At 44.5% G+C, this 72089-nt stretch overlaps 1 protein-coding gene and 1 long non-coding RNA gene across 2 annotated transcripts; one reads left to right on the top strand and one right to left on the bottom strand.

Moving 5' to 3' along the window:
• Positions 1-11938: 11938 nt before the first annotated feature.
• On the bottom strand, positions 11939-45534 carry LOC310780270 (uncharacterized protein; the record flags this gene model as incomplete). Its single annotated transcript, XM_083640831.1, has 13 exons — positions 11939-12055; positions 12469-13393; positions 21592-21717; positions 23452-23787; positions 28805-29050; positions 32388-32773; positions 34842-35075; positions 35914-36085; positions 36508-36687; positions 38203-38485; positions 39220-39571; positions 42351-42472; positions 45228-45534. 13 exons carry the CDS (start codon positions 45532-45534, stop codon positions 11939-11941), a joined length of 3786 nt encoding a protein of 1261 aa, XP_083496957.1.
• Positions 45535-59611: 14077 nt separating this feature from the next.
• On the top strand, positions 59612-67291 carry LOC310780159. The gene is made up of 3 exons (XR_014552908.1): positions 59612-59864; positions 63685-63813; positions 67137-67291. It is a non-coding gene; the product is annotated as an uncharacterized lncRNA (long non-coding RNA).
• Positions 67292-72089: the final 4798 nt, after the last annotated feature.

The raw sequence follows: 72089 nt of genomic DNA on the forward strand, positions 1-72089 counted from the left end.
ACAATAATAATATTTCCATTTTAAGATTACAATGAATGCACTGATATCAGGTTTCTAGTCATTTATCTTTTGGGTGCACTGGTCCGTTTTAAGACCTAAGTGTGTGTTTTTTTCTCTCCAAGGTTTTAGGTTATATTTATTTTCACCATATGATATCAAACATAAAGTAGACAATAAGGAGAGCCAATATTTACAGTGCACAGCCACAAATACACACTATACAATAAATGTGTTTTAAATTGTAATCCTGCTAAGTAATCCCAATTTTTACATTTATGTAATGTTGATTACATATTTATTTCCTGTAACTGTAAGGGATTACAGCAGGGGTGGCCAAACTACGGCCCGCGGGCCAACTGCGGCCCGCTGCCCGTTTTTAAGTGGCCCGCCATGAATTTAGAAAAAAAAAAAAAATGTAAAAAAAAAAGAAAAATGCTAAAAACGTTTTTCCGTTTTTCTGTTTCAAAGTTTAAAACGGAAAACGAAAACGAAAACGGGGGAAAAAACGGAAAAACAAAAACATTAAGAAAAATAAACTGAAAAACAAAAACAAAAAAACGGATTCCCCCCATTTCGTTTTTTCAATTTAAAACCATTGAAAATGGGTTATACTTGGGCACCCTGACATGGTCTATTTATAAAAAATAAAAATAAAATACTGAATTAATGTTTAATACTAATGTTATGTTAAATTATCACAATTACAGCGATGCGAGTGGATGCCCCCCTGGTGGCCTGGATTGTGGACTACCTGTCTGGCAGACCACAGTATGTGCGCCTGCAGAACTGTGTGTCAGACAGAGTGGTCAGCAATACGGGAGCACCACAGGGGACGGTCTTCTCTCCCTTCTTCTTCACCATCTACACCACGGACTTCACCTACCAGACAGAGTCTTGCCACCTTCAGAAGTTCTCTGATGACTCTGCGATAGTGGGATGTATCAAAGATGGCGACGATGATGAGTATCGGGATGTGGTGGCCAACTTTGTCACATGGTGTGAGCTGAACCACCTGCAGCTCAACGTGTCAAAGACAAAGGAGCTGGTGGTGGACCTGAGGAGGGTCAAGGCTCCGGTGACCCTGTCTCAATCCACGGGGTCAGTGTTGACATAGTGGAGGATTACAAGTACCTTGGAGTGTACATTGACAATAAACTAGACTGGCCTAAGAACTCTGATGCACTCTACAAGAAGGGGCAAAGCCGTCTCTACTTTCTGAGACGGCTGAGGTCCTTCAACGTCTGCCGGACCATGCTGAGGATGTTCTATGAGTCGTAGTGGCTAGTGCCTTCCTGTATGCTATTGTGTGCTGGGGCAGCAGGCTGAAGGCAGCGGATGTCAACAGACTCAACAAACTGATCCGTAAGGCCAGGGACATTGTGGGGCTGGATCTGGGATCTCTGACTGCGGTGTCAGAGAAGAGAACGTTGTCCAGTACGTTCAGTGAGAGACTGATTCCACCTAGATGCAATACGGAGAGGCACAGGAAATCATTCCTGCCTGTGGCCATTGGTCTATTTAATGCCTCTCTTAAAAGAGCACCTCGGAGACGCTCAGTCTCCCTGAGACTGAGCCAGCCGATAGGTTAACTGTGCCTGGCTGAGCCACGTGTAACGTATAGGGCAAGCCGACATGTGCAATATGTGCAATATGTCACGTGCAATAATGATAATTGACACGGAATGTATACTTACTCTAATGTATACTTACTCTACGTATTTTGTATTTTGCTACTTAGACATTCTACTTATTTTTTGCTTCTATCGCATTTACTAGTTATTCTATGCTATGTTGTGTTTTTCTGCTTATTTGCTTAATATTGCATTTACTACGGTTTATTTTATGCTATGTTGTGTTTTTCTGCTTATTTGCTTAATATTGCATTTACTACGGTTTATTTTATGCTATGTGTGTTCTGTGAGCGAGCTACTGTAACTTGTCCCAATTTCCCCCCGGGGATCATTAAAGTCTTTCTGATTCTGATTCTGATCTCTGTCTTAACCTGTTGGCACAGGAAAAGAAAATTTGATAACATACAGAAATACCCATTGTAATAGGTGAGCGCATCAATAAACTATGTGTCATATATTTATTTAGGTAGAAATTCAATTTTTGATGGCACAAGGGTTTTCTGGACCAATTTTTTTGCCGCGAAAACTGCCACGCTTAATATTGTTTGGCCCGCGACTCCTTATATTTTTCTGTAGGCTATGCGGCCCACAACCAAAAAAGTTTGGCCACCCCTGGATTACAGTTACCTTTTTTTGTATCCTGATTACAGTAACCGGATTGCAGGTAATCAGTTACAAGCCTGGAAACGGCACATGGATATTGAGTATTGGCATAGGCAGGCCCTGGCAGGGTCAGGCCCAGGGACTGACGAAGGCAATTTCTTCTTTAATCTTTCCCACATTAGCTATTTGTGAGCGGGCGCGACATGCCGTTGCCATCCTGGGAATAAAATATCACCATCCTGGGGGGAAAATGTGTATCCGCGTAAGTCTGCATGCTGGTATGTGGCACGCACATCACTGGCGGGTATGAACTAATTTGATCCTATGTTACTGCAGATAACTTAAAGCCCCATTCAGCAACTTTTCCAAGTTTTGCTATTGGAGAAACTGCGCCCTCTGGGTGCAATAGTATCGATATCGCAGTTCAAAGTCAACAAAACACAGCGCCAGAAAGCTCTATGTACATGTTGTGACATTGGGTACTCACCACGTGATACATATTATCTCCCAAGAAGCACTTTGTGAATGTAAAATCTCATGTTTGCTGTATTATCGCCCTCCACTGTGTATTTTGCGGATAGAGCGCTGTGGGAATCACCGGCGAAACATTTTAATATCAGCGTTCCGCAGCCTCTACCCCGAAGCCGACCCATCTCCAACATGTCAAAGCAGGCGACGCCTGATTCATAGTCATCGCGCGCCTTCAGTCCCCCTTTTGCCATGGTACGTTATGTTAAGCTCAAACCTCAGACCAGACCCTCGGCCCCTCAGTTCCTCATTTCACCCCATCATCACATGACCACCTGGTTCATCCAACACTTCAAGCTGACTCTCCAGAAATATAACCTCCCGGCGGGGAGAACTATTCCAGTCACTCCTTCAGGATCGGCGCGGCCACATCAGCCACAGTGCAAGAGGTCCTCCGCCTCCCTTCAACAAATGGCCACTGGTCTTCGTCCGGAGCAGGCCGCCATATCATCGGCCCAAGATCCCTCCTTCCTTAATTGGTAAGCATGGAAATCTGCGCAGCATAGCAATGTCATCACATTTCGTTGGTGGTGGTTCTCCCCTGAAAGTATAGCGCCAGCAGTAAGTCGCTCCCCGGTTCGAACACAGAGTTAAGTTTGGTTCGAATTCAGTGCAGGTGCTAAGTCACTGAATCAGCGGCAGCATTAAGTCGCTGTCCGGTTTGTAAATTGGGTCTAGGTTGTGGTGATTCTAAATTTATAGCGCCAACGCAGGCGGTTGGCTGAGGCCAAGCCTGGTGAATTTGTAACCCAGTGCAAGCAGTAAGCCACTGAAATAAGTTCTTCCTTTTGGGGGATTCTCTATCCTAGTCTGCGCCAATGCCCTCCTCTCTCACAACAAGAGTATCATGGAGTCATACACCAAACTTAGTTGCCATGCCATTTGCTGAATAAAGCTTGCTTGTTAAATCTTACCCACTGGTCTCTCATGATTGAAGTGGGGTCTCCGACCGAGGTTCAAGCATGAAGACCCAGTTATGTCACCCTACCTTATATCAACCCTATGCGTCCTCACCCCCCTTCCTCCATATTCTCAATATCCAATCAGCCCATGACATCTGTCAAATATGACGTCTGTTCATCCCCGTCTGCTGAGCCAATCACCGGAGAGGACGGGCGTAGTATAGCCGAGGTTACTACGTCACCATCCTCTTCCGGGGAGACCCCCCTGTGACAAAAAGTGATTTGCGTTTTGAATTGGATTACCAGGGGGAACGAGGGTCTGGCAAGACGGGAGTCTGTGTGTAGCCCGGGGAGGGGCGTAGAAGTGTGCGGTGCGCAGGTTCGGTTAGTGCGCCGGGTCCTGGAGGGGGATCTCCCCCGGAGGTGGTCTCCCCGGAGAAGGTGGGAACTGGGCCGGGTAGGCAGGCTGGGTGGTGGGGGGTGGGTCGGTGCGCTGGGTGTCTGGGGCTGGTCATGGGGCTCACAGGGTGGGCAGAGGCAGCGCTGTGCACGGTCCTGCGGAGCGAAATCAGTTTCTTGCAGCAAATCACTTTTTGGCACAACACCGGCGAAGTTCTAATATATCATCATGTCATGCTGTCTTTGGGTCATTTATAAAGGATTTCTTCTTTTTTTGGTAGGCTACCGCTATTTTACATTGAACGGCGAGTGACACTAGCATACAGGAGTCCGTTGTATTTACCCACAATGCCTTGTGTTGCTCACCCAGATGTGACGTAGTTGCCCCAGCTCTATTAAATGGTTCCCTTCCCAGGTTTATCTTTGCCAAAATCTTTTATTTTATTTTCAGCCTTCTTTAAATAATTGGACTGCATCATTTTGTTTTATATCCGGAATTACAAGAACCACAGGATTTCTGAAATCCGCGTAAAAGCCCAAGGACGGCTATAGGACAAATCAGTGTGACGTCACTGCCACCCAAAAATGCATAACTCCGCAGCAGTTAAATACAGGGTTCATACAGACATTACAAAACGAAATTCAAGGACTTTCAAGCACTTTTTCAAGCACAATTTCTTTTCATTTTCAAGGACTTCACGCAAATCAAATAATTGATTTTCAAATATAAATTTTGCACAAAAGGGGCATCAAATTTACATGATATTACATTTTGTCTTTTAACAAGTTAATTCTACTATCAATCTCGTGAATGGGACGGGAAAATATTTATCTAAAGATTGCTTTGACTTTGAACAGATGCTCATACCTCAGTAAGCGCCTTTTGTCTTTTTAATACCAACTTTGGTCAAAATATAAGACGTGACGTCACTGACAGACAGCGTTATGTGGTTCGTGTGAAATTCAAGGACTTTTAAGCACCTTGTTTAAAAAAGGGGCTATTTTCAAGGTATTCCAGGACTTTAATTTTTTTTCTCAAAATCCAAGCACAAGCACCTTGGCAGAACCCTGTAAATAGTATTGTGCCAAACAAACAAAATCTCAAAAAGTATACATCAGATCGCTGACATTTTGACATTCTGACAGAGCAGAATTAGCTCAAGAGTTTGATGTATAGTATATTTAGTTGACCATCTGGTGATTTGGTGCAGTCAAAACAACCTGGTGTTAAATGCTCAAAAAACAATGGAGATGATTGTGGATTACAGGAGGAACAAAGCCCCACCTTCCCCCTGGGTGACTCCCCAGTCAACACTGTGGAGTCCTTCCACTTCCTGGGGACGATCATCAGTCACGACCTAAAATGGGAGCTGAACATCAGAGCTCTCACCAAGAAGGCACAGCAGAGGATGTACTTTGTGCGGCAGCTGAAGAAATTCAAAGTGCCAAAGGCCACGATGGTGCACTTCTACACCTCCATCGTTGAGTCCATCCTCACCTCCTCCATCACCGTCTGGTATGCTGCTGCCACTCAAAAAGTCATCAACAGACTTCAGCGCATCATCTGCTGCGCTGAGAAGATAATCGGATGCAACCTGCCATCCCTCCAGGACCTGCATGCAGCCAGGACACTGAAGCGGTCTCGCAAGATCATGGCCGACCCCTCCCACCCGGGCCACAAACTCTTTAAGACACTCCCCCACGGCAAGAGACTGAGGTCTACCAAGACCAGAACCACCCGCCACAAGACCAGCTTCTTCCCAACCACCATCAGCCTCACCAACAAGGCCCGGAAACCCGTTCCACCAAAGACCTCACCAACAACCCCCCCCCCCCCCCCGCAAACGCACTACCTCCTCCTGAACTTAGCTGAACCCCCCCCCCCCACCCATAAAACTGTAACTCATATCTAATTTAATGCCTGTTTAACTGGGACTGTAAATTCCCTGCACACGTAATGCCTATTTAAATTAGCCTGTAAATTTCATGTACATTCAATGAAAACTCTTATTTAACTCCGACTGTAAATTCATGTAAATCCACTGCCTATTTAACGCCTATTTAACTCAGTCTGTAAATCTCATGTAAATTCAACGTAAATTCATATTTATTATCCACAGAAAACTTCACCACTCATGTACATATTGTATATATTTACTCGATTTGATTGCACTTGCAACTTTGATTGATTGATTTTTATTTAGTACAAGAATATTAGATAAAGTATGTAACAAAAAGTAGTACAAGGATAAAAACACAGACAGTTGTTCAACTGATTTCCACTGTGGTCTGAACTTTGTGATTGTCTTTAGTTATCTTCCTACTTCTTATCTCTGTATATTGATGTGACCGCTACGCTGCATACAGACACTAAGACAAATTCCTCGTATGTAACTTGCATACTGTGGCAATAAAAGTGATTCTGATTCTGATATGCATGTCGTGTTAAAGTTGTGTGAACTGTCTCAGTTTTTAAATTGTAAACACGGTCAGCCGGCTACTGTCAGACGCTCAAACTCAGGCTCCATAGGGTTCCATTGCCGTTGCCACCCAGTGACGCGGTTTGTTTACCAAAATGCTGCTCGGCTGATCTCTACTGTGCTACTCTATACTGGGCTGCCAATGCTCTGATGGTCTGCAACAGGGGACTCCGGCTAGGTTGGCCTCTGGGGCCCCCTTGTGGCAAAATATGAAGGCTAATTTCATTGCCAAAATTTTTGTTCTTGTTCCCAGAATTCCATGACGGTCTGTATTGTAGGTAGGTAGTGATAACAGAGGAAAAAATATGATCAAAACAGTCATTGTACCAGGATGGGAATTTCATCATGTCCAGGAAGTCACTTATCACGTTTCAATATTGTGTCAATTACAGTATGTATATATTATAGAACAAAATCTTGCACAATCCAGTGACGGAGACATAAAAAACAACCCCAACAAAAAACAAACATCACTAAACGTACATGTCGGCCACCAAGATAAAAATTAAAGATAAAATACCAAATTTACAAGATAGATACATTTCAAACCCACTACAGATATAAAAACGAAAGAAAAGGAAGAAAGCTGCTACTCTGGAATAGCAGTAAACTCCAGCCTCTTAGCATGTGCAAAAAAGGGCACCCAAGTTTTATTGAATTTGGCATGTACGATGATTGTACATCCTCTAGCTATTAAAAGTTTATTATTAAGTCAAACATATTTTCTTCTTGTTCCTTCAGATTGGATGTTTGAGCTTCACTGTGCAGAATGTCTGTGCACTGTGTGCAGTTTGACACTAGAAGGCTGTTTTCACAATCATGTGCTTTCTCTGTGCTCACTGAAAAGGCCATTTTCAACAAGCATGATTTGTGACATCGTCCAATTCCTGTCCAGTATTATTCAGCAGTTAAAAATACATTTTTAATGAGGCAGGAGGGGAAGTCATTTTCAAGATTTTAACAAGATAATTTAACCTTTTTGTGGGAAAAACCATCAGACACAAATTATTATTCAAAGTAGAGTATTTTATGAAGATCTTAAAACGTGACTTTAGGGGGTCCCTTAACTTCTTGTAAATTAAATAATGTTAAGGTTTAACACTTCATCAGTTTTCTGGGGACCCCGGACCCCACATTGAGAACTACTGGTCTGGGCTCCATGTTGAAACTGTCTGCAGCCTGTTGACATCACCCAGCTGCTAACAAAAAAACACAAAACAACCAAATGCAAAGCTCGTTTTCTGACAATCTTTATTCAAATTCTTTTACATAGGAGGATTTCCTTGTTCGCACGCACGCATGCATGCACACACACACACACACACACACACACAGAATTTGGATGAATCTATATTTGCATCCAACTCTTAACATTTGTTTTCACCAGCTGGAAGGAGCAAGTGGGCGGGGTTTTATCACGTTAACGTCCACAGTGGCATTTTATCATTTCCTTAAATTACAGCACTTAAAGTACTAGCTGAGGTGAGCACAAATCCACTGACATTTTTCAAATCGGTCAAAGTGTGTTTTTCTAAAATCAAATGAAACCAAGTCAAAAACATTTTTTTGTGTTTTTTAAAAGAAAGTCAACTTTGTCTACCAATTAAGCCAGTGGTTCTCAAACTTTTTTGGCTTCAGTAGCCAACCCCTTTCCCTGATTTCTGAATCCAAGTACCGCCTTTACCCGACTGCAAGAGAAAACTATACAATGCAATGAATGAATGATAACCCGCCTTTTTAAGAATACATTACAAAATAAGAAATGGAATGAAAGAGTTGCAATTAGTGCCTCCTGTTTTAACATTTAATTTATTTTTACATGTTCTCACATTTTCCCATTTCTCTCAAGTACCTCCTGTAGTACCTCAATGTACCAACAAAAAAAACAAGCGCGTTCTTTGGCAAGACGACAGCACGTGTGTTGAGCTCAAGTCAATGCATTGCCACAAGGTTGTCAATTAAACTGCCTAATTAGTTTTGTATAGTAACGCCTATCTTTCTCCACACTTAATGTTGGCGCTGTGCCAGCACTGGAGAGTGACTTCTGTAATTTAACCCGGTTACATGATGGCTCGTTAACTGCACTTTTATTTTCTTTCCCTGTGACCATGTGACCATGCGATACAAACATGTACACGACGCATGTATCCACCCAGCCCATTTTCCTACACATACAATGTTGGGGGTAACTCATTACAAAAGTAATATATTACATGTAATGTATTACTTTTAGCAGTAACTCAGTAATATAACTTACAATGGGATTTCAGTAATATTATACCAGTTACTTTGTGAAGTAACACAAGTTACAGATTGAGTTAAAAAAAATTCATCAAAGCACATATTTAAATAAAGATATAATTTCCTAATCAAATTGTGTGTTTTTATGCAAATAATCACTATACATGAGAATAACAAAGGAAAAAGATAACATTTAGAATTTTGGACAGTTTACACTGACTTCAGACAGTATAAATTATTTTTCGGGATGGTTCTGGGGTGGCGATGTCATTCTGCTACTGCAGTTATTTTGGAGAAAGTAATGCAAAAGTAGTGTAATAAGTAACGAGTTACTCTACACAGACAGTAATATTGTAAACTAACTTATTACTTTCAAATGAAAGTAACTAGTAATATGTAGTATATTACATTTTGTAAGTAACTTGCCCAATACTGCACATAACAATGGCTCGAAACAGATCACAAACAGGAAGCCAGGTAGTTACATTTCCAAATGTTTGTAGTTAAGGCCTACTTAATGCTGCGCTGTGCAGTCAGAATGTGTGTGGCTGGATGGTAGGATAAAGCAGCTGGAGATTAGAGAAGTTCTTTCTATTCTAAGAATTCTAAGCAAGAAAATTGAGATTCTCGTTTTATCCAGAATCGTGCAGTCCTGATTGGTTAAACGGGTTAAAAGAACACACCAACATTTTGGGAGATTGGTCTATTTGCCATATTCCTGATAGATGATAGCTACAGGCTACAGTCTGCACCGGCTAGTCTCACGTGATAGGCTACAGGCTACAGTCTGCACCAGCTAGTCTCACGTGATAGGCTACAGTCTGCACCGGCTAGTCTCACGTGATTGGCTACAGTCTGCACCAGCTAGTCTCACGTGATAGGCTACAGTCTGCACCAGCTAGTCTCACGTGATAGGCTACAGTCTGCACCGGCTAGTCTCACGTGATTGGCTACAGTCTGCACCAGCTAGTCTCATGTGGTCAGACCCCGTCTTATGTCAGCACGCTTCCAACGGCGGAGGGTCTGAATCACAAGTCAGCATTTCCAGGTTTTGCCAGGAGAAATCCTGCGGCGAAATCTGATTGGCTGGGCTGTTACGGAAGTCCGGCTCTCTCTGCGTGCATTGGTCAAAACGTACCGGCCCACGAGTTGCGTCATGCCGTCCGTGGTTGGTCAATTCATATGTCTGTCACATTATTTTGTTTTGGTCTTAGTTAGGGGCGGTCCTTAACCACTTTTCAAGAGGTGTGCACCAGATTTCTGCTGGCTACTGCAAGACTATCCACCGGTCACCATCGTGCAGCACCTGGCTACAGTACAGATTTCAGCTAGATCCACTAGAGCTTTATTTATTTTAACGGGCGGCTGTGGCTCAGGAGGTAGAGCGCGTCGTCCACGAACCAGAAGGTTGGTGGTTCGATCCCCGGCTCCTCCATTCCACATGCCGAAGTGTCCTTGGGCAAGATACTGAACCCCAAATTGCTCCCGATGGCTGTGGCAGATGGTCACCTTTGGTGTGTGAATGGGTGAATGTAGGCACATTGTAAAGCGCTATATAAATGCAGTCCATTTACCATATTTATTTATTTGACAGACAACAGTTTTCACATATACACATGACATTAACCCTGAGGAGTAGGCTTGGGCCAATTTTTGGAAATACATGTAAAATGACTATAGCAGGCTCAGTTTTAAAGACAGGGTGAAGTTTCTGGTCTCATATGAAACTAGAAGACCTAAGCCTTAGGCCACATCAGCATTATGGTTGCCCTCAAAGGGCCGGTTGTAAATCTAACACAATATAAATGTATCTGGCCTATGTTTTATCATTTTTCATAATTGCCTCTGATTTGATTATTATTGTTTTTTTGTAATAACTTAATACTTAATAACTAGCTCTGAAAGCAGAATTATAGGGAAAATAATGACAGACACCCAGTAGCCTATAACCATTATTCAATTTAACAATAGCAATATAGCTATAGGAAGGTAGTCAAAGGGTCCTCTTTTTCACAGCCTAATGTTGCCAGGTGTGTGTGTGTGTCTGTTTTGAACCAGTAGCCTTATGTTATTTAGCCTGGCTAAATCAGCCTATTTAGTTTTTTTGGGGGAAATTGTTGGTATCGGCATTGGCAAGATGACAAATAGGTGAATCTCCCGTTATCTTGGTACGTTCCTTTAAACATCACCACCCAGCTAGTACAAGGAGATTAAAACCAATGCTAAGATCTATCTGCAAATACTATGTCTCTCTCTCTCTCTCTCTGACACACACAGCGCATGCACGGCCTGTACAGTATATGACCTAAAGATGGCCACAGTAGTGACATTGGTAGAAAGGGGCTAAATTATAAAACACACCATTTTCATGATAAAGTAAAAAAATTATAAAACAATATTAATAAAAGCAGCAACATTCAATGTTACCTTTCCTTGTATTTTTCCCATTTAGAAAAGCAAAATCCAGTGTGTGTGTGTGTGTACACGCACTCAAGTCAAGCTATAGAGTGCGTGTCCCGGCCGGCTGAGTGTTTGTCAATGGGTGTTTGATGAATGTGTTTCATCGGGAGAGTGAGAGTTCCATTGATGGTCAGTGGGCGGGGGGGAGGACACCATGTGATTGTCGGGGCAAAAGCCGGAGTCTCTCTGAGAGGATATTGAACGGGAGTCAATGGTGATATGGGAGTCGCATTGAGAGTCAATGGGGAGACTAGACTTTGGATGGGCGTCAATGGGAAACTGAGGCTTAGAACAGGAGTCAGTGGTGTGCTGACGGCTTGAGTGGGAGTCAGTGGCTGGTCTGGACTCTGTGTGCGTTGTTTGGAAGGCAACGCTGCGATCAATGGGAGAGGGAGATAAGGTTGTGCTGTTACAGTGTGTGTCAATGGAGGACGAGTGGAAGTCAATAGGTGGCGGGGGACTGTGAGCTATTAGTCTCTCCGGAGCTGCGCTGGATGAATGGCAGGGGTCAATAGGAAATTTGTGACTTTTAGGATGCGAGTCGATGGGTGATCGCCTGCCGCCGCCGGGAGCTGCTTTCCCCACTGAACTAACTGTAGAGGACACGGGCCTTTCTGACTGTCGCTCTATGTTGGCAACTTCACTGGAAGAGCGGGAGTGAACGGGTGAGGAAGGGCGAGGAGGTGAAAACCGCTTACAGTCGACGCCTGAGAAAATACGGCCGATGCCGGGGGGACGCGGGTCGATACGAGCCGGCCGAGTCGCCTTCCTCCCCAATCTGGAGGTAGACTCGCCGTGAGCTGGCCGCTCCCTAGATCGACGCAAATCAACGGAAGATACGGAATTCATAGGACACAACTCGATAAGCGATGCTGTAGGACTGGAAGCAGGCGTTTCCTTAGCGCCAACGGTAGGTGGCACAACGCTGCCGGAATGAGACTCTGTAGCGGGGAAAGACACAAAGTCGAGGTACTCTAAACCATCGGCACCACTCAATGTATTTTTACACCCTGAAGCAGAAGAATGGGAGTCAATAGATGCTTTTTGTTCGGTGGAATGGAAGCCAGCGGTTGACCCTCTGTCTTTAGACCCAGCTCGGTCAATGGGTGCTAAACGGTCGGGGGAATGTAAGTTGGCGTTCGCTAGCGCGCCGCTAGTCGAGTCTCTTGACACTGCGGCGTTAGCAGAACGTCTCTTCAGCGTAATTACAGGAAGTACGCCGACCGAAGCAGCGTGGTCAGCGGCAATGTCCCAATGAGGCGACTGGCCATCGACGTGAGACAGACTCCGGGTGTCTTCGCGTTTTAGCGGGGGCAGGGTGTTTCTGTCGGCTAAGCCAACGTTTTTCAGTGGCGGGGGGACGTCGCTCGTCTCCTCGCGGGCTCGCCACGCCTTCAGCCGCCACAGAGGAGGCGGCGCGGGGAGGGAGGGAGGACAGGTCGGCATCCCGGTATCTCCATTTCCATCTTTTTCGTCTCTTTTCTCCTCGGCTAACCAGACCTCGGACGGACCTTGAAAATGCTTTATCCTCCTGGCGCAAAACTTCGAGGAAACTTCACATTTAGGCTTGCCGATGCCTTCCAGATCATTAAGGATGGTTGCTAGGAGATGGGTGTCGGAGTTTGCGACCCGCGATTCTTTCTCCCCGACGTCTATGTCTAGTAAAATGTTGCGACGTTCCCTCCCCGTGAGTCCGGTATCCCTCTCTCTCATTGGCTGTGAGCGGCGGTCTGCAATGCCCGCTTCTGTGCAAGTTATGAGATCTGCAGAACTTGTAACAAGCGGTTTGAGCGGTCTGCGTTTATTGTTAACAGGCGATGCTTTGTTGAAGTCAATCGCTCCGCTGTTACCATCTTCTTCATCGCCATCACGTCCGGGTGGGCGACCACCATTTTCGCCCTTTTCCACATCATTATCTTCGCTGCTGTCCTCAATATCGACGAGCTCCACACCCTTAGATTGGCCATCCAGCTCGGTCTCCAACCTATCGGATCCTCGCTCCAGGATGTCGACCGGAAGCTCGCCGATGTCCCCGCCAACGCTGCCTGGCGGGAGCGGGGGGAGGTCAGAGAAGTCAATGGGCCGCGACGGGCTGTTGTTGTCGTCGTCATGGCTACTGTCACTGTCGATGGTGATGACCACCGGGGGGCTGAGAGACAGTGAGAGGGGGAGAGAGACAGACAGAGACTGTGATTAAAACAGTGAATTATTTTCATTGTCGATTAATCTGTCAATTATTTTCTTGATTAATCGATTAGTTGTTTGATCTATAAAATGTCAGAAAATGGTGAAAAAGGTTGATCAGTGTTTCCCAAAGCCCAAGATCACGTCCTCAAATGTCTTGTTTTGTCCACAAACCAAATATATTCAGTTTACTGTCATAGAGTAAAGAAACCAGAACCTATTCACATTTAAGGCAAGACATGGCAGGTGAATAGGGAATACAATAAAAAAAAAAAATCACCATCAAACTTTATTAAGCCAATTATTGTTTGTATTTCAAGTTTTCAGAAAAAATAAATAAATATGCAAATGAGGCATTACCTACCTAACTATGCTATAATTTGTGTACAATTCCAGGACATAAATCTGAATATTGGATGAAGCCAGGTTCAAAATTATTTTCTTTTTCGTGTGACATAATTAGAGCCAAATGTTTTTACAGACAGAATTTTGGAGATCTCTTTGTATCACTCCATAGATCAGAAAATACTAACAACAGTTCTAAAAAATATATTTTCACCAGGTTTTTAGGAATAAAAACTTCTATAAATTAGGGATGGGCATTTTAAGCAATTTAAATAGTCGAGTACTCTCCTTCTATTATGAACGAGTGCTCGAGTACTCGCGCGGGGGGGGGGGGGCGGGCTGTGTGATTACTATGGTAATTAAATAAGAACGCAGAGTGAGCAGGGGTAATCTGCTCTGTATGGGGCTGTTCACACATAACGTTTGCATTTTTGCATGGAAAAAGCGCTACCTGGAGCATTTTTTGTCAGGAGAGGGACTGACTGTGATATTAGGTGACGCTAAGCTAACATCTAAAGCCTACCTTTAGACAGTATCTCCGATGGTTGGATTAGCGCTTTGGAGCAGACAAGTTGTGAAACAAGCGAAGGCGTTTGATTTCCAATACATGTCCATTGTTGCTGAATAGTGATCACCATGAAGCGATTGTCTCCCAAAAAGTGATTCTTTCTCCACATTTCTTGTGACTAACGTTATGGGAAACGACAGTGTAGTCAGTAAACTAGTGCAACGTTTTGAATGAGTTTTATCGGGCGTGCGCTATGAAGAAGCGTGCTTCTCATTCGGGAGAATAACTCCAGGCACCATTTTCGGGAAGAGCTGGAAAACTACCGGTTAAAACTTTCAAAATAATGTTACTTAAACAAAAGTAAATAGCTTATTGATGCACGTTGGAGGAGAAAATGTATTTCAATGAAGGAAGCAGCATCCTTGTATCAAAATACTTGTTGTGATGTTAAATGGCATGAAACTGTGGCTGTAACGCATTACTCAAAATAAATAAGGTTACAATAAGCGTTTTATTTTTAAAGCAACAAAGCGGATGACGTACTTGTACATTCTGGCTGACTTGACGCCCAGCCGTGCAGTTGCTGCTGGTTGCTGCCAGATCCACATGACGATGCGTGTGTAGATCTTAGACCATTTTTAACGGCGTGGGGAGTGGGGCGAGTACCCGAACAGCAGAAACGTTACTCGAATGAGTTATGAACGAGTGCTCGAGTACCCGAGTACTCGCGCCCATCCCTACTATAAATGAGGCTATGAATGATATATGAACAACCCCCTGTGTAAAAAAACAACAACCTTCAGAATATAGTTAGGAATAAAACTGGAAAGTTTGGTGTATGTCAGTGCTACTGAAGTAGAGATTTCTAGCTCAGAGTATCAGAAAGAAAACAGCCTTTTAACCCTTTTCAACTCCCATGCCCCACCTGGTATTTGATCATTTTGATTTATTTTCTTAAAACAATACTCAAACCAATTAATCGATTATCAAAATAGTTGGTGATTAATTTAATAATAAATTAATTAATTAAATTGATAAATTAATAATTTAATGACAACTAATCGATTGATCGCTCTACATTAGTTTACAATATTAATAGAGAATGAAGAGACAGGTACTATATCAGCATCGTCCAGTGAAAAACTTACAGGAACTAAGAAAAGCAGCCTTCAGAATCAGAATTATTTTATTTGCCAAGGTATGTTTTCACATACTAGGAATTTGTCTTGGTGTGGTTGGTTCTCATGTAACATCGATAAGAACAATATACAAGACATAAACAAATAAAATATAAAGGGTCTAAAGCAGTGATCCTCACTATTTTTTTGGTGAGAGGCAGCAGGACAAAGTCAAGAGGAGAGCCACTTTTACCGCAAATCACCTGAATTCTGTGTTTTACTGTTTGCACTATTTTTAATAATCAGCGAGTGTCTAATAATGTGATGAATGAATCAACAAATAATAACATATAACAGTATATTTATAATAGTGCAACACAACATCGCACTTTTTTTTAAATCAAATGCTTCAATACAGTCAGAAAAAAATACATCAAAAACAATACAGCCACAAAGTCCTGAATAAATTCTTCAGGACTTGAATCTGTTGATGAGGTCGTGTAGCCTCAGCTATTGTTATGGAATTTATTGAGTTGGCTCCTATCTGAAGGCTCTGAGTACAGAGAAGTGAACGCTTTTATTTTGAAGGGTAGGAAAGGAAAATGGTACGTGTGAAGTGACGGCTGTTTGACGCTGGTCGGCGGGAGGGGTTGCACTGTGTGAAGCGCTCAGACCTCTGGATTAGAAAAGTAAGTAGAGAAAACAGCCATCAGCCATACCATTTTATACCAATGTAATGCCAAATGCCTTGTGATTCAACGGTCAGAAAGTCGCCAGATCACTTTTTAGAAATAGAGACGCTAGGGCAAGATGATGCAATATTCCATGTTGAATGAAGTGTGCTGCGAGCCGCCAATCAAAGCTTAATTAGCCGTATGTGGCTCCCGAGCCGCACAATGAGTAAGGGGGGTCTAAAGACATTATAAAATATTATAAAGGGATTCAGATTTTAACATATATTATATATATATATATATTAAAGGTCCCAATCCGTGCAAAAGCTGTTTTTACTTGTAAATGCATATATACTGCTGTCATCCCTCCCTGTAATGAGTGGTCACAAGCTCAGAACTGCCACAGTTGGATTTGTCCCTATCCAGCTTCCCCCTGCAGTCTCCTTCAAGCCACGCCCCCTAATGCTCTGTTCCCCAGACGGGGTATTGGGACGTCACAATGGTCCTCAAGCATACTGCGCGCGTCTCTCTCACACAAGCTACCTGCACCATTTTGTCTATAGCCACAAAATTAACACTTCTAGCTGGAGCGACGCCAACTGTACGTGATCCAGCAACTGCGGAGGTGCATTCGGTAAGTCTAGGCATTTTGAGATGTCCTCTTTAGCGTAGCAACCATTAACTCATTGAGTGCCAGCCACTTTTGGAGAACGGACGCTCCCAGTGCCAGAGTTTCAGAGCGTTTTCAGTGATTTCTCGAGGCCCACAGAATATTGTGTGATATTACTATGTAAACACCGAACACGCACAAAGAACGATGAGACTCTATTGTATCAGCAGCAAAAAAAAGTTTATTGATATCATTATCCGTTCTTTAGTTATCAGCCGGAGAAGATAGGTCAAAAACAGCAAAAACAGGCGTTTCCATCTAGAAGCTGAGTTATTGAGCCTTTTGTGAAATTAAGCATTTCAAGCAAATCACTGACTCTGAAGCTAATATTTTCTGACCTGAAACATCTGAACAGTAATTTCCTTCAATATAACAGCACCCCCACCCCCCTCTACTGCAAACTCCTCCTCCGTGGGTGTGTCTCTGGTGGCTTTGCTCGCTCTGCTGCGTGTGTCAGGCGAGTCTCTGCTGCCTGGATGGCGGCCGCTCGTCGGGGGAGTCTGGATCGGGCTCGCTCATTTCTGGGGTTTCGGTTGTGAGCTGGGATGAAGCTGCGTCCGATTCTGGGCTTTCTGGGCTTTCTGCTGCGCGTTTCAAAGTGTGCTGCACCCAGAGTCTATTTTCGGAGCCCCCCACCGTTGTGCGCCGGCTCCAAGCGCGACTATTTTTACTCAACTTTCTCTAATCTGGAGAGCACTGTCGCCACCTAATGGGTCTGTAAAATAGGTTATACACCTTCAATAGCTACAATATTTGTACAGGAGATGCAGGAGGCTTTGATCCACGTCCCAGCGTCAAAAAACGCATTTGACGTCATTGGCACTCTACGTCACTATTTACTTTGACGTCGATCGACGTCATTGGCACTCAATGAGTTAAGTTAGCGATAGCTCGTTGCTAACGTTAGTTGTGGACACAACCTAGCGTGCTGGTCCACAGACGCTAATCTGATTGGCCTGGGGCGGGCTCTCCCTCAGCGGCCAATGGGAACTGTTAGTTCTGAATATATTATAGAAACAGACCATTCTTGGGACGCAACGAGATGAGGAAGGGACAACTCCGTCACAACAAACGGGGTTGCTATATTTTCGACAAATTAATCCAGAATCATGTTTTATGGACCAGAGACACACGTTTTTAAGAGGTTACAGCTGCACGAATTGGAACCTTTAAGAGATATAAACTGTATTAACAGAGTATAAACAGACTTGTAAAAAATATTGCGTGAGTGGAAACATACCAAACTTATAAAATATTATAAAAGGATACAGATATAGATAGTATAACAGATATAAACAGTTTTAACAGAGTATAAACAGACTTGCCAGCTAGGTGAGGTAGCTTAAGTTTGTTGTTTACAGATGATGTACAGGGTCAGGGTGCATCACAGGTAGCAAAAGTAAGTGAGCTTGTGTTGACATGGTTTGCAGATAAGTGACAGTCAGAGTTTTCAGCTTTACCATGGGGTTTTTTTGGGTTCGTCCAGCGGGATTTGAAAGGGTTTCAGACAGTGGTACGCAACCTTGCCCTACTCAGGAGCCACATTGAATGAAAATAAAAAATATTTGAAAGAGCCACAATCCAAAAAAGTTCCTTTCCTCCCTTTATTTATTTTAGATTTTTATTTATTTATTTTAAGTAGCACTGAAAAGAGCCACAACTATCCATAAAGGAGCCGCATGTTACGCTACAGCGCACATGGGCAAAATACGGCCCACGGGCCGTGTGGCCCGTGATGGAATTTGCTTTTTTTTTTACAGTGCACCTAAACACAAAATTACTGTTTTACAGTCATTTCTTGCGGCCCAAGTGCAATCAAATCGAGTAAATATATACAATATGTTCATGAGTGGTGAAGTGTTCTGTGGATAATAAATATGAATTTAGGTTGAATGTACATGAAATGTATAGGCTAAGTTAAATAGGCATTAAATGTGCAGGGAATTTACATTAATTTACCGTCCCAGTTAAACAGGCATCAAATTAGATATGAGTTACAGTTTTATGGGGTGGGGGTGTTCGGTTGAGTTTAGGAGGAGTGTCGATGTGCTTTTCCATTAAGAGGAAAGCCAACGAAAATTATGGAGTAAAGATCAATGAGATAGAGATAAATCAAGTAGACAAGTTTAAATTTTTAGGTGTTATTTTAGATTCTCAACTTAAGTTTGGTAGGCATGTGAAGAAGCTGTGCAAAACTGTCAAAACCAATTTAAATTGCTTTCGCCTGATTAGACATTATATACCCCTTAAGGCAGCACAACAGTACATGCATGCCATGATATTTTCCCATTTATCATATTGCATAACCGTTTGGGGTCAGGCTAACCAAACAACACTGGCACCCATTAGGTCATTATATAAACAGGCACTGAAAGTAATGGACCAGAAACCTGTTCGATGGCACCATTGCCAAATTATCAATAAATATAATTTACTAAGTTTTGACAGTTTTGTCGGCTTCTCATTTTTAAAACTTATTTTTAAATGTGTGAACAGCCTTGCTCCAGAGATACTTTGCCAGTTAATAAACAAACAAGACGGTGGTATTAGAACTAGGGGTGCAGCAAGCGGGAACTGTAGAACAGCGAAACGCAGAACAACATTCGGACAGTCATCCTTCTCGGTAATAGGTACCAAATTATGGAACACATTACCACCTGAAATAAAAACATTGACAGAACTCACCGTATTTAACACACAAGCAAAACAATGGCTGAAACTGAAACAAGCCTGTGAACATTGACTTTTAGTATTGTACTATTTTAGTTTTCTGTCCTTATTTGTTTTGTGTTTTTGCTTTTTGTTTTTGTCTTTATTTTGTTCTGTTTTATATGGTTTGTTTTTAACATTTTGGTACTGTTTTAATTTTTCTCTTGAACTTTTGTTTTAATAGTAAAGGCCTAACCAGGGACAGGGGTTGCAAATTAGCCTTGGCTAGAAACCTGTATGCATGACATCTCTTTTGTATGAAATAATGTTCTATGCATTTGTCCCTGCTCAATAAACGAAAAAAAAAAAGAAAGAAAAAAAAAAAAAAGTAGTGAGTTTGTGTGTGTGTGTGTGGGGGGGGGGGTTGTTGGTGAGGTCTTTGGTGGAAGGGGTTTCCGGGCCTTGTTGGTGAGGCTGATGGCGGTTGGGAAGAAAGCTGGTCTTGTGGCGGGTGGTTCTGGTCTTGGCAGACCTCAGTCTCTTGCCGTGGGGGAGTGTCTTAAAGAGTTTGTGGCCAGGGTGGGAGGGGTCGGCCATGATCTTGTGAGACCACTTCAGTGTCCTGGCTGCATGCAGGTCCTGGAGGGATGGCAGGTTGCATCCGATTATCTTCTCAGCGCAGCAGATATGCGCTGAAGCCTGCTAATGTCTTTGAGAGTGGCGGCAGCATACCAGACGGTGATGGAGGAGGTGAGGATGGACTCAGCGATGGAGGTGTAGAAGTGCACCATCGTGGCCTTTGGCACTTTGAATTTCTTCAGCTGCCGCACAAAGTACATCCTCTGCTGTGCCTTCTTGGTGAGAGCTCTGATGTCCAGCTCCCATTTTAGGTTGTGACTGATGATCGTCCCCAGGAAGCGGAAGGACTCCACAGTGTTGACTGGGGAGTCACCCAGGGTGATGGGGGAAGGTGGGGCTTTGTTCCTCCTGTAATCCACAATCATCTCCATTGTTTTTTGAGCATTTAACACCAGGTTGTTTTGACTGCACCAAGTCACCAGATGGTCAACTTCCTGTCTGTATTCCGACTCATCTCCGTCTGTGATGAGCCCTATGAGAGTGGTATCCTCTGCGAACTTCAGAAGCTTGACGGACTGGTGACTGGAGGTGCAGCTGTTGGTGTACAGACCGAAGAAGTAGAGAGAGAGGACACCGCCCTGGTGCTGATGGACCGAAAGTCAGTGATGTGCTTACCCAGCCTCACGTGCTGCTTCCTGTCAGTCAGGAAGTCTGTGGTTCATCTGCAGATGGGGTCGGGCACGCCCAGCTGGGAGAGTTTCTCCTGTAGCAGGGCTGGCAGGATCGTGTCAAACGCCGAGCTGAAATCTACGAACAGGATCCTGGCATAGGTTCCTGCATTGTCCAGGTGTGTGAGGATGTGGTGGAGGGCCATGTTTATTGCATCGTCTACAGACCTGTTGGCTCTGTAGGCAAACTGTAGGGGGTCCAGGAGTAGGGGTGTCAAAAATAATCGATTATAAGATGCATCGCGATGCAGACGTGCACGATTCTGCATCGATGTAAAAAAAAAAAGTAATAATCGAATAAAATGTAATGGAAGTACATGCAGTTGTTTATTTGGATCATAATACAATGCAAATCCAAATGCACTTTTATTTTAAAAGTAGCCACAGTGAGAAAAAAGAAAATGAGAAAAAATAAATCATGTATTGGGAAAAAAAGTGATGCATCGATTTAAGATGCATCGAGATGCATCGATAATCGTAATCGAATCGAATCGTGAGGCCAGTGAAGATTCACAGCCCTATCCAGGAGTGGGTCTGTGATGGATTTGAGGTAGGACAGGACAAGGCGCTCAAAGGACTTCATGACCACAGAGGTCAGAGGTCAGGGCGATGGGTCTGTAGTCTTTAAGTGCCGAGGGCCTTGCCTTTTTTGGGAGGGGGATTATGGTTGATGTTTTGAAGCATGCTGGTCCGTGGCAGGTCCAACTTAAGGCACAACTTATTAGTCAAAGTAGAGTATTTTATATACACCTTAAAACATGACTTGAGGGGGTCTTTAACAAGTTTGCTATTAATTCTTGAGGAACTGTGATTGATTTAAAGTTTTGTGTTTGGCTTAATCAGAGCCGTGTATGTCAGAAGGTAGCAACAAACTTAATATAAAGGGAGGTACCTGCAGTGCTGTGTGCGGTGGCGTTTCCTGTGGCCTGTATGAGTGTGCGGCTGGGCCATGGAGGTGACGGTGCCTTCATAGATGATCTCAACGCTGGGGCTCCGGCCCTCTCTACTCCGCCCCCTGCTGGAGGAGAGAGACACAGACTGCGCTCACTCTGGGCGTTTTCACACTTTCAATTGCTTTCGTTCCGTGCCCGAGAAGGATTGCCACCCCGCCTCCCGGACCCTCAAGTCAAGTCAAGTCAAATTTATTTATATAGCCCTAATTCACAAGCATGTCTCAGAGGGCTTCACAGAAAGTATGTCTAGCTAATTCTAGCTGACACAACAGTAACAGGTCAGGTGTCACATTAGCAAAGCAATGTTATTCCTTGGGCACGCTTACGTATCTACACACTCCCAATACAATAGGTGGCGGGATTCACCTAGTTGGCTTGTGATCTGCCAATAAACAAATCGAAAATTCTACCCCCCCCCCACCCCCCCCTTATTTTTTGTTCTTGCTCAAACCAAATGTTTTATGGTCACTCACGATTCAGTAGGGCAGTGGCTCCCAACCCTTTTTGTGTTATGTACCCCTTGATCTGTTTTGCCATGCCAATAGTACCCCCTCACTCATGCCCCTTCACGATTATCTCCTAAATGTGTTGTATTTAAACTCAACTCATATTCAACTTTTAGGAGGCCTCTCTAACACATCTGATTATTAAATGAAAATACAATTCTCAGAGTTTTCAATTGAAAAAGTTATTATTTTTTACCAAGATGGGCCTATGAAATTACTTTGAATATTGTTTTTTTTATCATTTTGTAAATAAATTGTAATCCCCAATCCGTGCGCGGGTCACAGCCTACATTTTACTACAACTAGCGGACCCGTAGGGATCCCCATGTGAGTTAGGCCCCCCTGGTCTGGAACATGACATCATCACTGATGACATCATCACTGAACTTAGCCTCAGCCAGGAAGAATGACATCACACCATTAGGTAATCAGGGCAATCACCTAATTAAAAAATCCGGCTCCGTCAGGTCACCTGCATGGGTGCTCTTTACAACCCCTGAAAGCTTCAGCCCGATCGCAGGTAAAACGGCATAGCCGCGGTCGGACAAAATTCTGCTCACACGCACACAGACACTTATAATAAGAAGAAGATAATTAGACCAAGGTCAGTGTTATCAAAGCTTATATACCGTAATCTGATGTCCCCTATACTTAGGTTTATGTCATTTCTTTGATATTTCTGTAAACCAGATCACTTATTAAAACAGCGTCATGAACAACGTTACTTGGCAGAACGGTGAAAAACATTTGCTTGTCACAAAATAACACTCGTTTGACGACTTGTTTGAGGGAATGTAATTATGTTATCGATCACATTCGCTAACCTGTTGCTCTTTGAACAAGTCGGGATGTTTATCGCGTTTGGACAAGTTGGACGTGTCGGCTCCGTTCCCCTATGCACTTTTAAACATCGTTTACAGATGGACTATGTTGCGTCCGTGCGTGGGCTTCCCCTGTCAGCCCATGTGTGGTCAGAGCAGCCATGTTTGTTGTACTGAAGCTACAGCACTGAATGAGTGAGAGAGAGGAGGAGGAGGAGGGGGGGGGGGGGGGGGGGGGATGCCCATGGCTGGGAGTCCGAGCACTCGGCGCTGCCAGCTGCACACACACCCTCACAGACACACTAACTACCCCGCTGTCACATACACGTAACGTTACATTATTTATTTTAAAAGCACACAAATTATTTTATCAATCAATTTTATCAGCGTAAATGAACGCCATGAAAATATTTACTAAACAAATTCCCATGACATTTCCAGCTGTTAGTGTAAGAACAGGCAAGTCTCTCACCTCTCCCCTCTGCTCCGCGCTCTCTCCTTCCTCCCTCCGTCTCTCCTCCTCCTCTTCCTCTCCCTGCTCTTATCTCCGTGGCGACGAGCGGCGGGCTGCCAGGTGGGGTCCTGCTCATCATCAAGGTGACGGCTCTTGTACTTCCTCTTGCCGCCGGGCTTGTCGCCGTGGTGAGCGTTGCCGTGGTGATCGTTGACACAGGCGACGGGCGGGGGCCGGGGGGAGGAGCCGCTGCAGGTGGAGGAGGAGGGGGACGGGGAACAGCGGAGGGCGGAGGTGGAGGAGGAGAGGGAGCGGCAGTACTCCCACAGAGAGTCGGCCGGGCTGGGGGGCGACCTGGAGTAACGGAATACATGTATTTAAAATACAGTATTTAAAGGTATACTATGGATATTTTCCCTGTACAGTATTTATAAAAAAAACAATACACATACACATTTTGACCAATGGATTTCCATGACTTTTAACCAAATTTCCATGACCAAACATTTTGTAAAGTCTCGGTGTATACATGAAAAAGTCGGTGAGTAAAAACATTCTATGTAATGGAACTACTAACAGATGATAATAATTGAAAAACTGTGAAAAAATAATGGTCGGCACACCAAAAAGAGCTCCCGTTAGGTTTCTTTATTTATAAATATGCACACAGCGTGACGTTTCTGGCCACACTGGCCCTTCCTCAAGACGCTTTCAATAATTGAAAAACTAACACGGTCAGTTAGTACTAAAACATGTTTAATACTACCCCCAACACTGACGACAACACAGATCTTGAGTAGGGCTGGCCGGTATGGACCAAAAATCATATCTCAGTATGTTTAGGCTGAATGGCGAAACATAATATATCTCAGTATTTTCTACAAAGTGGGCTAAATGTTCAGTTGTAAATTGGGCTGGGCGATATGGACTCTTACAAAATATATTTACACATGAGATTTTTAATAAATAACCATCACTAATGTGAATATGATGAATAATGTTAAGTGGGTAAAGGCAAATAATAGAACAGCTACAACAGTCTGAGAAGCTCAGAAAATGACATCACTTTACTGTAATGCAGCACAAGCAGGAAAAGACGACACTATCATGTTTTAGCTGAACTACACTGTTCCTTTCAGGATTGGTTTGAAGGTCCTTTTAATGAGACTACAAAGCACTTAATGGCACCTTCATACATTTCAGGTTCTATTTCATCTCTCATTCGGTCACTGTTAGGGAATGGAATTTATCCACTCCTCATCCGCAATATAATTATAACAGCTTATATAAACCAAATGAATGAAACCAAGAGTCAGAAAGATGTCTTATGAAAGTATATTTAAAAGCATACATTCTCTGGCAATATGTATTGTCAGAGGGCTGAATCTCAATGTACACATTCTGATACGCTATACAGAGTCAAATATTCAGCAAATGACTCACAGTTTAACATATGCTTTATACTGTAAGGAGGAAAAGAGGGGGGAGAGGAATGGGATGATCTCTTGGAAATGTGTGTGTGTCTCAGTCTGACTGAGAGTTATCAGTTGTTATTGGAACACGACGCACTGTCCAAGGTTTCAGCAAAAGGAGAGAAGTCCTCAATGCCACGGGTGAATCTATATGTGTCAGATGTCATGTCATGTTAACTTATTGTAGCATAATTATGTGCATGCAAATATAGGTTATTGATTAGGAAATGCCAATGGAACTTATATTTTTCTCCAACAGTCACCCTCCGCGTGACCGACTTATGGAAGCTCCAATTGCACCACGTCTGCCAACCGGCAGACCAATCACCTTACCGGTGATACGGGACGGGACGGCCCTCTATATACGGCCGTGAAAGTCGCCCGGAACGTCATTCCAGCTCTCTTCCCCGTGAAGACCACTGCTCCTATACCAGCCGTATCCTTATCAGAGTTTCACTCAACTGTCCACAGACGAGCCATCTCGGTAGTCGAAGGACGTGTTATTCTGTTGGAATAAGCTGCCGTATATTGCACTGTCAATCTACGTCCGGGTGAGTCTTTGCCGACAAGCCCGTTCATCTCTGTGTCTTAGCTTGACCATCGAAAAGTTAAAGCAGACTTTTACAAACAGTTTAACGAGTCAGTTAGACAGTATTAGCGGCAGCGTGCTGTACTACGGTCTCGGTCTATAACGTTAGTCGGCTGTCATTAGCTCACGCGTGCCAGTTCGTCCAAGCGTTGTTTCCTAAACTTTCTTAGCCGCTGCTAACAGGGTGAAATTAATTTAGCTTGCCTGCTAGCCGGTGTATCCACTGTGCCTCACCAGTCAGGGGACCCGTCTATATTAGCGTGACTTGCTGCCTCAGACGTGTCAAGACTCAAGAGCTAACTGCTGCTGTGGGCGGAGCTACATAAAAAGGTGACCATGTCAACCAGCTCGCTCCCCGAGGCCTCGGGCAGCGGAGCCAAGAAACAGCGTACGGAGGTGGGCATAGACCCGTTCCTGCCCTACCGTGTGTGGCAACACGCTGGGCAAGAGGGATACACATCCCGTTTGGGCATTAAGCATGCACAGGAGTCTGTCATGGACCCCAGTAGCTGCAGTGACTGCATTACCATGGCCCCCAGAAACTTGCAGCGGCGTCTAAAGATAGCAGCGGCCTCACAACCCGCTCCGCGTCTTTCTGACTCTGCAGTGCAGCAGATTGGGGAGGGGACCGTAAAGCCTCTAGATTAGGAGATGGAGACATCTCAGTGTGACTACCTCCTCGAGTCCGAAGGCGAACAGGAGGAGGAAGAGGGGCTCATTGATCAGCTCAGCAATGAGTCTGCCGATGATAGCTTCCCCCCCTTGGTGCATCTGACCCGCTCTCACGGCCGGGCAGTGCAACTAGCGGGGACATTCAGCAGGCTGCCTCTCTGCACGATGTTGACATACGGCACAGTCGCTCTGTCTCTGGGCTTCAGCCCGCCCGGTCCTCTTGCTGTCATGGCAGAGGCGTGGCGCGCATGCGCGGTTCATCCCTGGGTTCTGACCACTGTCACAAAGGGTTACAGGCTCCAGTTTGCGATGAAACCGCCCTCCTTCAATGGAGTGCAAACCTCGGAGGTGACAGGGGAGGCGGCCCAGGCTCTAGAGGACGAAATCTCGTCTCTCCTAGACAAGGGCGCAGTGCGAATTGTACCGGGGGGGAGAGAAATACAGGGTTTTACTCCCGTTATTTTCTCATCCCAAAGAAAGGAGGCTCGCTACGTCCTATCCTGGATTTGCGTATCCTCAACTCACACCTCTGAAAGTACAAGTTCAGGATGCTCACGCACAACGTACTGTTCCGCTCGATTCAACGGGGCGACTGGTTCACGTCAGTCGATTTGCAGGACGCTTATTTCCACATAAGCATCTGCCCGGGTCACAGGAAATTTCTGAGGTTCGCCTTCAGAGGCATAGCCTACGAATTTCAGACTCTACCGTTTGGGCTATCACTAGCTCCCAGAGTGTTCAGAAAATGTGTGGAGGCAGCCTTGAACCCGATGCGAGCCAAGGGCATCAGGGTGCTGGCCTATCTAGACGATTTCCTGCTATGTGCACCGAGCAACGAGGAATCGGAGAGAGACACTCAGACACTTATGAACGGGCTAAACATCTTGGGGTTCAGTGTCAATCAGGCAAAGAGCATGTTGTCTCCCACTCAAAATATTGTGTATTTAGGACTTGAGCTAAACACGGTTTTGTTTCGAGCTTTCCTGTCACGTTACGAGTGGAAACTTTTCGCCAGCACCTGGCTCTGTTTCACCGGAGGAGCCCGGTTTCGTTACGGGTCTGCCTCCGCATGACGGGGCTCATGGCATCGGCCATTTCAGTAGTGCCTCAGGGTTTACTGAAAATGAGAGCTCTCCAGAGGTGGGTGTCCTCACTACGCCTAGACGTGCGTCGTCACCTGAGGAGAGTAGTGGAGGTTTCCCCGGAGTGCCTCACGGCCCTTCGTCCGTGGCAGGACCCGGAGGTGTTTACCACCGGTGTCCCCATGGGGACGATTGTGTTGAGAAAGACTGTGACGACAGACGCCTCCCTCACGGGTTGGGGGGGGGGGGGGCGGTGTTCGAGGACAGGGTCGTCAATGGGACATGGTCCCCCGAACTCCGTCTGGCTCACATCAATTTCTTGGAACTGTCAGCGGTTTTCCTGTCCCTGAAACGGTTCCTCCCCTTCTTGGGGAAGTGTCATGTGTTAGTCAGGTCAGACAACACGACAACGGTGGCATACATAAACAGGCAAGGGGGCACTCGCTCCCTGAAGTTGCACACGCTGGCCCAGAGCCTGATCATGTGGAGCAGCGAGCACCTGTTATCACTGCGAGCGATTCACCTCCCGGGTGTCCAGAACAGCGGGGCGGATCTGCTCTCCAGGGGAAATCTCCTCTATGGAGAGTGGAGACTCTGCCACCAGGTGTGGGAGAGATTCGGTCAAGCATCCGTAGATCTCTTCGCATCGCCAGAAAACGCACAATGTCCGTTGTTCTGTGTGACTGATGTGCATGACTGACTGGCATTTATTATGGAGCCGACTTTCTGCTTCACTGTGGATTTATTTACCGTAGTTTGACTGTCAAAATCCCTTGACCTGGTTTTTTGTTGAAACGTCCACACTTAGTCTGTTTCTTTGCTGTGGTAAGGAGGAACGCTAGCGTCAGAGGATGTCAGTAAACTCACTGAATTGTGCTGCTTGCAACAGGGGCTGTGCTCTCGTGCTTTTCCCCTTCACATGGGGAGCGCAGCATTGTACAGCACAGATTGCATTTAGCATGTCTGGTCTGTCTTTCGCGAGCCATATTTGGTACTTCTCTTTGAAATGCCACATATTGTTGAAGCTGCACTTCCCTGGCATGTGTGCTAAGTACTAACGTTAGCTCAGATGCAGCCAGCAGGCAGATGTAGGCTAGTGGGCATGCCTGTACTAACGTTAGCTCAGCTGCAGCCAGCAGGCAGATGTAGGCTAGTGGGCATGCCTGTACTAACGTTAGCTCAGCTGCAGCCAGCAGGCAGATGTAGGCTAGTGGGCATGCCTGTACTAACGTTAGCTCAGCTGCAGCCAGCAGGCAGATGTAGGCTAGTGGGCATGCCTGTAAATGGACTGAGCCAAACTCCCTGAATTCACTTCTCACACACACAACAGAAACACAGCGACGGTTAACGTTACACGTGCCAATTTATGCAATACTATTTTTATGCTCTGATTGCAATTTTCCATCACTTTTCCAGGGTCTGGAAATTGTACTTTGAATTTACATGACTTTTGCAGGTTTTTCATGACCGTACGAACCCTGTTTAAAACAAGTATCTTACATTACATGACATTACATTAGATTACATTACATTACACTAACCCTCCCAACACTGACCTGGGGTGGAGCATTGTGGAGCGTAGCGGCGAGGGCGAGCGGTTAGGGCTGTACAGATTGACCTCCCTCCAGGCCCTGGGTCCGCCCCTCTCTTCTGTGCTCCGCCTCTCCCTCTCCCTCTCCCTCGCTGCCTCGACGCAGCTGGAGGATTCTGGGTAGACAGCAGCAGAGGCGTGCATCCTGTGACCATCTCTCTCTCTCGCCTTCCGCCTGTCTCTCGCCCGTCGCCCCTTCTTCTCTCTAGGGCTGCACGATATGATGGAAGGGGGCAGATGTTACCATCGCAATATTATGATTCACGATTAGTGTGAATGATCATTTCTGCATCACAACTTTCATTTTCACTGAAGAAAAAATTACAATCATGATGATAATAATAATAATAACTTTAATTTATATAGCGCCTTTCATAGGTCGCTTTACAGGAGAGGGGGCGGGGGACCAAGGGAGACAGATTAATGGAGAGAGGGGCAAAACAAACAAAATAAAGGGGGGGTGGCTAACTAACTAAGCTAAAACTAACTAATGGGGAAAGGCCATGGTAAAGAGGTGGGTCTTGAGGGATGTTTTGAAAGTGTCCAGGGTCGGGGTGTTACAGATTTCAGGAGGGAGAGAGTTCCAGAGGGTGGGGGCTGCCACACTGAAGGCTCTGTCCCAGAACGTTTTTAATCTGGTACGGAGGATGGACAGCAGACCCATGTCTGAGGAGCGCAGCCTGGTAAAAACCCTCCTGATAACGTCATATCACATTCTGTTTGGCTCTACGTATCAGTGTGGACTCCAAGCCATCTGCAGTGATTTCAGTGGGCGGGAGTACCTGCCTTGACGGACAACTCTTCAGCCAATCAGCGTCAGATCCAGTCAAAACCAAAGCCACTCGGAAGAACAGGGAAAAGTTATTTTCCGCCGAGAAACCTGGCCGGTGCATACTCCTGTTCATGTTTAATCAAGTCTTTCTTCTACAATAAATGCACTCACGGCTGTTTACGAACGCTGCCCATTGCTTTGGGAGCTGCCATTACCGTTTTGACTTGATCATTTCTGGAAATGGCTGCAGAGGCCAGACAGAAGCAAACCGAAAGTGAGTTCATGTTATCAGGATGGTTTACGTACGAGGCTACAGGATTTGTAGGCCAGGGCCCAGTTGCACAAAGCACCTTAGGTTAAGATTTCCCTTAGAGTCAGAGGTCCATAAAATAGAGTCGGCTGCACAAAACACCCTTGAATCTTGTGCTTACGGTTTCCTTAAAATGTTTAACCTTATGGAGGGTGTCTTGTGTAGAGCCAGCATGACTGTACAAAACATTCTATATCATTTTTAGGTTTGTAAAGTGCTTTTAAGCTTCTCATTGTGTGCTTCAAGTAAAGAAAAAACAACTGTGAACAAAACATTCACTTCAAACATCAGAAAATGCTTCAAATACTATTTTATTTTGAAAGTTATAACAGGAAGTGGTGGTGTTTATCTTTGCTATCGTTACTGCAGAGTCCACTGTATAAGGGCAGACAGCTGCGTGTGTGGAAGAGAGGGTGAGAGTGTGTGTGACGTCACCCTATTAACATTATATATTGAATTTCAGCCCAAATTGCCCAAGTCATGATGTTTATTCTGCCAGGGTACAGAAGGGAGTATAGGCGGCCATCTTGCCTGCAGAGTTTTCAAACCAAGCAGCATGCCGTTCTGCCAGAAATCTGGGGGGTTTAGTCCTGCTTTAACTTTAACTTATTGTTTCTACTGTAGCTCTCATACTGTCTGCTTTCACTTGACTTCTTTCAACTTGATCATGCACTGTATCATGTATTATTGTACTGTTTTATGATGTTTTCTTTAACTGTAAAGTGTTTCGGGACCATGTCTCATGGTGATTTTACACTATAAATAAACTGAATTGAATTGAATTGAATTGAATGCCTTTTCTTTAACTTGATGAATGGATGCTGATATGAAAGCCCTGTGGTATGGCTTATTTTTACCCTAGTATAGTACATAAAACTGACAAAGTGGCGTCTGTCTGCGATTTTGGTCACGTTTTCGGTCCCCATTGTAAGATTTGTGATGATTTTGGTCAGTAATGATGTCACTGATGATGTCACATTGCCTATGACATCATCAGTGATGTCACTCGAGCTCTCGTTGATGTTATCAGTGATGGTCACTCGAGCAATTGTGATGTCACTGACGATGTCACAATGTCTATGAGATGCGAAGTTGAGCAATTGTGCGCTGAGTGATGTCACTCGAGCACTCCATGATGTGATCAGTGATGGTCACTCGAGCGATTGTGATGTCATCAGTGAGCGATATGTCATCAGTGATGTGAAGTTGAGCAGTCGCGAGATTTCTAGTCTCACAAACCCACACACCCACACACTTCTCTCCCACTGCAATGCTACTACTGCTCTGCTCCCACTGATGCCCTTCTATTCAGTTTGACATTGAAACCTGTCACGTCCAGCAGAAAGGTGACAAACACGCCTTCACACTCAACGGGAGAGAAGTGGGCCAAACAAAAAGGGGTACGGTGGAGCCCAACTGACTGATAATGAGGTGGTGCTGACAAGGAGAGAGAGAGAGACTTCAAATGACATTGAGCTCCCATGTAAAAATAAACAGCTGGGCCACTCTCAGTAGCGCCCCCCCCCCCCCCCATTTCCTCATTTAACGTGCTTGTCCCTCATCTAGCAAAGCCTTCTGCAGGCTCACCGGAATGAGTTTTGAAATGGAGGGACAATAAAATGTTCCCCCACCGACATGATTGCAAGTTCTTGGTAAACGACACGATAAACTTTTTGGACGAGTTACGTTCGAGTACGCACAGTCTCGCTGTCGCCGCTCATCGGCGGCAAGGCTCCAAGTCGTGGCTGCGCAAAACCATGCCGGGCGCTTAAGAAAGCTAACCCTCCCCACCCCACCGAGTGGATTTTCTTTGATTTCTCTGGCTGGGAACTTCCGATTTAAAACATTTCAACGGATTCCAACTCCATAGGTGCGTTACATTTAATAGATCTTCATATTCACACCGGCAAAGCCATCCTTTAACTGCTGAGATATGGATGAGAGGAGATATATGTGGCCTATAAAGGTTTGAGTCCAACTATTATAAAGGTATGGACATTTTTCCAATCATGTGTATGTAATCATGTTTGTTATATACGGTAGTCATGATGTCGGGGGATTTAAAATAGAAAAATTGATTTATTCTATTATGCAAACCCAATGAGTCCTCTGTAAGTTTTCAGCTCTTTTTGTAACTGCTGCGCCTATTGCTTAATGCACTTTTTATGCTCTTTCTTAAAGTTTTGTTGTGATGCTTTTAAATGTCCATTTTATTCTCTTCTTTTATTCTTTTATTTTCTTGTGTCAACCATTGTATGTGAAGCACCTTGAATTGCCTCTGTGTATGAAATGTGCTATACAAATAAACTTGACTTGACTTGACTAAAAGCGTTTGCCAAAATACGTAATCTAATGTAAATGAAAGTAACCAAATCACACAAAATACCTGCAAAACTCATTTTCAACCTTCTCTGGCTCATTAACCAACAATGCGCAGCAGCGACATGTGAAGGGTTCCGGCCCTACCTCTCTCCTGGCGAGTTCCGGCCGGATCCGCTCCCACTCGAGCCCCCGGACTGGGAGCGCGAGAGTGCACAAGATGGCGAGTGTGCACGAGCCAGCGCGAACGTGCACGAGATGGTGAGGGGGCGCACTCGAGGCGGTGAGTGTGCACGTTGTGGGCTCTCGCTCTCCGCAGGTCTGTCGGCCGGCCCCTCCTCTCTGTCCCCGGCCAACACGGGAGCAGGGATTGTGGGTAGGGAGGGAGGGGCAGGGGGAGCCACAGAAGGGAGAGGTTCCTCCTCTTTTTTCTGCTCCTCCTCCTGCTCATCAGAGTCGGAGGACAGCTGCACCAGCTCGGGAGTCCGCTCCGCCATCGGCTTCACGTAGCCCACGATCAGACACTCCTCCACCTAGGGGTGAGAATCACAAGTTTCATCAATAATACAGCCACAATTTTATTTCGCAGCACGTGAAAAACAATCTCTTTTTCTTAATAAAAATACTTGTTGTTCACTATAAAGTGCCACATTTCTCATATTTAAAGGAGAATTCAGTTGTTGTTTTTCAACTTGGACCCTATTTTCATATATATATTTTTGGGAGATTATGGACGATTCATTTGAATTCAATTGACGCCCGTATGGAATAACATCATATATGGATTACTAGCAGCAGCAGCGGACACGACGAGAGCTGCTATCTATGTGACGGACTGCAAACAGAGCAGGCTGTCAGCACCACGGAGGTACGTTACATCACTCCAATTCTCATTCTCTATGATATAATAACCATAAGTAGAATATGTAAATTTCCTAAATGTCCTCGCCATGCACCGCCTGCATTGCAAGGTCCCTGTCGATGCAGCTAGGGGGACTAAGTAGTTATGGGCGGTCCTATGTGAGTAGAAGCGGGAGGAGCCAAGGAATCCAGGGACGGAAGAATTTTGATTGTAGACGCTACACTTTAAAAGGTATGGACCAAAACGTGAAGGGGGCTGTTATAGCGCCACCATCCGGTCAATAGGAGTATTTCTTTTTTAGATCAGAGCAATGAGTAAACATGGGGCGAGCCAAGGAAACCTGTGAAAAAATAATTTTGAATGTAGAAGGGTTCTAAAGTTATGGACCAAAACGTAAAGATGGCTGTTATAGCGCCACCGCCAGGTCAATCGGTGTACTTTTTTAGACCAGAGTAGAAGACTACTCTATGAACATATAGACCCAATTTGGGAACAGTCGCTTGTCAGCTTGTGAGCTACAGGTACTTGATGTTGCTACAGCGCCCCCTATAGGCGAAATGACCCAATCTTTTTCCTATCAGTTCAGAGTACATCCCTCCACACCTGCAGCAAGTTTGGTTAGCATCAGGTGTTGTGTTCCGGAGTTGTGGCGATTTTTGTGAAATAGGGCCCACCCACAGAAATTTGGAAGTCGATTATATCGCAACGGTGCGTTTTTTCCCAAAAAAAACGCGAAATCAGTGTTGAGAAGGACAGTCCACACATGATGTCTGCTTTGGTTTGGTGAAGATTGGACAACATTTCAAGGAGGAATCGCAAAAAAACTGTTTTGGACAAAATTCAAAATAATGGAAAATCTAGTCAGACGGAAATGGGCGTGGCCTATATGAGTAAGTGCAGAACGACCCATGGAATCCAGGGAAAAAATAAGTTTGAATGTGGACGCTACAGTTCAAAAGTTATGGACCAAAATGTAAAGAGGGCTGTTATAGCACCACCATCAGGTCAATTGGTGTAACTTTTACTTGGATAGTAAAAGGCCCCTCTGGGAACCTCCCTACAAGGTTTGGTCGCTCTATGGTCTATATGGTTTCTGAGATACAGCTAATTTAATGCAAGCTTTTGCCAGATTTATCGAAACCCAATGCAAGTCAACGGGGGGGAAAATGGCGCTTAATCGCGAATAACTCTTAGCAAAGTCATAGCATACCTGTCATCAATGATGACTACATAGACAATGATCATGTCTATGTAGTGTGAAAAACGTGGGAGTTATTACGTGCCGAATCTTTGGCAGATCGAAAAATAGGAGTTTAAAGATTGTGCCTTGCTTTCAGCAAGCACAATAATGAGCCGCTGTGTCGGAAAATAATCTATTTACTATTTATTTGTCATAAATACAAGCATTTCACATGCCCCGTTTTCAGGTCGCAGTTCAAAACTGATTATCGTTTCTGCTGATGCTAACCAAACCGAAGTTGTCAGGGTCACAGGGTGACTTCAAAATCATATTTAAAGCTGGAAATAAGGCCTGGGGGTAAAAAACCGAAATTCTCCTTTAAAGAATCAAATTGTATATCTGCTTTATTTTATGCATTCAAACGGCCTGACACATACTTCCTGGAACTATCATTGGAACTAGCTAGAATGGAGCTCATAGCTACATGAGTCACGTGACGATCAAGCACTTTGGACTTCCGTTGGCGTGACTCTCTTCGATGGCTCTGGTCACACCCTACCTCCTCTACCTCCTCCTCGTCCTGGCCCCGCCCCTCCCGGTCTCCCGACTCCTCATTGGCTGCCTCCTCCTGCATGGGGGGGCTGATTGACAGCGGGGTGGACCAATCATTGTCAGGCTGGGCGGCGGTGGAGTAGGACGGGCCGGGCATCTCATCGTCCCACACTGCCAGGCTGAGGGAGCCCACCGTCTGCATGTCGTCATCCTGAGCTGCGGCCCCTCTCCCCGGCCCATCCTAGGGGTGTAAGAAAACATCAATACACAATACAATTGTAGGCCAACAACAACTTAGCATGACTCTGTGAGTCTTGTGTAATCAGGAAGGGGAGGGCAATCCTTAGTGACACATCACACCCTCTCAGCACTGAATATAAACTGTTGCCATCAGGACGGAGGTACAGGGTACCGCCTTTGCGGACCTCCCGTGCCCAGAGATCTTTCATACCATCCAGTATTGGCCTGCCTAATAACACACAACTCTGAACACATGACTAGTGCTCTTGTAATTTATTTATTTACCTTTTTTCCACTGGGGTGGGGTTGGTGCGAAGCACTTTGCAATCATATCCGTTGTAATTGTTTGATGTATTGTCGTCACATTGTGCTGTACTGTACTGTATTGTATCTTGTCTTGTGCTGTGTTTTGTCTGACTGCTACAGATGCAGGACAACTTTCCGAAAGGACAAATAAATACTACTACTACTACACTGCTACTACTACTACTACTACTATACACAGAGTATGACAATATGTTTTGTGATACTGTATCAATTCTCAAAAACACAGATTTTTAATTAATAGTTTTTTATTTTATTTAACCTTTAAGCTCTCATTTGCAAGATCGCCCTGTTACCACTGTAGACATTTACATGCAAAGATTTGTGGCAGAGGTTAGGTTTTGTGTGTTGTGTTTATGTTTAAACCTCCAACCGCTAGATAGCAGTGTTGTATCTTCCGCCATTTGAGTCTTCCACTCCAACGGAACACATTTTTATACGCAATATATTGAATTGTAACCCCAGTATCGTGATAGGTACCATTTGGGCAGATTCTTGCCAATACACGGCCCTACCTCCTCCTCCGAGATGGCGATGACAGAGTCGTTGTCGGTGGAGCTGTTGGCAGCGTGCGGCGGCGCGGTGGCGTTAGCATCCAGCGGCTCGTACAGCGCCTGCTGGTCGTAGCGTTCCAGGCTGAGTGGCGAGCGCGCAAAGCTCGCCAGCTCATGCAGGAAGTGCTCCGTCCTGCCCACAGAGATGAACATTTCATATCATGATTATTGTGACCAAAATGATCACGCTTATCAGTATTATCACGGTATTGCTAAGATGTGCTGAAAATGTTCCGAAAGTACTGATACACTCACTGAAATCATTTAAAAAAATTTCATATTGAAAACTCCGACACAAAAATGTACTGATAAACTCACTGAATTCATTACACCAAGGCTGTGTGCCTGTGTCTGGGAGACTGTTACTAACTTTGGTTGATGATGGACGGTATTTCATCATCATCATTATTATCATTTCCTTTATTTACCGTGTTTTTCAAAGCGCTGTAATCATGGTAACACGGTTTTAATGATAATTAACATTTTAAACGATATACTAACCATCAGGAATTTGATCACTGTATCATTTTAAACCGGTAATTGTTTCATCCCTACCTGGCCAATAGGAAGGGGCGCAGCTCCTCCTGCACAGTGGGCAGGTCCTCCAGGCCGTGGCGGGCGAGGCTGGCTGTAATGATGCACAGCACGAGGTCCACCAGGGAGCCGTGAGCGCCGTACAGCACCGTCAGCTCCCGACGCACCCACGAACGCAGCCTGCTCAGCTGCTCTGGGTCCCTACGGTTAAGCATGGGACCATATGAACATTTCATGCCACCATTATCCTGGGATACATTTAGATTAGTGTGTGTGTGTGTGTGTGTGTGTGGGCGGGGGGGGGGGGGTCCGGTTTCCCACACCTTCTTCAACATCAAATTCAAGGACTTTCAAAGAGAGAGGCTTGAGTGAACACTTCTCAACTGTGCCGTTAGTTCCAATTGCAAATGACAGAAAACCACCGACTGCAACGTTTGTTAGAAAATATTTTGTTTTTACTTGTCGAGAGCTGGAGCCGGAGCAAAATCTAACGTAGGTGGCCCCATCGTAATTCTTTATGCAGGAAAACCCCAAAATTCAAGCACTTTCAATGACCCATATCTATTTTCAAAAACGTTTAATTTTCAAATTCACAAACTTTGAAGAATTTCAAGGACCCGTGGGAACCCTGGGGGTAGGGTTGCCAACTGTCCCTTAAAATACAGAATCGACCCGTAATTTGAAACAAAAAGATGTGTTCCATATTGAACTGATACAGGAAGCTCTTTTTCTTGTATACGAGAAACACTGCAGTGCAAAGAGTCAAGGGCTATTTGTATGAGCGAGTAAACTCTGCAGCGGAGTCTCCACTCAGTCCGCTGCCTCTCTCCCCCCTCAGCCTTTACGGTGTCATGTTACAGCAGCCTGAGCAATAGGCAGCGCAGGACACAGTCTCAAAAGTCTCACACTCTCAAAGTTCCTCGTTCACCAGCCGTCACAAAAGCAGCCATTTGTTTTGCACATTGTCAATATTTATTTATTTAGACGTGATAATAAAGAGAGTCTGGTTTAGGTACCTTGAAAAGTGCTTGAATTTTACTCTTAAAAAGCTGACAAACCCTGCTACAGCACCTCTGTATTTTTATGTTATGTCTCGAGATAAAAGTCGGGTGTAAGACCTGTTATACAGTAACCAGAGCTCCTCAGTCTACACACTTTTCAACGATTAATTCTTCTTTTGTTCAGAAGTCTAAAATGTTTTTTCTGTCATAATACCGGGTCTGTTCTATTCAAAATAAAAATGGCTGTTTACACTGTTGAAAGAAAATTCTTGAATGAGTACATGCCAATGTGAAGATGAATTATATCAAAATGTCATTTGCACTACTCTTTGTTTTTCTTAAAATAAATCTGAAAATAATATATGTTGAACTTTATCCATGGCGCAAAAACGCAAAAAAGGATCAAAATCTGGTTTGTGTTTGCTTGTGTTAAGAATACATGGGTAAATGGTTGAAGCTGAAGCCATTGCAGTTATGTGATTGTTAATATTTAAGTCCACTACTGAGCAGGTGTAATACCCATTCTATATGTTATAGGTCCACATAGCAGGATACCCCCCCCGGAACGTAAGTCCAGAGGTAAGAAGACCAGAAGTTGGCAACCCTACCTGGGGGGTGCATTTAGGTCATTGCCAACAAGGGGAATGCATTTTAGTCATTTTGCTAACAATAACCCACAAGATAATATCTTATAGCCCACCCATCCCTACAGTACCTGCGGAAGCTCTCTGCGGTGACGTCTCGGTGTGGTCCCTGGTTAGCGTCGTTAGCAACCCCAGTGACCCGGACCCCACTGCGGTAGAGTGCGCGGCGGAAGGCCAGCGTCTGTCTCTCCCTCCTCAGGACCACGTCTCCGCCCGCACGCTGCAGCCGACGCCGCTCCGCCAGACGTATCATCAATCGCCGTGTCGACCGCTCGTTAGGACCGACAGGTGCAACGGCCCCGCCAAGGCCCGTCAGCCCTTCAAATATCACCCCCGGGTCCACCGACTCAACACCTACAGACAGATAGACAAACAGATAGATATAGATAAGGCAGACAGACAGATGAGATAGATAGATAGACAGACAGACAGACAGACAGACAGACAGACAGACAGACAGACAGACAGACAGACAGACACAGATAGATTTGACAAAAATTAAAGACATACATGATTGGCTGATTATAATAAATGGTTGAGGATTAAAATAGACAAGAAAGCCCGGGGGCTTAATCGATTATGGTCCTCTTTCACGGAACAAAATGCCAGATTGAATATGAAAGTGTCGAGCAAGAACGACACATTTTGAAAGAAAAAACAACCAGTGAAACAAAATGATAAAACAAATATAACAGGCAGTAAATTGTGCATTATTTAACAGCTAATGCCATTTAATTTAAAACACCTCTCAACCAGAGTTAGCTTAAGGGAGATAGTTCCAATGAATTGACGCTATTTTTAGACTTATTTTTACAACGTTTCGATCCGAGGTGGATCTTCGTCTCGTCAATGTTTTTAAAGTGTTTTTGCATTTCTTGTCAGGTGACAAGTCTATATAAATGAAGGAATGAAAGAACAGTACAGAACAGTAAAAAAAATGTTGAATACCTATACCTCAGTACAATTCAATTTTAACCATGTACTGCATCTAGCCCAGCTCCCACACATTTGTGTATAGTTATTTACCAAAATATTATTTTTCCCACAACATGTTTTAATTCTAATAGGAATAAAATGTGCTTTAATACCAAAGGGTGCCACCGGGTGCTCGGGTTCCTGGTCCTCCTCGGCGGGGCTGACGGGGGAGAAGCCAGGGGGTGGCTGAGGAAGGTAGAGCCTATGCCCTGCCCCTCTGCCCCGCCTCCTCCTCTCTGGCCCCGCCCCTCTCCTCCTCATGCGCCTCCATCGCCTCAGGAGCTCGCTCACACGCATGGTCGCTGTCACCGTTGGCAGGAAGTTGGCAGGCATGTTGGCGGCCATGTTGGCAGGCGCCGGCCGCAGCGTGTACTCCTTGAAGTCGTCCTCGGCGCGCACCGAGTGCAGGATGGAGGTAAAGGGCTGCTTGCAGAGCGGACACTCCGCCTTGCTGCGTGACCACTCCTGGAGGCAGTGATAAAACAAAGTCACGCTCACTTGCGGGTTTAGGCATAAGAACCATGGGATTTTATCCGCCATTTTATTTTCCATAAACATTCCGTAAAACAATTATAAAAAATAGTTTTACTTGGTCAAACAAAGTGATTCAGCTATATTTAGAATCAGGAGAGACCATGACATTTTACTCTGACAAAAAAATAAAAAATAAAATTAAAGTTCTGCTTTTTTGTTTGGTCCAAGTGAAATGTTCTATGGTCTTTCCTGATTCTAAATATAGCTGAATCTGTAATGATTGGTATCGGTATCGGTATCAGCAGATACTCAAGGTTGTGGTACCGGTATCGCACATGAAAAAGTGCTATCGCGCCATCCCTACTTATGACTCACAAAAATGGGAGATAATGAGCACTAATGTACCGCCCACTAGAGAGCTGCAAACCCGAGGGTACCCTCACGGGCCCCTCGGGCCGACCAAAACGGGCCGAGGCCGGGCTTGTTTTTTATTTATTTTTAATTAATAGGTCCGGGCCGGGCCGGGGTCGGGCCGTTTCAATAATTCAATTAAATAATGTTGTATTAGCGTACTCGCTTGATTTGACACAGCAGAGCACAGTCCATCAAAGAGGAGGAGTGCACAGACACTCCCCCAGCAGCCACACAGTCACACACAGACCCTCACGTGACGTTAGTAGCTGTAGACAGCTCCCGAAGAGAGATAGAGAGAAAAAACAAGCCGTTTGCGCCGTGTCCGTCCATGTACAGCGAGCGGACAGCTCCCGAACACAGAGAGAGAGAGAGAGAGAGTCAAATAGAGAGACAGAGAGAGGCTGTGCAGGACGGCCGCGCGGCGACGCAGCACGCGGAACAGAGAGGGAGAGAGATGTGTCATTATATCGTAATATTGGCTTCGGGCCTCGCAACGGGCTCGGGCCAATTAATTTTATAACTCCTCCGGGCCGGACCGGGCACGGGTCTGCATGTCACGGGCCGGCGAGGGCTCGGGCTGAAATTTCAGGCCCGCGCAGCTCTCTACCGCCCACTTCACCCCCAGCCTCAAAAAGCAGTGAAAACAGGGAAATGGCAATATTTAGTATTTGGGTTTAAATAAATGTCTCATACTTTTTGAGGCTTACAATTAGTCACATAAGACCCTAAATTACATAGTTGGAAGGTTTTGCTTGCCAGGGTCTTTAACTCATTGAGTGCCAGCCACTTTTGGAGAACGGACGCTCCCAGTGCCAGAGTTTCAGAGCGTTTTCAGTGATTTCTCGAGGCCCACAGAATATTGTGTGATATTACTATGTAAACACTGAACACGCACAAAGAACGATGAGACTCTATTCTATCATCTGCAAAAAAAAGTTTATTGATCCCATTTTCCGTTCTTTAGTTATGAGCCGGAGAAGATAGCTTGATTCATCCAAAAACAGCAATTTTTTTCTAGAAGCTGAGATAATTGGCCTTTTGTGAAATTAAACATTTCAAGCACATCACTGACTCTGAAGCTAATCTTTTCTAATGTACCGGTAGTCACACCTCAAAAATAATTTCCTTCAATAAAACAGTGAAGGCCAGGGAATTTTGTTTGGCAGAATAATATTTTTAGCTACAACCAGCAGCGCTGGCCCCTGCGTGCGCTGCTGGTTGCAGCTTCTTGCTGGTCTTGATTTGCTGCTGGTGGGCATCGGATATTCTGGCTTGCGTTTGTCAATCCTGTCCTGCTGCCTGGGTCTGTCTGGGTGTTGCGTGCTGCTCTGCGTGCCCCCCCCCCCCCCCCCCCCCCGCCCCGCCCCGCCTCGCCTCGCCTCGCCTCAACTGCACACTCCTCCTCCTGTCTGTGGTGGCTCTCTGCTGAGTTTGCTGTGCGCACAGTGAAGCAACATCCAGCTTTTTTACAGCGTTCCGCGTGTGTTTGTCACCGGCAACGATGCTTCCAGTTGAGAATAATAACAACTCCACGGCTGATCATGCGGATGTTCTGTCGCAACCGACACGGAGCGGCTCAATTGTGGGAGCAGATTGGCTGCTGCAGGCACAGCTGCAGTAACGTGCTTCAGCATATCGATGCATACGGATGCGATGCGATTTCCGTTTCCATAACGACTTCTTCTTTGTTTTTTCCTTGCCTTTCTGTTATGTGGAGAGCACTGTCGCCACCTAAGGGTTCTGTAAAATAGGTTAGACACATCCAATAGCTCTCATATTGTAAGAGGCGATGTAAGAGGCTTAGATCGACACCCCCCCGTCAAAAAACGCAATTGACGAACATGTCCGTCCTTGGCACTCTACGTTACTATTTGAAATGACGAACATGTTCGTCCATGGCACTCAATGAGTTAACCAAAGCATAGGCTACAATTCAATACAGCAGCGGAATCAAAGGAATGATAAAAAAAGCTGTTTACTGCAGTCTCGCCTGTGCACATTCCCTCATGAATAACAACTAACGTTATAGTATTCCTGTGTATTTATAGCCTACTAAATGCGCCTAAGCCTTTGTTCACACCAGGAGCTATTCAGAAGCAGAGCTGAAGCTGCGCTGAACTGAAGCTGAGTGTCACGCTAAACCGGTCACACAAGAAGCACTCTTTTCCTCAGCACCTCACTCGGCGCTGCCTTCCCCGCCCACAACTTGTATTGACTTCATGCCTGGCAGCTTCACGCTTGGCATGCGTGCTGCTGGTGTGGAACGTTCTCGCCTGTTAACAAGGACGCCGAAATGAAACTGCGTGGCTTCAGCGTTGCTTCGGCGTATGGTGTGAACTAAGTGTTTGATGCCTACCTGGATGCAGGGGAAGCAGAAGCGGTGCAGACAGCGGTCCAGGTAGGCCAGGTTGTTGAAGCGGTCGAGGCAGATTGGACACTTTGAGTCGGGCGACGCGTCCTCTGACAGCGTCGCTGGCCCTGAGGAGGAGAGAGCACGGTTATTATCCTGAACTAAAACTAACAACTACAAGTGCACTCGCCAGGGCCAATACTCCAGTCTGCTATGATATGTGCATTATGTGAGTCGGATCAGAACCCTGACCCACCCACAATCCTGCAGCCACTCCCCCTACCCACCCCTCGAACCCTGACTCTCTATGCCCTGCCTATACATCAGATCGCCAATACAGCCTTTGCTCTCATATCACATCATCTCATATCACCCGCGCGCCCGTTTTAGGGGGAAACCCGCCATAAGAAAATACTATAAAATAAGCCGAAAACACTTCAACAAACTATTTAAAGCGGTTTAGATTAATATCGATATGCAAACGAGTTGCTTGTTGTTGGTTTCACTAACAATAAACCAAAAAACCCTGATCTGTGATGTTTTTTTTAATAGATTAGGGCAGACACCGTCAATGTGGAGTGGATATTGGTGCATGTAACCTGGTGTAATACTGCTCTGCCTCGCTGAGCTGCTGTCTTAACTGTTTCTTAATATGCTGCTCTGCTGTGCTGCTGTGTTGTTTTAATCCCTACAGTTATTACTTTATGTATTTGTATTTGTGTTATTCATTATTAGGTCTGAGTTATTTTTTTTATTATTTTTTATTATAGGATTTATTATTGTACGCTGCTGGTCCTGAGGACACATTTCGTTCATGTGAAGGCATGTAATGACAATAAAACGTTTGAACCTTGAACCTCATCAGTGGGCTGGATACAGCATTTATAAGCAACTAGCAACTAGCCACATAATATTATGTTGCTTCAAATGACGCAGTCGGTAGCGCTGTCACCTCACAGTTAGAAGGTCCTGAGTTCGATTCTCGCCTGGGACACTGTGGGCGCTGTGGTTGTGTTCCCCCCATATCTTCAGTGCCTACTGCCCAGGTGGGTTATCTCGTCGTTTGCATGTTCTCCCCGTGCTCCCCCAGGGGGTTCCTCCGTATATAACCCCCCCACTTAAAACATGCAGAAGATCAGATCGTCATCGTCATCCGACCAGTGACGACAACATCCGAAGTTGGTCCCCGGGCGCTGTACGAGAAAGCGACCACTGCTCCTGGTCTGCCCCTCGGAGGAAAGGACATGCCTGGATGGGTTAAATGCAGAGGACACTTTTCACCGGCCACCGTCAGCATGAGTGTGTTGTGGCCGCATGCATGTATTGTGGTGTTCGTGTGACAATAAAAGACGGGCTTGTCCGTTACGAGAGTTACGAGAGTACGAGAGCTTCTTCCTTCCCCCTCCCCCGACAGTCAAAAGCCTGTTGCTATTTTGCTGAAACTGCCAAGAGATCAGCTAAATGTTAGCTTGCCCCATTTTCTTATGTGGGGAGACAGCCGCACCAAAGCCCATTCAGAAATCTGGCAACTAAATGCGGCCCTGCCTATCAGAAAATGTAATACCGCCAGAACATAATTTACAAACCTTAACTTAGACGCCACTCTCCAATTCGGTATACATATTATCTCCCAAGAAGCACTTTGTGAATGTAAAATCTCCTGTTTGGAAGTGGTTCACTCTGCTGCTAAACTACCGCCCTCCAATATGTATTGGACTGTGTGAATCACCAGCAAAATATTTAAATATACTTGGAATGTGTGCTTCTTATTGAAGTATGTGTATGATGAATTAGAGACAGGCGTACAAGTATTCATAAAACGTCTGCATGTTTCTATAAAAAGTCTCAACTTGTATGTTTAAACCGTAAGTTGCCGACTTATGGAGCTCGTGCAGAAGTGCACTGACCGGCCCCGGCTGGCAGACATGTCAAGTCACAGAATAGTCTGGGGAATCTGTGAGAAAGAAATGACTGCAAGTGCCATATTAACATTTGTAGAGCTAAAACTATCAGCATTAGCTAGCATCAGCTAGCTGAATGGAATAAACAGGCGGGCGCTTGTCACACACCAGCACAAAGCCCGCCCGTAGCTGCCGCTGATTGGTTCGTCCCTGTCCATGGACGGGCTTCTGCCCAATCCTGGGCCCATACCCAGATGGTGCGTCTTGTGAAAACAATACTGCCCCCATCTGGCAGCGGCAGGTTAGTCTTTGGGTCATTTATAAACCAAATTAATTTTGTTTTGTTTGTTTTTTCTATCGATTTTTTGTTATACAGCTATTTTACATTGAAGTCAACGGCGAGTGGCTTGTGTTTTCCCCCTAAAAGGGGGTGGGACCATATTTCCGTTCTGATGTATTCCTAGCTATGGCCCCTTTTCCCTAGGCCCGCCCTCTCCATTGACCCGATCGGATCCCTGCCAAAATGTAATGGGTTCTTCCTTGGCCCATGCTACACCCTTGCACCAAGTTTAATGAAAATCAGCAGAGTAGTTTTTCTGTAATCCTGCTAGCAAAGAAACAACCAAAACAAACAAATGGTAAAATGGTAAATGGCCTGCATTTATATAGCGCTTTTATCCAAAGCGCTTTACAATCAGTAGATAGTCTACATTCACCCATTCATACACCGATGGCGGCAGGCTGCCACGCAGGGTGCCTACACACCATCGGGAGCAAGGAGGGTTAGGTGTCTTGCCCAGGGACACAACGACAGCAGCTGGGAGGGAGCGGGGATCGAACCGCCAACCCTTGCGTCATTGGCCGACCCGCTCTACCTCCTGAGCTAAAACCGCCCCAAACACGTGGACAAACAGACAAACAAAACAAACGGCACCTCCTTGGCGGAGGTAATAAAATCTGAAAAATGTAAAACTGTATTAACCTTGTGGAGGAGGCGAGGTTGTGGTGCTGCTGGTCTTCCTCTTGCTGCCACGTGTCTCTCTCCGGCTGCTCTCTCTGCTCCCCTGCTCTTCCTCCTCCTCTCCTGCGGGGGCAGCACCCCTGCGACGTGTCCCTCTCCGGCTGCTCGCTCTGCTCGTCTCCTCTTCCCCCTCCTCTCCTGCGGGGGCAGCACCCCTACGACGTGTCTCTCTCCGGCTGCTATCTCTGCCCCTCTCCTGTTCCTCCTCCTCTCCTGTGGGGGCAGCACTCCCACGACGCACACGCAGTTTCATACGGGTCGGCGCCATCACCTAAACCACACACACACACATTCAACATTTTAAGGAATATTCCAGAAGGAGCAAAGGCTTCTGCACACCTAAAAATGACATGTGCGTCGGAGGAGGGAAACCCCGACTGAATCAAAAGAAAATAACTCATCTCAACTGTCTCCAAATGCAAAAAGTTGTATTTAACAGAAAAGAATAACTTTTCGGACCGGTCCTAAGACCTTCAGATTCTCCAATATTCCAAGGAATTTTGTACTTTGTTTGACATCACACAGGGATTTTTTACGGCTGGGTTACAAAAAGAAATCTATATATCAATATTCATTTGACAGAACTGATATCAATTATTGAATCCCAATATCGATCTTTTAAATAATGTGATTTCCCGTAGACGCTTGAAGCTTTAACCCCATTAGAATTCCGTGGTTTGGTTCTTAGCGAAACGAGCTCTCGTAAAGATGAATAATGCACCAGGTTACAGGGTTCCTTGTACAATTTACAGCATTAGTTCTTTGAGAATCTCTTTCATATGCAAGCAAAATTGGTATTAACTGGCCTAGGAACTAGGGATGTTCATCAATTATCGAAAATCGATAATTGATCGTTAGGGCTGGGTCGGTTTGAAAATTTTAAAACCGGTTCGATATTGCCGTCTAAACCGGTATACCGATTTTTTTTGTAATAAAAAAAAAAAAAAAAAAAATTTAAGCAGGGCTCCCGAGTGTGGCCCATAACTGTCTGTAGTGCAACTTCAGTCCACCTGATAGCGATAATACACCTCTAAGCTGGTATTGTCAACCAGCAATGATACTGAATAAAAAGAAGCAGGACACCTGTGTAACAAACACACCCTGTATTTATTTCTCATAACTATTCAGCTCAACTTTTCTTCTAAACATCAAAATAATAAATGAAATAAGACTTCTGCCTATAGTGCAACTTGAGAAAAGGCTAATAAAAACACAAGCAGTGCAATCAGAATGGATTGGCTTACAGCTGAGCTGCCTTATAAACTTCAAAACTCACAAATTCACACAATATAGGGCCTAGGCATGGGTCGGTTTGAACATTTTGAAACCGGTTCGATATTCCCCAAAAAAACGTATCAAAGGGACTGCAGTTGGTGGCGATAATGCACCTCTAAGCTGGTATGCTGCCAACCAGCACGAACACTGAATACAAATAAGCAGAACATTTTAACTGTAACAACACACTGTTTTTATTTCTCATAACTATTCAGCTTAACTTTTCTTCAAACATCAACATAATAAACAAAATAATACTTTTGCCTACTAGTGCAACTTGAGAAGAGGCTAATACGAACAATAGTGCAATCAGAATGGACTGGCAAAAAAAAAAAAAAAAAAAAAAAAAAAAAAAAAAAAAATTAAGGTTTTTTCGGTTCGCACGTGATCAAACCGGTTTGGGCTCGTATACCGAACCGAACCGGTAAAACCGGAAATCGACCCATGCCTATTGATCGTTAAGGAATTGATTCGATCATGTGGAATTTTGATCGATTATTGTTATTATTATTCTTTTCTTTTTTTTGCGGACTAGGTTTGGGTGGAATTCGTTCCTCCTCGCTCCACTCCATTGCACAGCCGACTAACGTGAGGTGGAGCTTCATATAGTCTCTAGTTTTCTGGCTGGGCACGGGCCTTTGTGCCAACAAAACTGTTTTAAACATGGGGAATTCACACCAGCATGCGCCGGGGACACAAACAAACGCACCCAGCGGTCTGTGGACCTCAGTGAGGCTCAGGCCTGTTGATTTGACTCTTGTGCTGTCAGATAAGCTGGAAGACGCCGATTGCCTTACATCATGTAACCTGACATGTAACATGTTTGTTTACCTGGCCACAGCGCTACTGTCTGATATTCTTACTACACAGCGGCATCGCCATTATAGCTGGCCGAGAACGCGCAACGTTATTACCAGACCAGAGTAATATACCGTATATTATTATTATTATTACGCTATCGATAATCGATAATTGATCGTTAATTTTCCCGATTTCCGATTATGGAAATTGTTCAAAATGAACAATCCCTACTAGGAACATTACCATAGTGTTTCCTCCAGGATTTTTGCTTCTATAACTAACTGTGTGTTATTGCCGAGATGTGGCGGAGATGTTCATGGGGAGATGGCGAGAACTGTGTGTATGTGTGTGGGGGACAATTTGTTCATGGCGAGAATTCACGAGATTTGGGAGGCGACAAGGAAGAAGGTGTGTGTGTCTCTGTGGCGGCTCTAATGCACACAAAAAAAAAACTTTTTTCCCCCCTGCTCTCCCCAAAATGTCAATAAACCTTTATGGCATATTATTACAATACAACAATACTGGTGTTGACAGTAATAGAAGTCGCCAAATCATTCAAAACAATACGCATTTTGCTTTTAGGAGTACGGTATTTTGCCAGCGTGCATCGCTGTTCCAAAACGTGTCAACGTGTGTCGTTGTCTGGGAAACGCACATCCCGGCCATAATACAACTGTTCGCATCGCATCTCATAATAGTTTGATGATACTTGGGATGCCATTGCGAACATAGATGTGAACAGGTTAGATAAAACTTCAGCGTCGCCAGCGACGGCCCCCACCGACGCGGTCGCGGTACATTTCGAAATCCCTCCAGGCCTGAAAGATTTTCTAGGGGAAACTGGTATGTGTGTGTGTGTGTGTGTGTGTGTGTGTGTGTGTGGAAAACAATAAAACAAAAAAATGGTAGGCATATGTGCTTGGTTGGGGTGGCTTTTGGTGTTTTGCTGTAAAAGTGGCTCTCCTATTGACGTTGTCCTGCCAGTGCGGCTCTCATCGAAGAAATAGTGAGGATCACTGATTTAGGTGATTGGTATGCAAGCAGCCAGGCATGAAGTCAATGCAAGTGGTGAGTGAGGGCAGGGCAGCACAGGGCAAAACAGAGCGAGGCGTGGAGCAAAACAGAGCTTCTGGTGTCAATGACAAGACTCCTGCTCCTGCTTCCGTGAAGCTTCAACATGGCTTCTGAGATGCTTTATGTGTGAACCAAGCAAAAGTCGGCCATAGTGTGTTTGTGTTTAGTACGTATTATGATGTATCTCATGTAGTTCAATGGTTCTCAACATGGCGTCCTGGGGACCACCAGGGGTCCTTGATGGGGTTCCAGGGGGTCGCCAGAAATTGGATAAATTTTTACACTTCACCATTATTTCATTTACAAGACGTGAACACAATTAGATCATGTAGATTTTGATCATAGCTCCACTGTCATCTCTCTACTGCAATACAGATAGTCATGGAATTCTGGACAAAATATTATATACCGTACTTTTTTAATATTCTTATATTTGAGTTCAAGAGACATCAAATGGGGGTCTGTGGCCCTAATAGTCTAGGGCAGAGGTTCTCAAATGTTTTTCAGCCAAGGACCCCTTACAAGATATAAAATATACCGGGGACCCCCTCATTCTGATTTGTGATTTTGGGCTAAGCTTAATTGTTTCCACGGTAACGTGCTTGACTTTTAATTTGATATGTTATTAGAATGTAATCCATGAACCATTTTAGATTTAAAGCATAAACTATTTTCGTTGAACTATGAAGATTTTGCAAAAAAAAATATATATATATTTTTTTTTTATTACATTACATTACGTCATTTAGCAGACACTTTTGTTTTGTCCAAAGCGACTTACAATATCACAATTTGTAAACAGTACAGAAAACCACTATGCAACACAATCAATGACAGCCAAGATATTTTGATAGACTAGAACCATGTAGGAAGTAGTTTGAGAAGGAATAATTAACATGTAGCATTTTATTTTTTAATTAAAATTTTTTTTTTTTTTTTTTTTACTTGAAAACTTTTCGCGGACCCCCTGGCAAAGTGCCACGGACCCCCATTTGAGAACCACTGGTCTAGGGAATCTGTGAGAAAAAATGACCCAACCTTAAACTAATTGCAACAGAAATTATTTTTGTTGTATTCAGCTCTTGAAACCTTCCAATTAAACATACTAAAAATCCCAGAAAATCCCAGTAGTGGAACATTGTCAAAATTGGCATTGTCTCCACAAAGGAGGTGATGTTTTCGGTGCCGTTTGTCTGACCGTTTGTCTGTTAGCAGGAGGATTACGGCAAAACTACTGGGCCGATTTTCATGAAACTTGGTGGAAGGGTGTAGCGTGGGCCAAGGAAGAACCCATTACATTTTGGGGCAGATTCGATCTGGGTAGGCTCAATGGAGTGGGCGGGGCTAGGGAAAAGGGTCCGTTGATAGGGATAGGAAGGTCGTAGAGAGTCTGGATTCGAGAGGTGAGTAGGGGGCATGGACAGGTGTATCGGGGGGAGTGTATGTGGGAGGTGTGAGGGGGTGTGGTCAGGAAAGGGGCGGGGCTAGGGAAAAGCCCTACCAAACATACTGTAACATAACAAAACAAAACATAAAAAATGTAAGTGTGGCTAATGTTCTAATGTTAGTTAGTGGAAAAGGATGAGTTTTCATGCACATCTTGTTCCCTCAGACAGCCATCGCAAACCATAACTTCATAGTCATTCACCAGTCTCGTATTGGAGGCAATTTGATTTCAGCAAGGCACAGCACAAGTTGTAGCTCAAACATGCAGACGAGTGGACAGGCTAAGTGTTCTCCATATCCGAAGGTTATGGATAAGTTGACCCCCATTTATCGTCTGTTACCAATGACAGTCATTGTCTGTTACCATTCAAAGTAGGCTAGCTTAATAAGCACTTACTAGTTAGCTAATAGCTTACTAATAGGTATAGCTTAATAATAGCTTATTAAGATACATGTACTATCTGTTGTTATTCATTTTCTTTGTGCAAATAAACAAACATAAATAAACAATAAACACTTACTCTGGAGATGATGTAGCCTACCACTTGTGCTCTTCTCCCTACTTATACTCCAACCACTTATAAAGCCTCAGACAGGCGGTAATGCAACATAAAGGATGCCAACTGCCATAAAACACCACAGAAGGATTTATTACATCACTGATGACATCACAATTGCTCGAGTGACATCACTGATGACATCACAATTGCTCAAGTGACATCACAATTGCTCAAGTGACATCACTGATGACATCACTGATACATGACATCACAATCGTGGCACACACGCCGCCCACCCACTTATGTTTCCTGTTAGGACCACCGCAAGGCATCATTGCCAGAAAGCCATTAAAAGTAGAAGAAGACTTTCAGGAAAGACCAACAGAAGAGGAGAGGGGATCGGGTTTTACAGAATGTAGGGAAACAGTGGATTGATAAATTCAGAAGGAGGCGGTAATGCAACATAAAGGATGCCGACTGCCATAAAACACCACAGAGGAAGAAGACCTTCAGGATTCATTTGCCCAAGATCTTCATGCTGCAGATGCCAGCTATCTGTACCAAAAAACAAATACCTCAGACCTTTGATGAAGAAGATGGTTGTCCAAAGAAAAAGAGCAGACAGCTATTTAGAACAGAATGCTGATGAGCAAATTGCACTTGGAGACCTAACTGTGAAAATTGAACAATACCTTGATGTGGTGATCAAATAATCATTACATAAATCAATGGCAAACCAGAAGTGGTTACATTGAAGCCGAAGGCCTCAAATGTTTTGAGTGCATTTTTGCATGCATCTAGGAAGGACAATAATGATGTTGATGCAGAAAACCACTGCCAGACTGGTAAAGACTGACATAAAAGATATCAAGATTCCCAGAGATGCATATCCCTCAATATAACATCTGCCAAAGGAAACATGGAAACCCTTCAGCTTCTCCACAAAGAACTGTTTGCTGGCGAGAACTGTGAGTTAAACATAGCTGCAATAGGACAGGCCATGTGGCCAGCAAGGGCAAGGGTTCTCATCACGTCATTACAGATAGGACTGACAAATGCATCACCAATTTGGATCTAGATTTTTGGTGAAAACACTTAGGTCCCTATCGTTGCATCGGCGCTGTTTCTAGGCCGATCGCCTGGCGCAGCTCAAATCAGTGGGCGTGGACCAGCGCACTTGATATCGTCGTGCTGGCGCTAGACGCAGCCTCAACCATTACAACCACGCCTTTTAAGCGTAAAATTATGCACCGTCATGCTCATTGGATAACTGCAATAAACGAATCGCACGCTTGCCTTTTTAGCTCCAATTCCAGTGATCCCGCAAAACCAGACGAAAGCCAAACGCTCTGCCCCCGCCCCCCTCCCTTCATCCAGTCTGTCTGTCTGCATTATAGGCTATTATTCCATATTATTATGCTTCTCAAACCAATCTAACTGCAGTTTCAATACTGCAAGCATGTAAATACGCTACACTATAGTAGTGCTGCACGATTAATCGAATCGCAATCGCAATCGCGATGTCAGCACGTGCGATTGCATAACCGCAAAAGTGTGCGATTATTTTATTTTTTTCACGTCTTTTTGAGTGTGTGTGTGTGTGTGTGAGAGCCTCCTTTAAACTAACGTTACACGCGACGCAGCAAACACACGTTTCTCAGCCATCACACTGGGCATCAATACTAGCGGGAGACTTCTCCCATGCACTCCCGCAAATAAGTAATGTTATGTGCAGCAAGGTACATATTATCTACAGAGAGGGCGAGAGAGAACATCCATGATCGCTAACAGCAAGCTATGCTAATAACTAGCTAGCCGTTCGTTCAGAAACGCATGTAAACAGCCGTGTGATCAGTGAGAACGTCAGTAAAATAAGGAGAGAGCTGCAGGTGCTTATGCAGAACTAGTGCGCGATTAAGTACACAGTGGGGATGACCCGCTGTGATGAAGAATATAACGAGATTAACAAGGTTGATAGCAAAACACTGTCGCAGCTGCCAGCACTGGCAGCATCACCTCCAGGCTAGCTAACTAGCCTGTCACATGACGCCTTCATGGTCCCCTCGTTAAAAGTCTGCAGATGCACGTTCTCACCTCTCTCTCTCAAGAAGCGTCACGTGAGTGTGGCGTTTAAGGCCATCTGTCGCTACAAAATAAATAAACGGGGTGTATCATTCATTAGTATTGCTGGACAGACATGTAACTAACTTTGCAACTTTGCTGAGCCATCTTCTATGTGCTGTAACACAGTGCAGTTTCTATTTGACTGGTGTTTCTTTTTTACATGTTTGGGACAGGCAAATGTCTCAAAATGTTTTATTTTTTTGTAAAGATAATTTAATTTCAAATTGTTTTATTTTTTTAGTTTTAATATATTTTAAATTGTAACATATTTCATGTATTTCAGTCTGTGATATGTGAAACCGTGGTATTTTTGTCCAAGGTTATCATACCGTCAAAAACTCATGCCGGCACATCCCTAGATACCTAGTGGCAGTGGTGGCCCAACGGTTAGAGAAGCGAGCTTCAATCCCCGGGACCGGAAGGATAAATCTGGGTGGGGAAAGTGAAAAGGCAGCGCTTGCCCCTCCCTCATTACCACCACTGAGGTGCCCTTGAGCAAGGCCTTAACCCCAACTGCTCCAGTGGAGCTGATCAGTGGCCAGCAGATCAGACTGTGGTTGTACTGGTCAGCTTCCAGGTATGAATGTGTGTGTGAATGTGAACAGGGCACTCCTGAAAAAGAGAGCATTGCTCTCAGTGAGACTCCCCCTGTATAAATAAAGGTAAAAAAAAAATCGCAATCACAATCGCAATCGCAATATTGTCCACCCTAATCGCTAATCGCACCTTTTCCCCAAATCGTGCAGCACTACACTATAGCAAGATCAAAGTGAAAATAATGTTCTAAAGGCATCAGCTACAAAAATATAGCCTATGATGAGATTAATTTTATATTGGTGAAAGTTTGTTCAGAACGATATCGTTTTCTCTCCCCTGCTGCAGGTAGAATGATGCACATAAATATACCCTACATTATGTAAAGTCATTGCATAAATGTGTTTTTATTGTAAAACTAAATGTGAAGTTGGGCCAAGTTATTGGAGCGGACATCACAGTATAGCACATGACAGTAGAAGCGCGTTCTGAAGCGCGTTCCGCTGACACTTATCTAAATGACGTTAAATCGACAAAGGATATATATAGGCCCAGGAGGACATATATGTTTCACTTAGGGTGGTGTTTTAATTTCGATGATTTATTTGGTCCAATATTGAAATGTTCTACAATTGCAGGCTGTGTTACCATTACACATTATTTTAGATCGACCTTTTATATCTATTTCGCCTCATTTGGTTGCTATTTAGTAGCGAAATTGAGTACCCAATTGCATGCTGGGGCATTCACAGGCAGTCAGAGAGAGACAGTCGTATTGTGCCTGTCAGACTGCCTGCAGCCTCAAAGCGGTACGGACGGAGTTGTTTTACCCAGGCTGGACGCGTTGTCACACAGGCTTGTGACAGTAACTCAACGCGGAAGGATTTATTTCACAATAAACTGGTAAACGCACACCAATGCCTGCTCCTGTCAGTAGGAGAGAGGGAGAGAGTGACACAGAGAAGGGTGACAGAGGAGAGAGGGGAGGGACTGGCCCACTGAATAGGCCTGCTTTTCAAAGGCGCAAGGCGCTAAATTAACGGCAGGTCGGAAGATAGCAGTTTAGCGCCGACACGCCCACTTTGGCCCATTCTGGGACTGCGCCACACCCATTCGGCCTAAAGCGCATTTGGCAGCGTAAAGCCATATTGATATCGTCCCAAAACAGGCGCAAGGCACGTTTTTTTGCGTTTAAGGCCCGTTTTAGCGCTGAAGGCCTGTGGGAGAATAGGGCCCTTAACCTTCAATTCTGTTCCTCATATCAGGAGGTGAAAAAGTTGAGTCAAGTGCAGCTGCTTCTCAAGGAACATACCTCCCTGGCAATGTTGAAGGCCACTTCATTCAGTACATTGCTGATAATGTTGACCATAACATCAGAACCATTGATGGGCTGGCCACAACACATTCCATGGTATGGGCCTTATAGCTGGAGTTACACCAGAGAGCCAAACCAGTACCTCTGATAGCTGTGACATCATAGCAGCAGTTGGACACATCAATATCCACATGTGGAAATCAGAGACCCCTGGCCTTTCATCCATGTCCTATGGGAGGATTGAGAATGCCACCGGTGGGTGATTCTCATGAACATGGTACAACTCATAGCAAAACTCAAAGATATCAAGAAGATATCAAGTAGGATCTAATTTCACCATTCAAATTGAAATTATAATCCACTAGGCATCTTGCGCGCTACGCGAGCTCGCCTGCCTTGCAGCTCGCCGAGCTGGCCCTGCAGCTCGCATAAGCAGCTCAGCCGCTACGCGGCCGAGCTCGCATAAGCAGCTCAGCCGCTACGCGGCCTCGCCCTGGTTGCTCCTTGATGGCATACTTCAGGGATGCTGGATCACCTGTCCTGGAGCTGGCAACATACAGCTGTCCATGGCTTAAGACTGAAGCCAGACTCCCACTTCTTTTAGTGTCTGCCCCTGGGACTTGATTTTGCTCTTATGACATCACTGATGATGTCACATTGCTTTTATGACATCACTGATGACATCACACCCTCTTATGACATGACTGATGATATCACAATGCCTCTTACATCACTGAGTGTGTCACAATTTATGACATCACTGATGACATCATCACTGAGACATGTGTGTGAGTGGATTTATGACATCACTGATGATGTCATCAGTGTGACAGACAAACAGAGCCCTAGCTCCCTTAGATAGATAGATGTGCTCATTTTTTATGTATTTCCAGACACTTTTAGAGACACTGTGAGGGAATAAATTCATGATAATATGTAAAACAACAAACTTTTTTTTTCAATGGCAATCACTTCAATATGCTCAAGGGTAGTGGGTATCACCCAAAATGTGTATGATTAACAAATACGAAGTTGTAGCTAACATTGTGAGAAATGCCATGTTGTATGAGAAAATAAAAATCTGTTCTACTTAGACTCAACAACCATTTCTGTGGATTCCTTGCTCCCAAGAATGTGGAAATAGACACCAAATTTGTAATTCTAGGTCTAGTTGGAGTCCAGATATGGCCAACATTTTAATAATGGCAGCCATTTGGAAAAAACTTCATTTTAACATACTTCCACTAATGGGATTTTCTGGGATTTTTACTACAGTGTTTGGGGCATCAATATGAACATAAAATGTGAAAATAAATTCTGTCGCAATTAGTTTAAGGTCAAACCTTATTTTCCCTAGACTATAATATTGGCTAAATGAGGGGTGCTTGATATATGAACTGGGTTGTAATCACTGTAGTATGTGTGTAGTATGCATGCTTATGGTGTCTAGAATATGGGCAGCTAGTGATGCACTCCCCCCCCCGCAAACAATCTGGAAACAATCTGGTACCTGTAAACACCTCTATTTGCTGTAACAGTCAGCCTATAAATAGCCTCTTAGCTGCTTTTGGCTAACTCTACAAATATCAACTCATAAGTCTTGAATATGTTAACTTTCATTCTGCTGCTGCAATGCCAAAATTTCCCCATATGAGTCATCAAAGTGTCCAACTAATTAGCCACAAAGTCCATGGGCCAGACCAGATTGCGCGATCACTCAAGGTGGCAAGATCGAGTTAAACTTTTTGAAAAGGTGTGTGTCTGTAGATGATATTTTGGTATGATAATGAATGGCAGCTTTGTCACAGTCATAAGTTAGTCACCCTCTCTAAATTACAATAAATTGGGTTGTAGGCGCTGATGCCTATGTTATGCTCATTTTCAGGCCCTTTACTCATGTTGCATGAGTACATGTTTAACATAATTTTAAACGGTAGCTTCTTAGCTTTCATTCACGCCCAGGTAATGAGTCTGTCTGATACATAAAGAGGTCACGCGGGTTGGGCTCTTCAAAGTGTCCGTGACACATTTTCACACAATCGTCACCTAAACCAATAGCTCGTATTTATTTGAGCGCTGTGACATGGAGGATCACAGACACAAACATCAGTAACTGGAATACTCACTCAGAGAAGGTATAATCTACTCATACTATCCGATAAGGAGGGCTGATTTAACAAGATAACGACCTGCAAGAGACGACGAACAACGTTAGCTAACGCGGAGCTAGCTAACGACAGTGTTAATTCAGCTAACGTTAGCCGACCGGCTAAAGGCTCAAATGCTGCTTGTTTCGCTCACTTCCAATCAGTTTATCACAATAACTACGTCACACCGGGATGTTTTAACAGCCGCTGCTGTTTGGCTGCTATTACCCCACACATAACGTTATGAAACAGCGGCAGGTTAGTGTCATGGATGTATTGGGTTTGTGCTAGCTCGTTAGCCGTGTAGCATGCTAACACCGTTAGCTAACCTGAGCAGGAGCAGACTCCCTGGCTCGGGCTGTTGGCTTCTCTCCTCTTCAGCACAGATCACCACACAGCGCAGCGGGCTGTGAGTCTGGGTTTCAAGGTGAGCTCAGTCAGGGTGAGTTCCGGGCGTGTTTACACAGCGAAAACCAGACACATCTGTGGAAGTTGACGGTGAAGTCCAAAACGAAACATCTGCAGCCTGGAAGGAACGAAGAGGATGCCCGGTGCATCCTGGGAACAGCCTAGGAATGCATCAAAGATCGTCAATTAGCATGATGCCTCACCGAACAGTCCAATACTGCCATGAAACAAAGACTTAGAAGAGTTACCCGTCAGAAAGCCGACATTCTAGCGATGGATTTTAAATGAAATATTGTTGTGTGGTCAGTCACGTCAGTGCAATATCGTGTAGTATAATAATGTGACGACGAGTTGACAATGACTCGTAACCTAGTTATATATCGGTTGTGGTTCCGGGAATTGACGCAGAGTGAGACATCATCTTAACATGAATGTATATGTTCTCACTACTGGCCTCTAGTGACCAGGAGGAGAGACACAAACATTAATTTCACATAAACACACAGCAAGGAACAACAAAATCAAATCACGCATATCCTACTACATAATTACATAATCCAATACTAGTTTTTATTGAAAATAGTCATGTATTATAGCCTAGCCTATGTTTTTTCCTTTCTTCATTATTTCTGTATTTCTGTGACAGTTCTGCTATTAAATAAGCACGTTTTGACAAAAATGCTACACAGTAGTGATGATTTTGTCGATGTCGAACTGCAGTTTGTAGACAGTTCTCCTGCAGAGCAGTGATGAAGCGGTAAAGTATTGCTCACATATCACCATAAGGCAAACGACCACCTGAACAAATCATGTAATCATAAAAGCATTATTTCCCCCTAAAACAGCCCTTTTTCACACAGGACGCCGAATGTAATTATAGAACTGAAGCTTGAAGCAGGCACACGCTGAACTGACGCCTAACCGTTCACGCAAGAAGCCTTCTCTTTTCCACTCAGCGCCTACTCTCGCGCCTTGAACCCGCCCACAACTCCCATTGACTTCATGCCTGGCTTAGGCTGGTCAGCCTCCTCTCCCTTCCGTCCGAGGAGTCTGGCGCCACAGGTCTCCATAACTGGGATAAACCCTCCCCTGCTCTACTCTGCTCTCCCATTTGAGCGACTGTTTCGGTGTAACCTCGCGTCACCAGGCTCTTCTCGGCGAGAAAGAGCCTGGCTCCCGCCCACAATTGATTTTGTCACCCTACTGGTTCCGGCCTAGAGCCCGCCCTAGACCGGATGGCAGCGTTTCTAGCTCGTCAACTTTCACGTTAACTTGACAATTTGACCCAAGTATCAGAAGGGCAAACAACAAAACAAAAGATGGACGTACCGTACCGAAGTTATTTTAGAAACATTGCGGATTCACAATCTCACATCTTTTAAGCCAATACAGAAGCTTTGCATCAGACAATTAATCGAGGGAAGAGACATCAAGCTAACAGCAACACAGATGTTTTTTGGCGCACTGCCTTCCGGTGTTCATTCTGGTCCAGTGGTTTACGCCCCATGACAAAAAGCGGGGTGGAAGGTGCCCAGACTAGTTTCGGTGGCAGCCGGATGTCCGCTCCCGGCTTATTACAAACTCTGTAATTGGCTCCGACCATGTTAATCAGAGCAGCTTCCGCTCCCTCCCCTCTGTGTGTCGCTGTAAATAGTGCCCTGCCGCCGCAGTGAAAACAACAACGCTAAATAGCTAGCAAGCTAACGGCAGAAACCTACACGCTAGCTCGTTGCTACATGCTGAAAACGGCAAGTTAGATTGTTTGAAACAATTTTCCAAGGGCACTGGCGCTAAGCGCCGCCCATCGCAATCCCACTATGGAGACCTGCGGCGCCAGACTCCTCGGACGGAAGGGAGAGGAGGCTGGCCAGCGAGACTATGCCTGGCTTGACACGTCACGCTTGGAAAATAGGCGTGAATCCTGAAGGATCGCTTGAGCAAGGCGTGAGTGTGGCTTCGGCGAGGCTTCAGCGTGACACGCGCGCGGGTGGTGTGAACGGCCTCGCCTGTTAAATTAAATGAAACTTGTGGGTTCAGCGTAGGTAGAGCTTAGGTTGAGCGTTGCTTTGGCGTCCTGTGTGAACAGGGGCTAACGTACAACGGTTTGATAAAGGAACGCACGATAGGAAGCCGTAATAGCCCCAGTTCATGACCTTTGAACCGGAAGATTACCAGTTCCCAGTTATAAAGGAATGCACGACTATAAGCTAAGTTGTGGGGAAAAACTACATGCCCCTGGACGGTCACGGATGCATCTGATTGTTGTATGTGCTGTCTGATATTTGAAGTGGGAGGGGACATCATTTCCATGAAAAATAAATATTTGCTCATAATACTGTCGTCGTTGAGGCATTTTTCATCTGGGCCAAATATGGCAAGTCTGAAGTGGTTTGGTTAACGTTTAGTTGAGGCTGGGATCTGAAACCAGTGCTGAAACTAATCGGCTCCAACATTGGGAGAATTATACGTATATTATTATACGTATATACGTGTGTGTGTGTGTGTGTGTGTGTGTGTGTGTGTGTGTAATAGTTATTCTCAATGTTTGTGATCAGTCTTGCAGTTCCTCCTCCGGCCAACGGGTGGCGGCAGAACCGAAGAACAGGTTGAATCAACATGGCGGCCACGACACCGGCGTAAGCTTCTTTCAAAAACAGCAAACCTGTGGTTTTATTTTTATTTTTGGTCGTTTCTCTCTATGGTTTCTCTAAAAGGCGAAAATATTATTTTGCATATCATGCTTCAACAGGTGGCACTGTGCAGCTTTCACCTTGGCTCGCGATCCGACAAACGAAGAAGAGGAAGTTACTGACGAATTCAATGTAAACAAACCAAGCTAAGCTAGTTACTGACGAGAGCTCAGCAACCAAGCTAAGCTAAAAGCCTCGTCTTTTCTGTGTATCATTCGCGGTGAAATAAAGGCAGGAAGAAGATGCCGATGAGCAGTCGCAGCCTGGACAGGATCTACTCTGTTGTGAGTCTCATCTGCTTTCATTACAGACGTCTACTAGCTGCTAACAGCTAGCGTTAGCTGCTATTGGCTAACAGCAGCATATCTCCGTGAAATCAGCAACAATCTCCCACAGTTTTACTTCCGGTTTAGTGATTTTGCCTTCAGAATAAAAGCACGATAAAGTTCGGTTTTTACAATAAATAATAAAGTGGTAATCTAGCTATAAGACCCAACGTAATGAACATAAAACACTAAGATGAACCACTAGTTTAATATTTGAATGACAATTGACCAGCAGAACAAATACAAAGGAGACAGTATGTTATTTCTTGAAATGCTTTCTACACAAATAGCTAAATTTGGGCAAGTGTAAAAAAATGAAGTGTAGGTCGATTCATAGTACACTTAATGGGAAACCTCATTAAAATCTAATTTACCTTGTCTTTAAGACATACGACATCTAAGCAATGCACAGGATGTGTGCAGAAAGTATTTGACGGCTGCAATAGCTGGTACCTCTCACATGATTAGACTTCTGCAGAAATAGCTTGTGAATTAAGCCACACACAAAAAGTGTCTTTAAAAAATTTAACTCAACTGTTGCAAATCAGTACATCAGTACATGAAAATGTCTACATTTTAAACTAAAATGCATGAATCTGGTTCACTTTGAGAACCAATTTAAGAGGCTAGATTAGATTGGGCAATTCTTTTTCATGGGGGGCCACATGAGAAACCCAGATTGTTGCCGGGGGCCGAACAAATATTGTCATGCCGTAACCCAGGAACTTTGATGATAGAGAGGACCACAAAAAAATGTCCTCATCTTGGGGCATTTGAAGTCAGGTTTAGAGGAATAACTCATTTTAAATTAACAGTTGTGATGTCATTATTCAGTCTTACACACCAATATTTGATCCTTTTCTCACTCACTCCTATGTCACCACCTCCTCTCCCTGCAGGGCTTGAAATTAGCTTTTTTGACCACCTGCCAATATGGCTGCTAGAAGTTACCAGCCATTTAGAATTTCCACTAGCCAAAATGTTTTTCTTGAAATAAACCAGAATATGAGTGGGTATCAGTAAGTGGCCCGGGATTCTCAAAGCCTGTGTTGAGGGTCACACGAACAAAAATGCACTCTTGAAGCTAAATAAATCCAAAACCAACAAGTTAATTATTTACATTTTTTACTTCAATGTAGAACAGTCATTTCTTACACATGAGGTTACTTTTAGCCTTTTAGTCATAGAGATTATTGAAAGATATTCCATATTCCAGACTGAAATGTTATAACAGAAGTGGAGGACACTTATTCAGCGGGTATCTTGTATGTTGCGTTCAGGTGCACTGTATTTTTTTTATTTTTTAATAACAGTGTATAAAGTAACCGGTAGGACAGAGGCCAGTAGGCAGAGAAATCGCCGGCTACCGGGGCTTGGGGAACTCCCTGGGGCTAACCCATGCTAAATAAACGTCATGGAATTCTCAAAACACATACTGTATGATCTCCAGATAAAGCCACGCCAGTTGTTTTGACTTCTGTGACATTGTGACATCTTATTATTACTAGCTGTGTGTGTGTGTGTGTGTGTGTGTGTGTGTGTGTGTGTGTGTGTGTGTGTGTGTGTGTGATCAAGGCAAAATGTGGTCCTGGAGAGCGGGAACTACCGGCCGTTTGTCTAACAATGGAACACAGTTTGAGGGGGAAGGGGAAGTAGAGTTCTCAACGGGCCTGAAAATTCAGACCCGACCGACCCTAGTAAGTTGAAGCCCGGCCCCGACCCAAGCTGATCAATTAGAATAAATTGTCAGCCTGAAGCTGGCCCGAGCCCGTCGGGCTCAGGCTAAAACCGAGAACTGTAAGCTGTGTGTGTGCGTCACTGACCTAAAAATATGGACAGACGACAGAGCTATCCCATTGATTTCGGTCTTCCGTTTAGAGTTGATTCGTTGGCCGTCAACACCTTGATTTTTTGTCAGCAGAGTGGGAGGGAATGAGTTGAGTCCTAGTGCAGCTCGCGTGAGATGGGGGTTTCCCAGAGCCGCAGCTCCGCCTGCTATTGGTCCGTGATCAGCAAGCTGCGTGATCACTGGACAGGCGATCTGTCAATCACCTCCTTTACTATCATCTATTTTACTCCAAACAGGCAGATTTTCAGCTGATCGGCCGTGACCGGTGACCTGCGTCGGTCAGTCTACATCCGATTCTGTGTGCCGGTTGGCTCCCCCCTTTTTTCACGTGACGTGCGCGCACCCCAAAGCACCGAGACAGGCAGCCACCACACACGCCAGCATACCTTCCTCGTTGTGGAATTTTTTCACCGTCAGCGAAGAAGACAAAGCTCGCAGTTTGTCACACATGCAAGTCGAAAATAAGCGGTGGAGAGACAGAGGTGCGGCCGAGTCCCGCTCGGCTGGAGTCCAGTCTGAGCGGCTCGCTTCACCTCACTGGCCCCTCTCTCTCTGCTTTCTCTCCCCGGGAAGCGGTGCTCCAGCAACCCGCCACCGCGCACAGCCGGCTTGGCGAGGTGAACGCGAGCATTGTGTCCAGTATGATAGCCATTCCCCGACCTGCTGCCAGCTGCCTTCTCCATTCCACATCACCGCTGCTGCCTCAGCCTGTCAGTCATGTTGTAACGTGGATACAGGAGAGACTATTTGTTTCGTATTGCAAATAGAACGACAAATTTTTGCATTGCAGATTTAAAAAAACGCATACGAAATTTCGCACTGTGTGTAAACTCCGCCTGATATTCAGACTGAAGATCGTTAAGTTAACTCATAAACTCATTTCCCCTTCTACTCAAGCGGCGTGGTCTGGAGACAGGCTATAAACTCCTTGTCCATGGATCACATTTTGATGTTCTGTTGCACCTGTTTTCTTTTGGAAAAGTAAATGCATGATAGCTGTGGGATATAGGCTACTGGATTTTATTTTATTTTGTATTCATTGTATTTGCACAAAAAAGCTCTGTCCAGTAACCTGGAACACTTTTATTTTGAGATGTGTTTGAGTGAGATGGTCCTACTTCATGCAAATGATAAGAATTGTTATATGAATCTTAATTTTCAAACAAAGTTACAAAAATGTTTGTGTAAGCACTAAGCTATCAATTATTGTTCTTAGAAAGAAAATCAGAATCTGCAAAAATCGGTATCGGCAAGTCAGACTATTCAAAAATCGGAAATTGGAACCGGCCAATAAAATCGCAATCAGTGCATCCCTAGTTACAGACATTTGATATGATAGGCCTATGGTAGCTGAGATAACCCTCTGTGAAACCATGTTCTTAAAATGTACCTGTAGGCCTAATACCTTACACACACAAAAACATTTGAGGTTGTGTTATTATAGGTTGTGTGGCCTGTGGACTAAAATGCTTTAGGGGGAAGTTTTCACTGAGTTTTCATCTGACGTGACATCACATAGAGTAGCTACATGTGACCTTTCATGTTAAAGAGTGTGAGTCACTAGACTGGTCCCTGCACTAGTGCCTCCTCTGGTCGGAGGGCGAGGGGAACTGGGGGGAATATTGTGATCCTGCCACGCGTTACGTCGTGCTGCCGGTGAAACTCCTCGCTGTCAGGTGAAAAGAAATGGCTGGCGACTACACATGGAACGGAGGAAGCATGTCCTAGTCTACAACTCTCCCCATATCGGCAGAGGGGGTGGAGCAACGACCACGACAGCAGGGGAATTGGCCGAGTACAATTGGGGAGAAAAACGTGAGAAAAACGAAAACAACTTGAGAAAAAAAAAAAGCATGTAAGAAATAATTAATAATCAATTAACCAACATATCTCTCTCTTTCTGCCTCTCTCTCTCTCTCTCTATCTCAGATCCTGTTAGCAGTAGTAGTGTTGTCTTGGGCCTATGTGATCTACAGCAGCAGGATCGCAGCTCATTGGCTCCTGGAGAAGAGAACCGCCCTCTCACCACATGACTGACAGCAGCACCGACCAATCGGGGTTAGTGTTGAAACAGTCCGACCAATGTCCAATCTAAACAATATACGAGCGTGATTGCACTCCTCATCGGTCTGCCTAATTGTAAAACAAGACAATGATTATCTAGTCTCTCAGTCAAGGTTAAGTTTAGATCAGAGGTTTTCAAAGTGGGAGGCGGGCCTCCCCAAAGGGGCTCCAAGCAGTTGCAGGGGAGGCTCAGTGAATGGAAGTGAAAACATTACACTGGTTATCAAAAGGAGATCAGATAGAATAGCCTATGTGATTTGGTTAGAGATCGTTTTCGAGATACAGTAGATTTGGAGAATTTTTCCCACCTTCCCAGAGTCGGAAACAAATAAATGTCTTCAGACAGACCTTTTTCATGGATTTGGTGTAGTCTGAAGTCAAACAGCAATAGCAGGCTATCTTGGCTCAATCGTTGGGTGTCTAAGGGTATCAAATAACATAATCATGATGCCTATTGGACCAATAGGCATCCAGGAATTGAGCGAGGGGGGCACCTTTTTCCAAGCTTTGTCTGGGGGGAGGCCCACAGTCTCAGACTTTGAAAACCTCTGGTTTAGATAGTAGTGTTAAGATAGCCCAGTGGTGCCCAATTTGGGGCCCGCGGGCCAAGTTTGGCCCGCGCTCTGTTTGTTTTGGCCCGCCACACAGATTTGGGGGAAAAATGCAAAAAAAAAAAAAAAAAATCTTTTTTTTTTCTTTTTTTTTTGCATGCCAGGCCAGGCCTGAGTGTGAGAGCAATTCAATCAATAGACAATAACATTGGTGTGTTTAAAATTAGATATTCCACTAAATATGGCTAAAACAGATTCAAACATGCAAAAAAGGCAAAAAAAAAATCGCCGCCGGCCTTAACACTTTGAGTGCCACGGCCCTTGGGCAAAAGGTGCTGTACTGTGCCACATAGGCCGCAATGCATTTTAAAACAGTCATATCATTTCTTTAATAATGTATAATGTAAACACTGAACACGCACAAATAACGATGAGACTCTCTTCTATCACCTGCAAAAAAAAGTTTATTGATCCCATTTTCCGTTCTTTAGTTATCAGCCGGAGAAGATAGCTTGATTTAACAAAAAAGAGCAGTTTTTTTCTATAAGCTGAGATAATGGCCCTTTTGTGAAATTAAACATTTCAAACACATCACTGACTCTGAAGCTAATTTTCTGATGTAGTCACACCTCAAAAATAATTTCCTTCAACAGTAAAGGCCAGGGAATTTTGTTTGGAAGAATAATATTTTTAGCTGCAACCAGCAGCGCTGGCCCCTGCGTGCGCTGCTGGTTGCAGCTTCTTGCTGATCTTTATTTGCTGCTGGTGGGCATCGGATATTCTGGCTTGCTTTTGCCAACCCTGTCCTGCTGTCTGGGTCTGTCTGGGTCAGTGTTGTGTGCTGCTCTGCGTGCCCCACCTCCCCCCCTCCTCCTCCCCCCCCCGTTGTGGGAGGAGTGTCTCTCTGCTCTGCTCGGCTCTGCTGTTTGCTCTGCGTGTGCTCAGCACTGAAAAAGTCCGCTAGATCCAGCTTTTTTACAGCCGCGTGTACCAGCTCCCATGCTTCCAGTTGAGAATAATAACAAATCCACGGCTGATCATGCGAATGGGCTGTTGCAGCGACACGGAGGTGCTCAATTGTGATAGCAGATTGGCTACTGCAGGGGCACAGCTAAACGTTATGCTTCAATGAAGCAGCTGCATACGGACGGATGCGATGCGATTTCCTTTTCCCCAACGACTTCTTCTGTGTGTTTTACTCCACGTTCTCTCATCTGGAGTGCGCTGTTGCCACCTAAGGGTTCTGTAAAATAGGTTAGACACATTCAATAGCTCTCATATTGTAAGAGGCGATGTAAGAAGCTGAGATGGACACCCCCCCGTCAAAAAAACAATTTCGAGTTATTGACGCCATTTGGCGTCGCTGGCACTCTATGGTAAATTTCTAATGACGCCATATGGCGTCGCTGGCACTCAATGTGTTAATTAAAAACATTTTTTTGGGGGATGGGGGGCCCCCCTAAGAGCTTCACTCTATATTGAAGTGTTATTTTAGATTTAGAATGTTAATTTTCTATAAAACACAATACATTTTAATGTAATTCCACATTTATTTTTGGCCCTCGGCCCTCCACCCAGATTGAGTTTTGGCCCTTCATGGGAAATAATTTGGGCACCCCTGAGTTAGCCCCTCAGATCCTGATGGCCAGTCTTTCAGAAATACAGGCTTATCAGTGTGTAGCATCACAGAATAAAATCAAACCCTTGGAGGCCAGCAATAATCATGTACACCCTAAAAATGGGGGCACGGTAGCTTAGCCATAGCACTTTGGTTTGATTCCCACCTGGGACGCTGTTGCCACTGGGGGTATGTCTCACTCTCCATGCCTGGGGCCCAGGTAGGCCATCCTCATCATTTCCTAATAAAGGGCTCATCATGCTTTCCGCATCAGCGAGGAACGTGAGTGTCCGCGCGGAAAAGTGACGTCAAATCAGCAGACACGCCCCTCCGCAAGGCTCCGTGCGGACAGTTTTCGCCTGGCCGTGCACCCCCACAAATTTGTAACTACGCCGACGCGGCTGTGCGGACCAAATGGGAGAAAATGGCGGAAGCACAGGAGCTGATGGTCGCCTAAGTGAAGAGATACAGACATCTATATGACTCGTGGATGAAAGAGCACCGTGATAGCCAAAGGGTGAACAATTCCTGGCGAGAAATAGGGGAAACCCTAGGAAGAGACGGAGAAGCGGTCAAGAAGGCCTGGAAAAACTTAAGGGACAGATATGTTAAAGCTAAAAGGCAATGCAACATAGTTACATACACATGTAACATAGTTACCCTTATATAACCCTAACAGCCTACATACAGCCTAAAACAGCCTAAAAAGTTTGTTAAATTGCGATGTTTTGCCTTAAGTAATAAATATTAATGGCACCAAATAATACATTCGTCAGGTTGGGAACTAATAGATATATTTCTCCTTGATGTATAAAAAAAAAAAAAAATCCCGGGAAAGAGGGCTTTATTTCTCGTTTCCCAGTATGGCTCATTTTCGGGAAAAATGTTAAACCCTAATGCACTTTCTCTCTCTCCGTCTCTCTCTCTCTCTCTCTCCTTCTCTATCTCTCTCTATCTCTCTCCTCTCTCTCTCTATCTCTCTCTCCTCTCTCTCTCTCCCTCTCTCATTAATACATGTCATTCTTGAACTATTTAAATGTAAAAGTGTTGGAAGTGATGTTTAATTCTCTGATTTAGATCATTTAAAGTTGCTCTCTCCATCTCTCTCTCTCTCTCTCTCTCTCCCTCCCTCCCTCTCCCTCTTTCAGATAACCCTGATGTGGTTGGACCCCCTGAGAGCAGAGCCCCTGGGGGCTTCAGAGCGATGGGCGAAGTCGGCCGGGCCAGGAGAGTCGGGGTGCGTTCACACTCGGCGTGTTCTGAGCACTTTGTCTGAATGCCGCACCGTTTTCCCCCTTCAGAAATCTGCAATGTTTAATTTGTCGGTAGTTCCTAGTTTCTAGTGTTAATTTTGTCAACGAAAACTATTACACATTTCTTTCGTTGACTAGCTATTTTCACTGATGAAAACTAGATGTTAACTAAATAAAAACAAAGTTGTGATGACAAAAACTATGAGGAAATCTATTGAGATTTTCGTCAATGAGTAAAAACTAGAAAATAATCTTAGGGAGGCACAAATTGGGAAGAGATCCAAACAGAAGAGAAGAAGAAGAAGTGAAACAGTTAAATCTGTGTCTGTATTACACGTTCAAACCTTAATACCATTGCATAATAACAGATTAATAGATCTTTCCAATGAGTTCACACAACACGCGCGCATGTGTCACTCTGAAGCCACGCTCAAGCGATCGTTCAGGATTCAGTCCTATTTTCCAAGTGTGACGCGTGAAGCTTGAAGCTGCCAGGCATGAAGTCAATGGGAGTTGGCGCCGAGTAGGCACTGAGAGGAAAAGAGAAGGCTTCTTGTGTGAACGGTTAAGTGTCAGCTCAGCTTGAGCCTGCCTCAAGCTTCAGTTCTGCTTACGTTAGGCGCCCTGTGTGAACAAAGGCTAAGGGCGCGCCGCATTCACAGCTACCGCGTTTGGTTCGGTTGAATCACACTAGAGTTCGTTTTCCCCCTCGGTGCGGTTCATTTGGGCAGGTGTGAAACCAAAAGCGGACCGAGACCTGTTGCAAGAGGTGGTCTCGATGCGGTTCCAAACAAAATCTAGTGCGGTTCGGTTGTAGTGAGAACATGATCGGTTCTAGATCCAACCCAAATGTAGGAAGCCTCACGCATTTTTTAATTAAACGAGCTCCCGTTGAGGACGAGCATCTTATGGTAAAAAAAACACATCTTCATTCTTCACATCATGTTTTGGTGACTGGTGAAACTGTGTGGATTATTTTGGGGGAATGTTTTGCATGATTGCAGTCATCAGTCATCTAAAATACTCAGACTTTTAGTAGATTAAACCTTGACTAAATACAAACAGAAACAGGATGAGGTCGAATATAATATGATAAAAACTAACAAGGACATTTGACACAGGTCTAAGACTAAATTAAAAAATAGCCGACAAAATGAACACGTAACGTGCTCCTGGGATGGTTTGGGAGGTGGGATGTCGTTCTTCAGACTTCGGTGTGTTTATGAGCTTTTAAATGGTAATGTGGAAACGACATGGATGCTACAAAGATGTGTTTTATTTTATTGCCCAGTTCTTTACCCTCCAATTATGCTGTAATAGCCAACTACAACATTTTGCTTAGGAAACTACAAGAGAAAACTATAGCGATGCAATGAATGAATGATAACCCACCTTTTGAAGAATACGTTACAAAATAAGAAATGGACAGAAGGAGTTGCAATTAGTGCCTGCTGACCAGATTTATTTTAATGTTTTATTTATTATTATTATTATTTATTCTTAGATTTTTCCATTTTCACCTTGTTGTCTGGGTTAATGCTGATAAATAACTTGTCTAACTAATCTAGGTCACTCTACGTGGACAGCAACTATATGGTAATACTATATTACACAAAAATGACCTGTGAGCAAAATGTTGATATACAATAAAAAAAAAGTTAATAAAACATTTACTTTCGTCCGCCATGTTTTTGCATATATGAGGTCATATATCAACTCTTGTCCCAAAATTTCCACTGACTTTCTAAGTTGTTCGGACTTGAGGGGGCGTTTATGTCAGCTTTCCCAGCCAGGAACAAATGTTTCCCATTATTCCGGCACCACATATAAAGGCCCACAGAACAACAGAATATAAAGTTGTTTTGTAAATAACATCAAATAAATAAATGTTTGGAAGCAGAACACTCAGCTCTTAAGTGTGTGTGTGTGTGTGTGTGTGTGTGTGAGTGAGAGAGAGAGAGAGAGAGAGAGAATAAAGCACTGACACACACTTCTTTGTTATCTCTACACACACACACATGATTTTTTTTATTACAGAATGACACACACACACACACATCAAAGGGTGTGTCCAGTGCTCCTGTCTCAGATATGTAAATGCTCTTAATAGAATGGGTGAATGAGATGAGCGAGCGAGGCTCTTATCTGTGAATACCCATTCTATTAACAAAAAAACACTTCAAACACTCTCTCTCTGTAATTAAAAACCCTGTTTCCATCTCTCCCCCTCACCTACAGTATCGCTGTGTGAATAATTATCATTTGGATTATAAGGCTGAATGGAAAACGCACATTTCCATGACATGTCCAATGACAAAGGTTTACAGTCGCTGTTAATGAAGAAATCGGATGATAACAAACTGGTTATGTTGTTGTCGATGTTTATTTTCATCTGACTTACTTGACTTACTTACTTAGGCCTTAGTATTCCCTGAGGAACACAGGCCATCGACGAAAGCCCTCCCTCCACTCCGGTCCTGTGCCCTTCGGTCAAGTTGTTGCCATGACAACCCTTCAGCCTTCATCTCCTGTTCTGTTCTGCTGTTCCTTCCTGTCCTGTTTTCATCTGTCGATCACAAAACATCTGATGCTGTGTTGATGTCAGGGTAGCTCGGTAATTTCACGATGGCCGTGATGCCCTGCAAATCATTGTATGCCTTACGGCCAGCGGCATCTGTGCCCTGCTACTGTCAACATCTCCAGGATGCTTTAAGCATCTTTTGTACTGATAGATTTCAACCACTTTTCAAGGACAAATTATTTCAAAATTACGGGCCAATAATTCACAGAGATGTTCACATATACCAGTCCCCCAAGTCCTCTAATGCAATGTGTTTCCAGTCATGCGTACACATCAGAATGTTTTAGTCATTAAAGGAACACTGCCCATTTTCAACCAGCTTTGTATCATTAGAACATCAGTAGTATATCAGAAAACTGTAAACTGTTTTGAAGTCTGTCATTTAATTTGACAGTTATTGAGTGTTAAAGTGTGGACCAGGACTAATTACCTCAAATCAACTCTCAATAACTGTCAAACTAGATGAATGATGAATAGTTTGACAGTTATTGAGAGTTGATTTGAGTTAATGAGTTATTAATTTGAGTTAGTGTGGACCAGTGATGTCACTGGTCCACACTTTAACACTCAATAACTGTCAAATTAAATGACAGACTACAAAACAGTTTACAGTTTTCTGATATACTACTGATGTTCTAATGATACAAAGCTGGTTGAAAATGGGCGGAGTGTTCCTTTAACACTTAAAATTAACTCCAAGCAATCTTGAAACCCTCTGCATTTCTGCCTGTAGCCCACCTGGAGAGTGATACTGTAGATAGGAAGAAAGTGTATCAAGCAATTTGGCCCAGCAAATTTGAGATGACGGAGCGCACAAGTTTCTGATCCCGGTAGGCTAAATAGAGCTTGCAGAGTTGACGCCATGTTTGTTGATTGTTAAATGCTATGCTGAGAACAGCAGGAGCAGGAGCACCATATTTGTGAATAGAACAGTGCGAGAGAACAATGTGTGACGTCTACTCTGCGAGCTCTATTCAAGCACTTTTAGGGACCTCTTTACAAACCCAAGCACTTTCCAGACCCGTGGCAACCTTGTTTAAAAGTGTCAGTGGTTAAAGACTGCTAATAACTTTTCACCTGTGTTTTCCTCTGTCCCACCGTTCCAGGCAGGGCGGACGTATCTCCGCAACCGTAACTCGTAGAGACTCACTCACTCAGGATGGCGGCATTGGATTCGGGGTGAAAAAATACATATAGTCCTTTAGGCATCGCAATCTCCAGAAAATGTAAACTTTTCTCTGATTGGATAAAAATTGGCGGCGACCTCAAACTATCCAATCAGAGAAAAGTTGACGTTTTCCAGGAAATGGATCGCGATGCCTCTAACGAACTATATGTATTTTTTCACCCCGAATCCAACGCAATCCCTAAGTAACTCTACGAGTTACGGTTGCAGAGATACGTCCGCCCTGCTTGCAGGACTACTAGTGATTGCTGTTTTAACACTTATGTTAACACAAAAACATCACTGAATGCAGCTTTAAGGTCGTATAGAGCTCAACAGTGACCGCCCACTTTTTTGCAGCTGCACTTCCATCAGAGAATTCCCCATTCATCATCTCCATAGATGTTTCAAAAAATCCTTATATTAAGAGTTTTAAGCCTGGAACCAAGCCAAGCAGCCAGCTACACTAGTCTAGCCAGCTAGTGAATTGTGAGTGACCATAAAACATTTCACTTACTGCAAAAACAAAAAATAAGCATGAGAAGAAGTCTACTTTCGCATTGGCGTGCCGGATTTGGTCCCCAGGGGCCAGTTCTACACTCAGGCTATATGCTGTACTGAGCACCACCATGCCTCCAATTATGCACTTGTTGTCTGATATGTTCCCGGAAGCTTTTCCGTAGCTATTGGGTGCTCAAAAAGTCGCTAGAAGTCGCCAGATGACATCATATGCTAATTTTCATAAATATATAACCTACAGTCCCTGCTCTCAGCGGAGGGAGGGGGGCTACGCTGTGTGGGAGGAGCTGTGATCATCACACCTCTCTGGATGACAAGCAAGTAGAGAAAGCCAACATCAGCTGTGCTGATTTATTGCCAAATGCTTTGGGGTTCTACACATTAACGTTGCTCCCCATGGTCAGAAAAAGTCACCAGATTTGTTGCTAGTCACTTTTGAGAAATAAAGTCAGCACGAGGCTCTGAGAAGTCGCTCTGATGACAGATTCACCAAGTGAATTCACATTCAAGTTGGCAACCTGCCACCTCACGGGAACACGTGTGGGACCTCATCATCTACATATTAAGCACTAGTGTGTGTGTG

This window comes from Poromitra crassiceps (genome assembly GCF_964638095.1).
Source record: "Poromitra crassiceps genome assembly, chromosome: 7".
Lineage (NCBI taxonomy): Eukaryota > Metazoa > Chordata > Actinopteri > Beryciformes > Melamphaidae > Poromitra > Poromitra crassiceps.